Genomic DNA, 72089 nt, shown 5'->3' with positions numbered 1-72089 from the left:
GCAATGATGTCACGCTCCTATCCTGCCTTGGTATAGGCTCTGAGATTAAATAGGCAATGATGTCACGATCCTATCCTGCCTTGGTATAGGCTCTGAGATTTAAATAGGCAGTGATGTCACTCTCCTATCCTGCCTTGGTATAGGCTCTGAGATTAAATAGGCAGTGATGTCACGCTCCTATCCTGCCTTGGTATAGGCTCTGAGATTATATAGACAGTGATGTCACGCTCCTATCCTGCCTTGGTATAGGCTCTGAGATTAAAATAGGCAGTGCTGTCATGCTCCTATCCTGCCTTGGTATAGGCTCTGAGATTAAATAGGAAATGATGTCACGCTCCTATCCTGCCTTGGTATATGCTCTGAGATTAAATAGGCAATTATGTCACGCTCCTATCCTGCCTTGGTATAGGCTCTGAGATTACATAGGCAATGATGTCACGCTCCTATCCTGCCTTGGTATAGGCTCTGAGATTAAATAGGTAGTGATGTCACGCTCCTATCCTGCCTTGGTATAGGCTCTGAGATTAAATAGGCAGTGATGTCACGCTCATATCCTGCCTTGGTATAGGCTCTGAGATTAAATAGGCAATGATGTCACGCTCCTATCCTGCCTTGGTATAGGCTCTGAGATGAATTAGGCAATGATGTCACGCTCCTATCCTGCCTTGGTATAGGCTCTGAGATTTAAATAGGCAGTGATGTCACGCTCCTATCCTGCCTTGGTATAGGCTCTGAGATTAAATAGGCAGTGATGTCACGCTCCTATCCTGCCTCGGTATAGGCTCTGAGATTACATAGGCAATGATGTCACGCTCCTATCCTGCCTTGGTATAGGCTCTGAGATTACATAGGCAATGATGTCACGCTCCTATCCTGCCTTGGTATAGGCTCTGAGATTAAATAGGAAATGATGTCACGCTCCTATCCTGCCTTGGTATAGGCTCTGAGATTAAATAGGCAGTGATGGCACGCTCCTATCCTGCCTTGGTATAGGCTCTGATCCGGCGCCGAAACGAGATGGCCGCCTCGCTTCGCGTTCCTTGGAAAATATGCAGTATTTTGTTTTTTTTATGTGTTATTTCTTACATCGGTACCCCAGGTAATCTTAGGTTTCATTACATACAGTCGGGAGGAACTACTGAATATACGATTAACGTCAACTCATCATCGTTCCTACCAGGAATATGACTTTCCCGAAACGGATCCAGTGTTTTGCCTTCCACCCAATACAATGGATCTGATCCCAGCCGGCGACCCTGTGCGACGCCGTAAAAGGGGCAAACGAGGCGGTCTCCTGGCCAGGCTTCGGAGACGGGCACATCGCGCTCCACTCCCTAGCATACTACTCGCCAATGTCCAGTCTCTTGACAATAAGGTTGATGAAATCCGAGCACGGGTAGCATTCCAGAGAGACATCAGGGATTGCAACGTGCTCTGCTTCACGGAAACATGGCTAACTCAAGAGACGCTAACGGAGTCGGTGCAGCCAGCTGGTTTCTTCATGCATCGCGCCGACAGAAACAAACATCTTTCTGGTAAGAAGAGGGGCGGGGGGGTATGCCTTATGATTAACGAGACGTGGTGTGATCATCATAACAACACACAGGAACTCAAGTCATTCTGTTCACCTGATCTAGAACTCCTCACAATAAAATGTCGACCGCATTATCTACCAAGGGAATTCTCTTCAATCATAATCACAGCCGTATATATTCCCCCCCAAGCAGACACATCGATGGCCCTGAACGAACTTTATCTGACTCTTTGTAAACTGGAAACCACACACCCTGAGGCTGCATTCATCGTAGCTGGGGATTTTAACAAGGCTAATCTAAAAACAAAACTCCCTAAATTCTATCAGCATATCGATTGTGCTACCAGGGCTGGAAAAACCCTAGATCATTGTTATACTAATTTCCGCGACGCATATAAGGCCCTCCCCCGCCCCCCTTTCGGAAAAGCTGACCACGACTCCATTTTGTTGATTCCAGCCTACAAACAGAAACTAAAACAACAAGCTCCCGCGCTCAGGTCTGTTCAACGCTGGTCCGACCAATCTGATTCCACGCTTCAAGACTGCTTCGATCACGCGGATTGGAATATGTTCCGCATTGCGTCCAACAACAATATTGACGAATATGCTGATTCGGTGAGCGAGTTCATTAGGAAGTGCATTGACGATGTCGTACCCACAGCAACGATTAAAACATTCCCAAACCAGAAACCGTGGATTGACGGCAGCATTCGCGTGAAACTGAAAGCGCGAACCACTGCTTTTAACCAGGGCAAGGTGACCGGAAGCATGACCGAATACAAACAGTGTAGCTATTCTCTCCGCAAGGCAATCAAACAGGCTAAGTCCCAGTACAGAGACAAAATCGAGTCGCAATTCAACAGCTCAGACACAAGAGGTATGTGGCGGGGTCTACAGTCAATCACGGATTACAAAAAGAAAACCAGCCCCGTCGCGGACCAGGATGTCTTGCTCCCAGACAGGCTAAACAACTTTTTTGCCCGCTTTGAGGACAATACAGTGCCACTGACACGGCCCCCTACCAAAACCTGCGGGCTCTCCTTCACTGCAGCCGAGGTGAGTAAAACATTTAAACGTGTTAACCCTCGCAAGGCTGCAGGCCCAGACGGCATTCCCAGCCGCGTCCTCAGAGCATGCGCAGACCAGCTGGCTGGTGTGTTTACGGACATATTCAATCAATCCTTATCCCAGTCTGCTGTTCCCACATGCTTCAAGAGGGCCACCATTGTTCCTGTTCCCAAGAAAGCTAAGGTAACTGAGCTAAACGACTACCGCCCCGTAGCACTCACTTCCGTCATCATGAAGTGCTTTGAGAGACTAGTCAAGGACCATATCACCTCCACCCTACCGGACACCCTAGACCCACTCCAATTTGCTTACCGACCCAATAGGTCCACAGACGACGCAATCGCAACCACACTGCACACTGCCCTAACCCATCTGGACAAGAGGAATACCCATGTGAGAATGCTGTTCATCGATTACAGCTCAGCATTTAACACCATAGTACCCTCCAAACTCGTCATCAAGCTCGAGACCCTGGGTCTCAACCCCGCCCTGTGCAACTGGGTCCTGGACTTCCTGACGGGCCGCCCCCAGGTGGTGAGGGTAGGTAACAACATCTCCACCCCGCTGATCCTCAACACTGGGGCCCCACAAGGGTGCGTTCTGAGCCCTCTCCTGTACTCCCTGTTCACCCACGACTGCGTGGCCATGCACGCCTCCAACTCAATCATCAAGTTTGCGGATGACACTACAGTGGTAGGCTTGATTACCAACAACGACGAGACGGCCTACAGGGAGGAGGTGAGGGCCCTCGGAGTGTGGTGTCAGGAAAATAACCTCACACTCAACGTCAACAAAACAAAGGAGATGATTGTGGACTTCAGGAAACAGCAGAGGGAGCACCCCCCTATCCACATCGACGGGTCAGTAGTGGAGAAGGTGGAAAGTTTTAAGTTCCTCGGTGTACACATCACGGACAAACTGAATTGGTCCACCCACACAGACAGCGTCGTGAAGAAGGCGCAGCAGCGCCTCTTCAACCTCAGGAGGCTGAAGAAATTCGGCTTGTCACCAAAAGCACTCACAAACTTCTACAGATGCACAATCGAGAGCATCCTGTCGGGCTGTATCACCGCCTGGTACGGCAACTGCTCCGCCCACAACCGTAAGGCTCTCCAGAGGGTAGTGAGGTCTGCAGAACGCATCACCGGGGGCAAACTACCTGCCCTCCAGGACACCTACACCACCCGATGTCACAGGAAGGCCATAAAGATCATCAAGGACAACAACCACCCAAGCCACTGCCTGTTCACCCCGCTATCATCCAGAAGGCGAGGTCAGTACAGGTGCATCAAAGCAGGGACCGAGAGACTGAAAAACAGCTTCTATCTCAAGGCCATCAGACTGTTAAACAGCCACCACTAACATTTAGCGGCCGCTGCCAACATACTGACTCAACTCCAGCCACTTTAAAAATGGGAATTGATGGAAATTATGTAAAAATGTACCACTAGCCACTTTAAACAATGCCACTTAATATAATGTTTACATACCCTACATTACCCATCTCATATGTATATACTGTACTCTATATCATCTACTGCATCTTGCCATCTTTATGTAATACATGTACGACTAGCCACTTTAAACTATGCCACTTTATGTTTACATACCCTACAGTACTCATCTCATATGTATATAAAGTACTCTATACCATCTACTGCATCTTGCCTATGCCGTTCTGTACCACCACTCATTCATATATCTTTATGTACATATTCTTTATCCCTTTACACTTGTGTGTGTATAAGGTAGTAGTTGTGGAATTGTTAGGTTAGATTACTTGTTGGTTATTACTGCATTGTCGGAACTAGAAGCACAAGCATTTCGCTACACTCGCATTAACATCTGCTAACCATGTGTATGTGACTAATAAAATTTGATTTGATTTGATTTTGAGATTAAATAGGCAGTGATGTCACGCTCCTATCCTGCCTTGGTATAGGCTCTGAGATTAAATAGGCAGTGATGTCACGCTCCTATCCTGCCTTGGTATAGGCTCTGAGATTACATAGGCAGTGATGTCACGATCCTATCCTGCCTTGGTATAGGCTCTGAGATTAAATAGGCAGTGATGTCACGCTCCTATCCTGCCTTGGTATAGGCTCTGAGATTAAATAGGCAGTGATGTCACGCTCCTATCCTGCCTTGGTATAGGCTCTGAGATTAAAAAGGCAGTGATGTCACGCTCCTATCCTGCTTTGGTATAGGCTCTGAGATTCAATAGACAGTGATGTCACGCTCCAATCCTGCCTTGGTATAGGCTCTGAGATTACATAGGCAGTGATGTCACGGTCCTATCCTGCCTTGGTATAGGCTCTGAGATTAAATAGGCAGTGATGTCACGCTCCTATCCTGCCTTGGTATAGGCTCTGAGATTAAATAGACAGTGATGTCATGCTCCTATCCTGCCTTGGTATAGGCTCTGAGATTAAATAGACAGTGATGTCACGCTCCTATCCTGCTTTGGTATAGGCTCTGAGATTAAATAGACAGTGATGTCACGCTCCTATCCTGCCTTGGTATAGGCTTTGAGATTACATAGGCAATGCTGTAATGCTCCTATCCTGCCTTGGTATAGGCTCTGAGATTACATAGGAAATGATGTCACGCTCCTATCCTGCCTTGGTATAGGCTCTGAGATGAATTAGGCAATGATGTCACGCTCCTATCCTGCCTTGGTATAGGCTCTGAGATTTAAATAGGCAGTGATGTCACGCTCCTATCCTGCCTTGGTATAGGCTCTGAGATTAAATAGGCAGTGATGTCACGCTCCTATCCTGCCTCGGTATAGGCTCTGAGATTACATAGGCAATGATGTCACGCTCCTATCCTGCCTTGGTATAGGCTCTGAGATTACATAGGCAATGATGTCACGCTCCTATCCTGCCTTGGTATAGGCTCTGAGATTAAATAGGCAGTGATGTCACGCTCCTATCCTGCCTCGGTATAGGCTCTGAGATTAAATAGACAGTGATGTCACGCTCCTATCCTGCCTTGGTATAGGCTCTGAGATTACATAGGCAATGATGTCACGCTCCTATCCTGCCTTGGTATAGGCTCTGAGATTAAATAGGCAATGATGTCACGCTCCTATCCTGCCTTGGTATAGGCTCTGAGATTAAATAGGCAGTGATGTCACGCTCCTATCCTGCCTTGGTATAGGCTCTGAGATTAAATAGGCAGTTATGTCACGCTCCTATCCTGCCTCGGTATAGGCTCTGAGATTACATAGGCAATGATGTCACGCTCCTATCCTGCCTTGGTATAGGCTCTGAGATTAAATAGGCAGTGATGTCACGCTCCTATCCTGCCTTGGTATAGGCTCTGAGATTAAATAGGCAGTGATGTCACGCTCCTATCCTGCCTTGGTATAGGCTCTAAGATTAAATAGGCAGTGATGTCACGCTCCTATCCTGCCTTGGTATAGGCTCTGAGATTAAATAGGCAGTGATGTCACGCTCCTATCCTGCCTTGGTATAGGCTCTGGGATTAAATAGGCAGTGATGTCACGCTCCTATCCTGCCTTGGTATAGGCTCTGAGATTAAATAGGAAATGATGTCACGCTCCTATCCTGCCTTGGTATAGGCTCTGCGATTAAATAGACAGTGATGTCACGCTCCTATCCTGCCTTGGTATAGGCTCTAAGATTAAATAGGCAGTGATGTCACGCTCATATCCTGCCTTGGTATAGGCTCTGAGATTAAAAAGGCAGTGATGTCACGCTCCTATCCTGCTTTGGTATAGGCTCTGAGATTCAATAGACAGTGATGTCACGCTCCAATCCTGCCTTGGTATAGGCTCTGAGATTACATAGGCAGTGATGTCACGCTCATATCCTGCCTTGGTATAGGCTCTGAGATTAAATAGGCAGTGATGTCACGGTCCTATCCTGCCTTGGTATAGGCTCTGAGATTAAATAGGCAGTGATGTCACGCTCCTATCCTGCCTTGGTATAGGCTCTAAGATTAAATAGACAGTGAGGTCATGCTCCTATCCTGCCTTGGTATAGGCTCTGAGATTAAATAGACAGTGATGTCACGCTCCTATCCTGCCTTGGTATAGGCTCTGAGATTAAATAGGCAGTTATGTCACGCTCCTATCCTGCCTCGGTATAGGCTCTGAGATTACATAGGCAATGATGTCACGCTCCTATCCTGCCTTGGTATAGGCTCTGAGATTAAATAGGCAGTGATGTCACGCTCCTATCCTGCCTTGGTATAGGCTCTGAGATTAAATAGGCAGTGATGTCACGCTCCTATCCTGCCTTGGTATAGGCTCTAAGATTAAATAGGCAGTGATGTCACGCTCCTATCCTGCCTTGGTATAGGCTCTGAGATTAAATAGGCAGTGATGTCACGCTCCTATCCTGCCTTGGTATAGGCTCTGAGATTAAATAGGCAGTGATGTCACGCTCCTATCCTGCCTTGGTATAGGCTCTGAGATTAAATAGGAAATGATGTCACGCTACTATCCTGCCTTGGTATAGGCTCTGCGATTAAATAGACAGTGATGTCACGCTCCTATCCTGCCTTGGTATAGGCTCTAAGATTAAATAGGCAGTGATGTCACGCTCATATCCTGCCTTGGTATAGGCTCTGAGATTAAAAAGGCAGTGATGTCACGCTCCTATCTTGCTTTGGTATAGGCTCTGAGATTCAATAGACAGTGATGTCACGCTCCAATCCTGCCTTGGTATAGGCTCTGAGATTACATAGGCAGTGATGTCACGCTCATATCCTGCCTTGGTATAGGCTCTGAGATTAAATAGGCAGTGATGTCACGGTCCTATCCTGCCTTGGTATAGGCTCTGAGATTAAATAGGCAGTGATGTCACGCTCCTATCCTGCCTTGGTATAGGCTCTGAGATTAAATAGACAGTGATGTCATGCTCCTATCCTGCCTTGGTATAGGCTCTGAGATTAAATAGACAGTGATGTCACGCTCCTATCCTGCTTTGGTATAGGCTCTGAGATTAAATAGACAGTGATGTCACGCTCCTATCCTGCCTTGGTATAGGCTTTGAGATTACATAGGCAATGCTGTAATGCTCCTATCCTGCCTTGGTATAGGCTCTGAGATTACATAGGAAATGATGTCACGCTCCTATCCTGCCTTGGTATAGGCTCTGAGATTAAATAGGCAATGATGTCACGTTCCTATCCTGCCTTGGTATAGGCTTTGAGATTACATAGGCAATGATGTCATGCTCCTATCCTGCCTTGGTATAGGCTCTGAGATTACATAGTCAGTGATGTCACGCTCAAATCCTGCCTTGGTATAGGCTCTGAGATTAAAAAGGCAGTGATGTCACGCTCCTATCCTGCCTTGGTATAGGCTCTGAGATTAAATAGGCAGTGATGGCACGCTCCTATCCTGCCTTGGTATAGGCTCTGAGATTAAATAGGCAGTGATGTCACGCTCCTATCCTGCCTTGGTATAGGCTCTGAGATTAAATAGGCAGTGATGTCACGCTCATATCCTGCCTTGGTATAGGCTCGGAGATTACATAGGCAACGATGTCACGCTCCTATCCTGCCTTGGTATAGGCTCTGAGATTAAATAGGCAGTGATGTCACGCTCCTATCCTGCCTTGGTATAGGCTCTGAGATTAAATAGGCAGTGATGTCACGCTCCTATCCTGCCTTGGTATAGGCTCTAAGATTAAATAGGCAGTGATGTCACGCTCCTATCCTGCCTCGGTATAGGCTCTGAGATTACATAGGCAATGATGTCACGCTCCTATCCTGCCTTGGTATAGGCTCTGAGATTAAATAGGCAGTGATGTCACGCTCCTATCCTGCCTTGGTATAGGATCTGAGATTAAATAGGAAATGATGTCACGCTCCTATCCTGCCTTGGTATAGGCTCTGAGATTAAATAGACAGTGATGTCACGCTCCTATCCTGCCTTGGTATAGGCTCTAAGATTAAATAGGCAGTGATGTCACGCTCATATCCTGCCTTGGTATAGGCTCTGAGATTAAAAAGGCAGTGATGTCACGCTCCTATCCTGCTTTGGTATAGGCTCTGAGATTCAATAGACAGTGATGTCACGCTCCAATCCTGCCTTGGTATAGGCTCTGAGATTACATAGGCAGTGATGTCACGCTCATATCCTGCCTTGGTATAGGCTCTGAGATTAAATAGGCAGTGATGTCACGGTCCTATCCTGCCTTGGTATAGGCTCTGAGATTAAATAGGCAGTGATGTCACGCTCCTATCCTGCCTTGGTATAGGCTCTGAGATTAAATAGACAGTGATGTCACGCTCCTATCCTGCCTTGGTATAGGCTCTGAGATTAAATAGACAGTGATGTCACGCTCCTATCCTGCTTTGGTATAGGCTCTGAGATTAAATAGACAGTGATGTCACGCTCCTATCCTGCCTTGGTATAGGCTTTGAGATTACATAGGCAATGCTGTAATGCTCCTATCCTGCCTTGGTATAGGCTCTGAGATTACATAGGAAATGATGTCACGCTCCTATCCTGCCTTGGTATAGGCTCTGAGATTAAATAGGCAATGATGTCACGTTCCTATCCTGCCTTGGTATAGGCTTTGAGATTACATAGGCAATGATGTCATGCTCCTATCCTGCCTTGGTATAGGCTCTGAGATTACATAGGCAGTGATGTCACGCTCAAATCCTGCCTTGGTATAGGCTCTGAGATTAAAAAGGCAGTGATGTCACGCTCCTATCCTGCTTTGGTATAGGCTCTGAGATTAAATAGACAGTGATGTCACGCTCCTATCCTGCCTTGGTATAGGCTCTGAGATTACATAGGCAGTGATGGCACGCTCATATCCTGCCTTGGTATAGGCTCTGAGATTAAATAGGCAGTGATGTCACGGTCCTATCCTGCCTTGGTATAGGCTCTGAGATTAAATAGGCAGTGATGTCACGCTCCTATCCTGCCTTGGTATAGGCTCTGAGATTAAATAGGCAATTATGTCACGCTCCTATCCTGCCTTGGTATAGGCTCTGAGATTACATAGGCAATGATGTCACGCTCCTATCCTGCCTTGGTATAGGCTCTGAGATTACATAGGCAATGATGTCACACTCCTATCCTGCCTTGGTATAGGCTCTGAGATTAAATAGGCAATGAAGTCACGCTCCTATCCTGCGTTGGTATAGGCTCTGAGATGAATTAGGCAATGATGTCACGCTCCTATCCTGCCTTGGTATAGGCTCTGAGATTAAATAGGCAATGAAGTCACGCTCCTATCCTGCCTTGGTATAGGCTCTGAGATGAATTAGGCAATGATGTCACGCTCCTATCCTGCCTTGGTATAGGCTCTGAGATTAAATAGGCAATGAAGTCACGCTCCTATCCTGCCTTGGTATAGGCTCTGAGATGAATTAGGCAATGATGTCACGCTCCTATCCTGCCTTGGTATAGGCTCTGAGATTAAATAGGCAATGATGTCACGCTCCTATCCTGCCTTGGTATAGGCTCTGAGATGAATTAGGCAATGATGTCACGCTCCTATCCTGCCTTGGTATAGGCTCTGAGATTTAAATAGGCAGCGATGTCACACTCCTATCCTGCCTTGGTATAGGCTCTGAGATTAAATAGGCAGTGATCTCACGCTCCTATCCTGCCTTGGTATAGGCTCTGAGATTACATAGGCAGTGATGTCACGCTCCTATCCTGCCTTGGTATAGGCTCTGAGATTAAATAGGCAGTGATGTCACGCTCCTATCCTGCCTTGGTATAGGCTCTGAGATTCCATAGGCAATGATGTCACGCTCCTATCCTGCCTTGGTATAGGCTCTGAGATTAAATAGGCAGTGATGTCACGCTCCTATCCTGCCTTGGTATAGGCTCTGAGATTAAATAGGCAATGATGTCACGCTCCTATCCTGCCTTGGTATAGGCTCTGAGATTAAATAGGTAGTGATGTCACGCTCCTATCCTGCCTTGGTATAGGCTCTGAGATTAAATAGGCAGTGATGTCACGCTCATATCCTGCCTTGGTATAGGCTCTGAGATTAAATAGGCAATGATGTCACGCTCCTATCCTGCCTTGGTATAGGCTCTGAGATGAATTAGGCAATGATGTCACGCTCCTATCCTGCCTTGGTATAGGCTCTGAGATTTAAATAGGCAGTGATGTCACGCTCCTATCCTGCCTTGGTATAGGCTCTGAGATTAAATAGGCAGTGATGTCACGCTCCTATCCTGCCTCGGTATAGGCTCTGAGATTACATAGGCAATGATGTCACGCTCCTATCCTGCCTTGGTATAGGCTCTGAGATTACATAGGCAATGATGTCACGCTCCTATCCTGCCTTGGTATAGGCTCTGAGATTAAATAGGCAGTGATGTCACGCTCCTATCCTGCCTCGGTATAGGCTCTGAGATTAAATAGACAGTGATGTCACGCTCCTATCCTGCCTTGGTATAGGCTCTGAGATTACATAGGCAATGATGTCACGCTCCTATCCTGCCTTGGTATAGGCTCTGAGATTAAATAGGCAATGATGTCACGCTCCTATCCTGCCTTGGTATAGGCTCTGAGATTAAATAGGCAGTGATGTCACGCTCCTATCCTGCCTTGGTATAGGCTCTGAGATTAAATAGGCAATGATGTCATGCTCCTATCCTGCCTTGGTATTACATTTACATTTAAGTCATTTAGCAGACGCTCTTATCCAGAGCGACTTACAAGTTGGTGCATTCACCTTATGATGTCCAGTGGAACAACCACTATACAATAGTGCATCTAACTCTAAGGGGGGGGGGTTAGAAGGATTACTTTATCCTATCCTAGGTATTCCTTAAAGAGGTGGTGTTTCAGGTGTCTCCGGAAGGTGGTGATTGATTCCGCTGACCTGGCGTCGTGGGGGAGTTTGTTCCACCATTGGGGTGCCAGAGCAGCGAACAGTTTTGACTGGGCTGAGCGGGAACTGTACTTCCTCAGAGGTAGGGAGGCGAGCAGGCCAGAGGTGGATGAACGCAGTGCCCTTGTTTGGGTGTAGGGCCTGATCAGAGCCTGAAGGTACGGAGGTGCCGTTCCCCTCACAGCTCCGTAGGCAAGCACCATGGTCTTGTAGCGGATGCGAGCTTCAACTGGAAGCCAGTGGAGAGAGCGGAGGAGCGGGGTGACGTGAGAGAACTTGGGAAGGTTGAACACCAGACGGGCTGCGGCGTTCTGGATGAGTTGTAGGGGTTTAATCGCACAGGCAGGGAGCCCAGCCAACAGCGAGTTGCAGTAATCCAGACGGGAGATGACAAGTGCCTGGATTAGGACCTGCGCCGCTTCCTGTGTGAGGCAGGGTCGTACTCTGCGAATGTTGTAGAGCATGAACCTACAGGAACGGGTCACCGCCTTGATGTTGGTTGAGAACGACAGGGTGTTGTCCAGGATCACGCCAAGGTTCTTAGCGCTCTGGGAGGAGGACACAATGGAGTTGTCAACCGTGATGGCAAGATCATGGAACGGGCAGTCCTTCCCCGGGAGGAAGAGCAGCTCCGTCTTGACGAGGTTCAGCTTGAGGTGGTGATCCGTCATCCACACTGATATGTCTGCCAGACATGCAGAGATGCGATTCGCCACCTGGTTATCAGAAGGGGAAAAGGAGAAGATTAATTGTGTGTCGTCTGCATAGCAATGATAGGAGAGACCATGTGAGGATATGACAGAGCCAAGTGACTTGGTGTATAGCGAGAATAGGAGAGGGCCTAGAACAGAGCCCTGGGGGACACCAGTGGTGAGAGCACGTGGTGCGGAGACAGATTCTCGCCACGCCACCTGGTAGGAGCGACCTGTCAGGTAGGACGCAATCCAAGCGTGGGCCGCGCCGGAGATGCCCAACTCGGAGAGGGTGGAGAGGAGGATCTGATGGTTCACAGTATCAAAGGCAGCCGATAGGTCTAGAAGGATGAGAGCAGAGGAGAGAGAGTTAGCTTTAGCAGTGCGGAGCGCCTCCGTGACACAGAGAAGAGCAGTCTCAGTTGAATGACTAGTCTTGAAACCTGACTGATTTGGATCAAGAAGGTCATTCTGAGAGAGATAGCAGGAGAGCTGGCCAAGGACGGCACGTTCAAGAGTTTTGGAGAGAAAAGAAAGAAGGGATACTGGTCTGTAGTTGTTGACATCAGAGGGATCGAGCGTAGGTTTTTTCAGAAGGGGTGCAACTCTCGCTCTCTTGAAGGCGGAAAGGACGTAGCCAGCGGTCAAGGATGAGTTGATGAGCGAGGTGAGGTAAGGGAGAAGGTCTCCGGAAATGGTCTGGAGAAGAGAGGAGGGGATAGGGTCAAGCGGGCAGGTTGTTGGGCGGCTATCGTGTTTGTGAGTTGCAGAACCACTGAATTCTAATTTCAAAGTTGTGGCAAGTTTAGCGTAGTCATTTAGCACGTGTTGCTGTTGTAGGCGAATTAACCTTGTCATGTGTCTATTCGACGTTCGCTTCAACAGGTAAACCCTGTCAGAACCCGTAGCGTTCGGGTAGCCATCCAACGTGTCCTCTATGTCAGCTAGGAACGTCTCAGTATCGTTTGGTTGACCTGGAACGGGGTCAAAGGTGGGGAAATTCTTGACGAGTTTGTCAAGGTATTCCGCGTCAAGCGGGTGGAGAAGGTTGGCTTCACCCTGTGGGGAAAGTGGGAGAAGCCAAGCTTTGGCTTTGTTGGCCAAGAGGCGCCATATTACTCAGTGCCGAATGGCCAAGAGGAGAACACTGAGGGACACATGATGGAGGCAATGTCTGAAACCTATCGTCTTCACTCCTTTGAGTACCGGGCTCCGGTTGCTTGGATGGATAGTCACGCTGTAGAGCGTGACCCTTCTGGACTTCCTCCAGATGGTACCTAAGGGTGGTATTCTGCTGCATTGCAGAGTCCACTTGAGCGCTTAGAGTACTGATTTTGGACACGTGAGTGTCGCACTTGCTCCTTTCGGTCTCAAACTTATCTGTCATGGTTTGCAGATAGAGGTCTTGAGTACGGAGCGAGAGATTCAGTGATGAGATTTCTTCCGCTTGCTTAGAAATCAAGATTTCCATCTTCATCACCCGAGTTCTCTCATCATTCATTTGGTCAGCGACTTCAATGAGTTCTGCTGATTTGTCCTCCAACTTAGTCATTGTGTTCATCAACTGATCGTCTTTGGTCTGCAGAATTTGGAGTATAACATTGTTACTCTGAGTAACGTTCAACAAAACTGCCTGCATGTTATCAAATTGTGCGCTCCTTTTTGTAGATAACTCAACAGATTTATCTAGTTTGGAGTGGACTACCTCGTATTTGGTTTTGGCTATATCGAGTTGTTCCTGGAGAGTTTGTGCTCGTTCATCGTCATAAGGATTTGCAATTACTTTTAATTGTTCAGATTTCAAACGCAGTTCCTCGACTAGCAGAATGTTTTCATTTTCTGCTTTTGTCAATAGTTGCTCAGTTCTATCCACCTGTCCCCTCATGTAGCCATGTCTGGCACGTGCTTCAGCTGTACACTGTGGTATTGGACCGATGCCACATTTTTATGGCGATACATCAGTGCAAAAGTGGGGAGAACCGTCACAAAGCCTGTGTTTGATGGTTGATTTTGGAGAGCGATCGCAATTTCTGCTGTTTTTTTGCTAATGGCATAATTAGGGTTGGTATCGATGCTGAGGTCAGCGATCAATCCTTTTATGGGTGGAGGTTCACTAATTAGCGGAGGAGTGGTGACCACCTCCTTTGATAGCTTGCACATTATTAGAAATATTTAGAGGAAAAATGTTCCTTTTTAAAAAAAAATGTTTTTTCAAAGTTTGGGTTTGGAATTCATTGGAAGCTGCAAAGACAAGTTTAATCTATTTATAGATGTTGATGAACCATCAGTACCGTACCAGTAATGTGGAAGTTGGACGTGAATGAATTTGCAAAAGCAAATTGATTTAATTAATCAATGCCAATGATTAATCCTACCTGGGTAGGCTATCTGGGTATTAAACTTTAATTAAACTGAGAAGTTGCTTCATCTAGGTTAATATGAGAAGTTTAAAAGTGACTCATTTGATTGGAAGAACATTAAGTACCACCGCATATGTTGAAGTGGTCTGATTACCAGAATCTAGTTCATTTCCCCCCACCTTCTGATGTTCCCAAAATCTCTATGTTAACCAATGGGTTTTCAAATTTCACATCAGTAGGGTAGAGAGAGGAAAAAGGGGGGAAGAGGTATTTATGACTGTCATAAACCTACCCCCAGGCCAACGTCATGACAGAAGCATGAGGACCGCAGATGTGGCCAGGGAAATTAATTGCAATGTCCGTACTGTGAGACGCCTAAGACAGCGCTACAGGTAGACAGAACGGACAGCTGATCGTCCTCGCAGTGGCAGACCATGTGTCAGACCAACACCTGCGCAGGATCGGTACATCCGAACATCACACCTGCGGGACAGGTACAGGATGGCTACAACAACTGCCCGAGTTACACCAGGAACGCACAATCCCTCCATCAGTGCTCAGACTGTCCGCAATAGGCTGAGAGAGGCTGTACTGAGGGCTTGTAGGCCTGTTGTAAGGCAGGTCCTCACCAGACATCACCGGAAACAACGTCGCTTGACCAGAAGTGCTCTTCACTGCCGAGCCGTGGTTTTGTCTCACCAGGGGTGATGGTCGGATTCTGGTTAATCATCGAAGGAATGAGCGTTACACCGAGGCCAGTACTCTGGAGCGGGATCGATTTGGAGTTGGAGGGTCCGTCATGGCCTGGGGCGGTGTGTCACAGCATCATCGGACTGAGCTTGTTGTCATTGGAGGCAATCTCAACGCTGTTCGTTACAGGGAAGACATCCTCCTCCCTCATGTGGTATCCTTCCTGCAGGCTCACCCCTCCAGCGTGATAATACCACCAGCCATATTGCTCATTCTGTGTGTGATTTCCTGTAAGACAGGAATGTCAGTGTTCTGCCATGGCCAGCAAAGAGCCCGGATCTCAATCCCATTGAGCACGTCTGGGACCTGTTGGATTGGAGGGTGAGGGCTAGGGCTAGGGCCATTCCTCCCAGAAATGTCCGGGAACTTGCAGGTGCCTTGGTGGAAGAGTGGGGTAACATCTCACAGCAAGAACTGGCAAATCTGGTGCAGTCCATGAGGAGGAGATGCACCGCAGTACCTAATGGTCCCGTGTGGCTCAGTTGGTAGAGCATGGCGCTTGCAACGCCAGGGTTGTGGGTTCATTCCCCACGGGGGGACCAGGATGAATATGTATGAACTTTCCAATTTGTAAGTCGCTATGGATAAGAGCGTCTGCTAAATGACTTAAATGTAATGCAGCTGGTGGCCACACCAGATACTGACTGTTACTTTTGATTTTGACCTCCCCCCCTTTGTTCAGGGACACATTAGTCCATTTCTGTTAGTCACATGTTTGTGGAACTTGTTCAGTTTATGTCTCAGTTGTTGAATCTTGTTATGTTCATACAAATATTTACACATGTTAAGTTTGCTGAAAATAAACGCAGTTGACAGTGAAAGGAAGTTTATTTTTTTGCTGAGTTTAGATGAAAACTCTCTAGGTAGATTGTGTGGTCTACAGCTTATCCTGAGATACTCTTCCTCAGGCGATCAAAACCTCGAGACTTCCTTCCTTATACTGTGCACCAGCTGTTGTTTACAAATATACATAGACCTCCACCCCTTGTCTTACCAGAGGTTCTATCCTGCCGATACAGTGTATAACCCGCCAGCTGTGTGTTATTCATGTCATTGTTCAGCCACGACTCGGTGAAACATAAGATATTACAGTTTTTAATGTCCCGTTGGTAGAATATACATGCTTGTAGTTCGTCCACTTTATTATTATTTATTAACACTCATTTGCACATGTATATAGATTTTTCTACTGTATTATTGATTGTATGTTTGTTTATTCCATGTGTAACTCTGTGTTGTTGTATGTGTCGAACTGCTTTGCTTTATCTTGGCCAGGTTGCAGTTGCAAATGAGAACTTGTTCTCAACTAGCCTACCTGGTTAAATAAAGGTGAAATAAAATTTTACATTTTAAATTATCGAGCGATTGTACGTTGGCCAATAGTACCGATGGCAAAGGCAGTTTAGCCACTCATCGCCGGACACTCATAAGGCACCCCGATCTCCTTCCGCAAAACCTCTGTCTCTTTCTCCTGCGAATGATGGGATGAGGGCATGTTCGTGTGTCTGGAGTAAATCCCTCTCATCCGATTCATTAAAGAAAAATTATGTGTCACGTTCAAGGTGAGTAATCACTGTTCTGATGTCCAGAAGCTCTTTTCGGTCATAAGAGACTGTAGAAGCAACGTTATGTACATAATAAGTTACAAACAATGCGAAAAAACAAACAAAATAGCACGGTTGGTTAAGAGCCCATGCTTGATTCAACAGAAAGTTATTTTACAGAAAACAAATTATCAACAGACTTTTAGCATGCTTATATGGAAGGGCACTCAACATTCTCAGCACTGACACAAATGACTGATGATTGGCTGAAAGATATTGATAGTTAGAAGATTGTAGGAGCTGTTATGTTAGACGACAGTGCAGCTTCGATGTCATTGATCATAATCTATTGCTGAACAGTAGGTACAGGAAGTACCCGGGGTAAGGTCTATTCAACGCTGGTCTGGCAAATCGGAATCCATGCTTCAAGATTGTTTTGATGGGATATGTTCCGAGCAGCTTCTGTCACACCCTGATCTGTTTCACCTGTCTTTGTGCTTGTCTCCAACCCCCTCCAGGTGTCACCCATCTTCCCCATTATCCCCTGTGTACTTATACCTGTGTTTTCTGTTCGTCTGTTGCCAGTTCGTCTTGTTTGTCAAGTTTACCAGCGTTCGTCCTGTCAGCTCCTGTCTTTTCCCAGCCTCTCTTTTCTCATCCTCCTGGTTTTTGACCCTTGCCTGTCCTGACCCTGTACCCGCCCGCCTGACCACTCTTCCCGTCCCTGAGCCTGCCTGCCATCCTGTACCTCCGCTCCACCCCGGGAATACTGAACCCTCCCTGACCCTGAGCCTGCTTGCTGTCCTGTACCTTTGCTCCTACTATTGATTATCAAACCCTGCCTGCCTTGACCTGTCGTTTGCCTGCCCCTGTGGTTACAATAAACATTGTTACTTCACACAGGCCTCAATTTGGTCTTACCTTGATTCCTGATTCCTGCCTCAGAGAACAACATTGACGTTTACACAGACACGGTGACTGAGTTCATCAGGAAGTGTATAGGAGATGTTGTTCCCACTGTGACTATTAAAACCTACCCAAACCTAAAATGGTGGATAGATGGCAGCATTGGCACAAAACTGAAAGCGTGAACCCTCGCATTTAACCATGCAAGGTGACTGGAAATATGGTTGAATACAAACAGTGCAGTTATTCCCTACATAAGGCAATCAAACAGGCAAAAGGTCAGCACAGAAACAAAGTGGAGTCGCAATTCAATGGCTCAGACACAAGACATATATGGCAGGGTCTACAGACAATCACGGATTACAAAGGGAAAACCAGCCACGTCTTGCTCCCAGACAAGCTTAAAAACTTAAAAACTTAAAGCTTAAAAACCTTCTTCGCCCGTTTTGAGGATAACACAGTGCCACCGACGCGGCCCGCTCCCGAGGACTGTGGTCTCTCCTTCTCCATGGCCGACGTGAGTAAGACATTTAAGCGTGTTTACCCTCACAAGGCTGCCGGCCCAGATGGCATTCCTAGCCACGTCCTCAGAGTATGGCAGACCAGCTGGCTGGAGTATTTACGGACATCCCCAAATCAAATCACAGTTCATTTGTCATGTGCGCCGAATACCACAGGTGTAGACCTTACAGTGAAATGCTTACTTACAGGCTCTAACCAATAGTGCACAATGGGTAAGTAAAGAAATAAAACAACAGTAAAAAGACAGTGAAAAATAACAGTAGCGAGGCTACATACAGACACCGGTTAGTCGGGCTGATTGAGGTAGTATGTACATGTAGATATGGTTAAAGTGACTATGCATATATGATGAACAGAGAGTAGCAGTAGCGTAAAAGAGGGGTTGGTGGGTGGTGGGTGCCTGGACACAATGCAGATAGCCCGGTTAACCAATGTGCGGGAGCACTGGTTGGTCGGCCCAATTGAGGTAGTATGTACATGAATGTATAGTTAAAGTGACTATGCATATATGATAAACAGAGAGTAGCAGCAGTGTAAAAAGAGGGGTTGGGGGGGTTGGGCAATGCAAATAGTCTGGGTAGCCATTTGATTACCTGTTCAGGAGTCTTATGCCTTGGGGGTAAAAACTGTTGAGAAGCCTTTTTGTCCTAGACTTGGCACTACGGTACCACTTGCCATGCTGTAGTAGAGAGAACAGTCTATGACTGGGGTGGCTGGGGTCTTTGACAATTGTTAGGGCCTTCCTCTGACGCTGCCTGGTGTAGAGGTCCTGGATGGCTGGAAGCTTAGCCCCAGTGATGTACTGGGCCGTACGCACTACCCTCTGTAGTGCATTGCGGTCAGAGGCCGAGCAATTGCCGTACCAGGCAGTGATGCAACCAGTCAGGATGCTCTCGATACTGCAGGTGTAGAACATTTTGAGGATCTCAGGACCCATGCCAAATCTTTTCAGTCTCCTGAGGAGCAACAGGCTTTGTCGTGCCCTCTTCACAACTGTCTTAGTGTGTTTGGACCATTCTAGTTTGTTGTTGATGTGGACACCAAGGAACTTGAAGCTCTCAACCTGCTCCACTACAGCCCTGCCAAATCAAATCAAAATCAAATCAAATTGTATTTGTCACATACACATGGTTAGCAGATGTTATTTGTCACATACACATGGTTAGCAGATGTTATTTGTCACATACACATGGTTAGCAGATGTTATTGGTCACATACACATGGTTAGCAGATGTTATTGGTCACATACACATGGTTAGCAGATGTTATTGGTCACATACACATGGTTAGCAGATGTTATTGGTCACATACACATGGTTAGCAGATGTTAATGCGAGTGTAGCGAAATGCTTGTTCTTTCTAGTTCCGGCCATGCAGTAATATCCAACGAGTAATCTAACCTAACAATTTCACAACAATTACCTTATACACACAAGTGTAAAGGAATGAATAAGAATATGTACATAAAAAAATATATGAATGAGCGATGGTATAGAACGGCATAGGCAAGATGCAGTAGATGGTATAGAGTACAGTATATACATATGAGATGAGTGATGTAGGGTATGTAAACATTATAAGAAGTGGCATTGTTTAAAGTGGCTAATGATACATTACATCAAGATGCAGTAGATGGTATAGAGTACAGTATATACATATGGGATGTGTAAACATTATATGAAGTGGCATTGTTTAAAGTGACTAGTGATACATTTATTACATCAATTTTTCCATTATTATAGGGGCGTGCTCCCTCTGCTGTTTCCTGAAGTCCAAGATCAGCTACTTCGATGAGAATGGGGGCGTGCTTGGTCCTCCTTTTCCTGTAATCCACAATCATCTCCTTGGTTACCTTGAGGGATAGGTTGTTATTCTGGCACCACCCGGCCAGGTCTCTGACCTCCTCCCTATAGGCTGTCTCGTCGTTGTCGGTGATCAGGCCTACCACTCGTCATGTCGTCAGCAAACTTGATGGTGTTGGAGTCGTGCCTGGCCAAGCAGTCGTGGGTGAACAGGGAGTACAGGAAGGGACTGTCCCCACTTATTTCAAGATGGCCACCATTGTTCCTGTATCCAAGAAAGCAAAGGTAGCTGAACCAAATGACTATCGCCCCGCAACACTCACTTCTGTCATCGTGAAGTGCTTTGAGAGGCTAGTTAAGGATCATATCACCTCCACCTTACCTGACACCCTAGACCAACTTCAATTTGCTTACCGCTCCAAAAGATCCACAGGCAATGCAATCGCAATCGCACTGCACACTGCCCTATCCAAATCAAATCAAATCAAATGTATGTATATAGCTCTTCTTAGATCAGCTGATATCTCAAAGTGCTGTACAGAAACCCAGACTAAAACCTCTAACAGCAAGCAATGCAGGTGTAAAAGCACGGTGGCTAGGAAAAACTTCCTAGAAAGGCCAAAACCTAGGAAGAAACCTAAAGAGGAACCAGGCTATGAGGGGTGGCCAGTCCTCTTCTGGCTGTGCCGGGTGGAGATTATAACAGTACATGGCCAAGATGTTCAAATGTTCATAGATGACCAGCATGGTCAAATAAGAATAATTACAGTAGTTGTCGAGGGTGCAACAGGTCAGCACCTCAGGAGTAAATGTCAGTTGGCTTTTCATAGCCGATCATTGAGAGTATCTCTACCGCTCCTGCTGTCTCTAGAGAGTTGAAAACAGCAGGTCTGGGACAGGTAGCACGTCCGGTGAACAGGTCAGGGTTCCATAGCCGCAGGCAGAACAGTTGAAACTGGAGCAGCAGCATGGCCAGGTGGACTGGGGACAGCAAGGAGTCATCATGCCAGGTAGTCCTGAGGCATGGTCCTAGGGCTCAGGTCCTCCGAGAGAGAGAGAGAAAGAAAGAAAGAACGAAAGAGAGAAAGAGAGAATTAGAGAGAGCATACTTAAATTCACATAGGACACAGGATAAGACAGGAGAAATACTCCAGATATAACCAACTGAACCTAGCCCCCCGACACATAAACTACTGCAGCATAAATACTGGAGGATGAGACAGGAGGGGTCAGCAAGAAGAATACCCTTGTCAGAATGCTGTTCATTGACTATAGCTCAGCCTTCAACAGCATAGTACCCTCCAAGCTCATCATTATGCTCGGGGCCCTGGGTCTGAACCCCTCCCTGTGCAACTGGGTCCTGGACTTCCTGACGGGCCGCCCCCAGGTGGTGAAGGAAGGAAACAACACCTCCACTTCGCTGATCCTCAACACTGGGGCCCTACAAGGGTGCATGCTCAGCCCCCTCCTGTACCCCCTGTTCACCTGTGACTGCGTGGCCATGCACACCTCCAACTCAATCATCAATTTTGCAGACGACACAACAGTAGTAGGGCTGATTACCAACAATGACAAGACCGCCTACATGGAGGAGGTGAGGGCCCTCAGAGTGTGGTGCCAGGAAAATAACCTCTCATTCAATGTAATCAAAACGAAGTAGCGGATCTTGGACTTCAGGAAACAGCAGAGGGAGCACGCCCCTATCCACATCGACGGGACAGCATTAGAGAAGGTGGAAAGCTTCAAGTTCCTCATGAACACATCACTGACGTTCTGAAATGGTCCACCAACACAGACAGTGTGGTGAAGAAGGCGCAGCAGCGCCTCTTCAACCTCAGGAGGCTGAAGAAATTTGGCTTGGCCCCTAAGACCCTCAGAAACTTTTACAGATGCACAAATGAGAGCATCCTGTCGGGCTGTATCACTGCATGGTATGGAAACTGCACCGCTCACAACCACGGGTCTCTCCAGAGGTTAGTACGGTCTTCACAACACATCACAGGGGGCACACTGTCTGCCCTCCACCTACAGCACACAAGCATTTCGCTACACCTGCAATAGCATCTGCTAATTATGTGTGTGACTAATAACCTCAGGGCTCTCCAGAGGGTGGTACGGTCTGCCCAACGCATCACCTGCCCTCCAGGACACCTACAGCACCCGATGTCACAAGAAGGCCAAAAAGATTATCAAGGACAACAACCACCCGAGTCACTGTCATCGTTCAGCCACGACTCTGTGAAACATAGGATATTACAGTTTTTAATGTCCCGGTTGTAGGATAATCGTAATCGTAGGTCATCCATTTTATTTTCCAATGATTGGATGTTAGCAAGTATAATTGATGTCAACGGGAGTTTACGGATTCTCAAAAGGCAGCCTGATCTGCGTCCTTTTTTCCTTCGTCTTTTCTTCACGTTTTTTACGTGGAAAATATAAATGTACTGTTTGAAAATGTTAAGAATGATTTTATAAGAAAAATGTGAATCACATTTTTATTTGGCGTACCCCCGACGGCATTGCGCGTACCCCTGGGGAATACCTGATCTAGAACAATACCAGCATGTGTTGTCATTCTCACTATAACACTAGTGGTTATACCTCATATAGAGTAATACCAGCATGTGTTGTCATTCTCACTACAACACTAGTGGTTATACCTCATATTAATACACTTTAACAATAACCACTTTTCTCAACTATTGGCAATAATTTATTTGACATTATAAATTTAGTGGTTCGAGCCCTGAATGCTGATTGGGTTGACAGCCGTATACCGTATACGTTGCACATGTTGATCATCCTCAAGGTAGATGTCCACAACTAGGTTATTTACTATGTGGTATGCCTTCAACCACTTTGATGATGTGTTGCCACTGAGTTTAGCCTGTGGTATGAACATGAAATATGCTTTACTCTGTATTCACACTTCTTTAGACATTTTTCAATGTAGTCAAACTGCAAAACATTATTACTCTCCCACCTGCAAGTTCATCTCTACCCCTCTTTTTGACCGTACATTTAACCAGTTTGTTGGCCTGGTAACCTTCCGCTAGCGGTCAGATAATAATGTTTCCCTTTTTCATCCTAGTTATTGAATATCGATTATTGGTGGAATTATGTTGGCCGATAATATTGGTTAGTGTCTAGTTATTGTATATCAACCCGTTAATCATGAACACAACCATGTACATCATTTATTTAAAATAAGACAATGATTTGGTGTGGAAGTAGGTAATGTAGTTATGTTACATCTTATCTACGTTTCTTCCTCTGTCGAGCAACATATGGAGCCTCCCAGACAGCTCTTAACCTGTTCATCAAGACGCTACAGCATGAACTGGGGCCAGGGGGGTCAAAGTCTAAACCATCATGCCTTCTTCATGTAAGAAAGGTGAGAAGCGGCAAGGCTTGGACGTAACACACAGAGGACATGGATTTAGAACGGAGGAATGGTTTTAGTGTAACACACAGAGGACGTGGATTTAGAATGGAGGAATGGTTTTAGTGTAACACACAGAGGACGTGGATTTAGAATGGAGGAATGGTTTTAGTGTAACACACAGAGGACGTGGATTTAGAACGGAGGAATGGTTTTAGTGTAACACACAGAGGACGTGGATTTAGAATGGAGGAATGGTTTTAGTGTAACACACAGAGGACGTGGATTTAGAATGGAGGAATGGTTTTAGTGTAACACACAGAGGACGTGGATTTAGAATGGAGGAATGGTTTTAGTGTAACACACAGAGGACGTGGATTTAGAATGGAGGAATGGTTTTAGTGTAACACACAGAGGACGTGGATTTAGAACGGAGGAATGGTTTTAGTGTAACACACAGAGGACGTGGATTTAGAATGGAGGAATGGTTTTAGTGTAACACACAGAGGACGTGAATTTAGAACGGAGGAATGGTTTTAGTGTAACACACAGAGGACATGGATTTAGAATGGAGGAATGGTTTTAGTGTAACACACAGAGGACGTGAATTCAGATTTGAGGAATGGTTTTGATGTAACACATACTGCACATGAATGGAGTCAGGGTAATGTTTTGGTTTTAACAAGTGGAAGACATGATTGCTCTTTGACCATGATAAGCTCATATGTTCTTACTGATTTCAATTTAGTACTCTAGAGTTGACTGACTGAGTGAGTGACAAAGTGGCTGACTGAGTGAGTGAGTGAGTGACAGAGTGACTGACTGACTGACTGAGAAACTGACTGACTGAGTGAGTGACGGAGTGACTGACTGACTGACTGACTGACTGAGTGAGTGACGGAGTGACTGACTGACTGAGCAACTGACTGAGTGACGGAGTGACTGACTGACTGACTGAGCAACTGACTGACTGAGTGAGTGACGGAGTGACTGACTGACTGAGTGAGTGACGAAGTGACTGACTAACTGAGTGAGTGACAAAGTGACTGACTGACTGAGTGAGTAAGCAAGCAGATACAAACACAGTCACATTTGATTTTACTTTTTTTGACAGACCTCTACTCACAGATACCCCCCTCTCTTCCATTCCCTCCCGATCATCCACCCATGTCTTCACCCTAGAATTCCATGCATCAAGAATAACAGTATCATCTGAATATATGATGCAGTATATGCTATCTCAGGGCAGCTGCTCCTACAGTCATCCATATATACTGTACATAGGGACAGGATAGATGACTTGGAACTGTGGTAATCCAGTTGAGATGGATTTCTTTGTACTGCACTCACTGTTGAATCTCACCCATTGCGCTCTCATTGACAAAAAAGATAATATCCACAGAATAGGTTTTGGACTGGGTTCACATGCGCTCAACTCTTAAAAAGCTGATGGATGGGCCTGGAGAAATACGACCACTCTCAGATTAATAGACATAGCTATGGATGCACGGACTGACCATCCATGACATCAAAACTATTGTTTTAACCATGTTTTGAGGCTGTATAGTGTTTGCTTACATTTACTTTGTTTACAAACATTGGAGTAAAACAATATTATATGTTGTGTTCTGATGGCGTGTGACAGTTGAACTAAGCTCATGAGGAATTTGTACGTTATATTCTTCCAAACTGAATGGGTATATACCATATGACGGTTCTCTAATTAAACATGTTCCCGCATATAAATACTTAGACATTAGGATTGATACGGATTTGACGTTTAGAAAACCTATACAGTAGATGAGCTGGTTAAAAAGATAACATTTAAAGTTGGCTTTCCTACAGAAACAGATCATGTCTTTCTCTAAGCAGTAGGAAGCAGATTATTCAGTCAACCTTTTTATCTGTTGTTGATTATGGTGGTATTATTTATCAAAGTGCAGCTGTTACTACTCTTAAACCTTTGGATGCCATCTCCCATAGTGCCCTTTGTTTTGTTACAGGCTAAAGTTTTGATACTCATCACTGAATCCTGTATCAAAAGGTTGACTGGACTTCGCTATAGACCCATAGATCTCAACATTACTCCCTTTTTGTATACGATGCCCTACTTCATAAACTTCCATCTTTTCTAACTTGAAGTATAGACCCCTAAGTTTCCTAACCTGTTCACAGGATTGGTTAACTCTTAAGGTTCCTAGGGTCTCCACCGAGCTAGCTAAATCTGCTTTTAGTTTTAATGCACCATATTACTGGAACAAAATTCAAAATCCCTTTCATCTTGCGGTTCCGGTGCTGTTCAGGCAATTTAAAGTATTCACTGGGAACTTATTTGTTGAGGAAGATAACAAGTTTTTCTGGGTGATTTGTGACGTTTTATTTGGGCCTCCCAATACTGTGTTTTTGTATTTAAATATAAGTAACAGGGTTGAAATAGACATCCTTAGTTGTATACGTTTTGTTGTAATTAAGCAGCCAGGTTAAGTGTGTGAATGTGTAGTTGTGGGGCCACCTGCTGTATTATTTGTGCAACTGCATCTCTGTGCATATAAACTCAGCAAAAAAAGAAACGTCTCTTTTTCAGGACCCTGTCTTGCAAATATAATTTGAAAAATCCAAATAACTTCACAGATCTTCATTGTAGTGGGTTTAAGCACTGTTTCCCATGCTTGTTCAATGAACCATAAATAATTAATGAACATGCACCTGTGGAATGGTCATTAAGACACGAAAAGCTTACAGACGGTAGGCAATTAAGGTCACAGTTATGAAAACGTAGGACACTAAAGAGGCCTTTCTACTGACTCATCTGCGTGAACGTGCCTTAGGCATAATGTAAGGAGGCATGAGGACTGCAGATGTGGCCAGGGCAATAAATTGCAATGTCCGTACTGTGAGACGCCTAAGACAGCGCTACAGGGAGACAGGACGGACAGCTGATCGTCCTTGCAGTGGCAGACCACGTGTAACAACACCTGCGCAGGATCGGTACATCTGAACTTCATACCTGCGGGACAGGTACAGGATGGCTACAACAACTGCCCGAGTTACACCAGGAACGCACAATCCCTCCATCAGTGCTCAGACTGTCCGCAATAGGCTGAGAGAGGCTGTACTGAGGGCTTGTAGGCCTGTTGTAAGGCAGGTCCTCACCAGACATCACCGGCAACAGCATCGCCTACGGGCACAAACCCACCGTGGCTGGACCAGACAGGACTGGCAAAAAGTGCTCTTCACTGACGAGTCGCGGTTTTATCTCACCAGGGGTGATGGTCGGATTCGCGTTTATCGTTGAAGGAATGAGCGTTACACCGAGGCCTGTACTCTGGAGCGGGATCGATTTGGAGGTGGAGGGTCCGTCATGGTCTGGCGCGGTGTGTCACAGCATCATCGGACTGAGCTTGTTGTCATTGCAGGCAATCTCAATGCTGTGTGTTACAGGGAAGACATCCTCCTCCCTCATGTGGTACCCTTCCTGTAGGCTCATTCTGACATGACCCTCCAGCATGACAATGCCACCAGCCACACTGCTCGTTCTGTGCATAATTTCCTGCAAGACAGGAATGTCAGTGTTCTGCCATGGCCAGCGAAGAGCACGGATCTCAAACCCATTGAGCACGTCTGAGACCTGTTGGATCGGAGGATAAGGGCTAGGGCCATTCCCCCCAGAAATGTCTGGGAACTTGCAGGTGCCTTGGTGGAAGAGTGGGGTAACATCTCACAGCAATAACTGGCAAATGTGGTGCAGTCCATGAGGAGGAGATGCACTGCAGTACTTAATGCAGCTGGTGGCCACATCAGATACTGAATGTTACTTTTGATTTTGACCCCCTCCCCCCCTTTGTTCAGGGACACATTATTCAAATTATATTAGTCACATGTCTGTGGAACTTGTTTAGTTTTTGTCTCAGTTGTTGAATCTTGTTATGTCATACAAATATTTACACATGTTAAGTTTGCTGAAAATAAACGCAGTTGACAGTGAAAGGAAGTTTATTTTTTTGCTGAATTTAGTGTATACAATAATAAAATCACCTGGTCCCAACATACATGGCAAGTCAAGAAAAGTCATTGTAACTTGTCCACACTGCAAACTGAAGTTAAATAAGAAAAACTTCAAACACATTCACGAAGAAAGCAGTCAGTACACATTGCTATGAATCACTGTCCAAGGGAATATTTTTGGCACGTGAGTGAAAGCACATTGCTTTGAAACACTGAAAAATACTTGGAATAATTCACTTCCAACTGTGGTCAAAACTGTTATGGATGCTGGACTATAAAAAGCTGTTGAATTTGACTTTTTCTTTACTTTCACATACAGTCTTCTAGATCCTGAAATATATTCCTGGGGGAGTGTTATTATGATTTACTATTATCATTATTGTTGTTATCATAACTATCAAACTTAACAACCTTAACTTGCACTGGAAGCACAGTGTGATTTCACTGAGGTATGTAGGAAATTCTCATCAATAGTGGTTGTAATGTTTTTTGGGATACCCATCCGATTGTGTGATTTTCTGTTTCAAAGGAAAACGTGCAGCAAATTAGGCGACAGTGGTGCCTGGTTCTCCTGCAGAAATGTCCCGTGCCGTAAGTCTTGAAAATTATAAAAACGTTTCATTTGCATCCTTAAAATCACTTGCTTCACTGTAGCCAGACTGACATGACATACATTCAAAATGAACATATATTCAAATCAAATCAAATCAAATGTATTTATATTGCCCTTCGGACATCAGCTGATATCTCAAAGTGCTGTACAGAAACCCAGCCTAAAACCCCAAACAGCAAGCAATGCAAGTGTAGAAGCACGGTGGCTAGGAAAAACTCCCTAGAAAGGCCAAAACCTAGGAAGAAACCTAGAGAGGAACCAGGCTATGAGGGGTGGCCAATCCTCTTCTGGCTGTGCCGGGTGGAGATTATAACAGAACATGGCCAAGATGTTCAAATGTTCATAAATGACCAGCATGGTCAAATAATAATAATCACAGTAGTTGTATGGTATGTCATTCACTCACTAAGGTCTGAAGAAGAGAAGTTGAAAGATGGATAAAGGCGGAGAAAACAAAACACACTACAGGTAGGAGGTGTCCTATGATGAGTGGTATAGTCTTAAACCAATGTTTAGACTTACCCCCCTCTCATATGATGAGTGGTATAGTCTTAAACCAATGTTTAGACTTACCCCCTCTCTCATATGATGAGTGGTATAGTCTTAAACCAATGTTTAGACTTACCCCCCCCCCTCTCATATGATGAGTGGTATAGTCTTAAACCAATGTTTAGACTTACCCCCCCTCTCATATGATGAGTGGTATAGTCTTAAACCAATGTTTAGACTTACCCCCCCCCTCTCATATGATGAGTGGTATAGTCTTAAACCAATGTTTAGACTTACCCCCCCTCTCATATGATGAGTGGTATAGTCTTAAACCAATGTTTAGACTTACCCCCCCCTCTCATATGATGAGTGGTATAGTCACGCCCTGACCTTAGAGAGCCTTTTTATTTCTCTATTTGGTTAGGTCGGGGTGTGATTTGGATGGGCATTCTAGTTTTTCTATTTCTTTGTTGGCTCCCAATCAGAGGCAGCTGTCTATCGTTGTCTCTGATTGGGGATCATACTTTTTTCCACCTTTAGTTTGTGGGATCTTGTTTGTGTGTAGTTGCTTTCTGCACTGCATGTAGCTTTACGTTCGTTTTGTATTTTGTTGTTTTTTCGGTGTCATTTAAATAAAAGTAAAATGTACGCCTACCACGCTGCACCTTGGTCCAATCCATCTCTAAATGAACGTGACAGGTATAGTCTTAAACCAATGTTTAAAGACTTAACCCCCCCATCATGTGATGAGTGGTATAGTCTTAAACCAATGTTTAAAGACTTAACCCCCCCACCCTCATGTGATAAGTGGTATAGTCTAAAACCAATGTTTAAAGACTTAAACCTCCCTCTCCAATATATTTCAGGATGATGTAGAAGACACCCCCCCCCCAAGAAGTCCCAGCATGTCACATCAGCATCCAGCTCTGCAGGATCAGGTACTGTATAGGCTATTAGCTAAAGTAAGGTGCATTCTGACACACATCCCTAGAGGTTCCATTACTTAATGACCACAATCTGTTTTCTTTCTAGACGATACTGAAAACAAAATGAACGGCGAGCTGTGGACTGGGTATGTAGTCTACTGTGGGTAATGCTGAAGGCTTGTAGCATGGTGAACTGGGTATGTAGTCTACTGTGTGTAATGCTGAAGGCTTGATGCATGGTGAACTGGGTATGTAGTCTACTGTGTGTAATGCTGAAGGCTTGATGCATGGTGAACTGGGTATGTAGTCTACTGTGTGTAATGCTGAAGGCTTGATGCATGGTGAACTGGGTATGTAGTCTACTGTGTGTAATGCTGAAGGCTTGTAGCATGTTGAACTGGGTATGTAGTCTACTGTGGGTAATGCTGAAGGCTTGATGCATGGTGAACTGGGTATGTAGTCTACTGTGGGTAATGCTGAAGGCTTGTAGCATGTTGAACTGGGTATGTAGTCTACTGTGGGTAATGCTGAAGGCTTGATGCATGGTGAACTGGGTATGTAGTCTACTGTGGGTAATGCTGAAGGCTTGATGCATGGTGAACTGGGTATGTAGTCTACTGTGTGTAATGCTGAAGGCTTGTAGCATGTTGAACTGGGTATGTAGTCTACTGTGGGTAATGCTGAAGGCTTGATGCATGGTGAACTGGGTATGTAGTCTACTGTGGGTAATGCTGAAGGCTTGTAGCATGTTGAACTGGGTATGTAGTCTACTGTGGGTAATGCTGAAGGCTTGTAGCATGTTGAACTGGGTATGTAGTCTACTGTGTGTAATGCTGAAGGCTTGTAGCATGGTGAACTGGGTATGTAGTCTACTGTGTGTAATGCTGAAGGCTTGTAGCATGGTGAACTGGGTATGTAGTCTACTGTGGGTAATGCTGAAGGCTTGATGCATGGTGAACTGGGTATGTAGTCTACTGTGTGTAATGCTGAAGGCTTGTAGCATGGTGAACTGGGTATGTAGTCTACTGTGTGTAATGCTGAAGGCTTGATGCATGGTGAACTGGGTATGTAGTCTACTGTGTGTAATGCTGAAGGCTTGATGCATGGTGAACTGGGTATGTAGTCTACTGTGGGTAATGCTGAAGGCTTGATGCATGGTGAACTGGGTATGTAGTCTACTGTGGGTAATGCTGAAGGCTTGATGCATGGTGAACTGGGTATGTAGTCTACTGTGGGTAATGCTGAAGGCTTGATGCATGGTGAACTGGGTATGTAGTCTACTGTGGGTAATGCTGAAGGCTTGATGCATGGTGAACTGGGTATGTAGTCTACTGTGGGTAATGCTGAAGGCTTGTAGCATGGTGAACTGGGTATGTAGTCTACTGTGGGTAATGCTGAAGGCTTGATGCATGGTGAACTGGGTATGTAGTCTACTGTGTGTAATGCTGAAGGCTTGATGCATGGTGGACTGGGTATGTAGTCTACTGTGGGTAATGCTGAAGGCTTGTAGCATGTTGAACTGGGTGTGTAGTCTACTGTGTGTAATGCTGAAGGCTTGTAGCATGGTGAACTGGGTATGTAGTCTACTGTGTGTAATGCTGAAGGCTTGATGCATGGTGAACTGGGTATGTAGTCTACTGTGTGTAATGCTGAAGGCTTGATGCATGGTGAACTGGGTATGTAGTCTACTGTGTGTAATGCTGAAGGCTTGATGCATGGTGAACTGGGTATGTAGACTACTGTGTGTAATGCTGAAGGCTTGATGCATGGTGAACTGGGTATGTAGTCTACTGTGTGTAATGCTGAAGGCTTGATGCATGGTGAACTGGGTATGTAGTCTACTGTGTGTAATGCTGAAGGCTTGATGCATGGTGAACTGGGTATGTAGACTACTGTGTGTAACGCTGAAGGCTTTTAGCATGGTGAGATATAATAGTTGTGATGACTTGTTGAGTAGTTCTAGATATCACTGAAAACCCCTTTAGTAGTAGTGTATTTTGTTTGCATGGTTTGTGAACATGGGGTGTAATTTGACTTGATCGTCCAATGAGGCACTACTCTCAATATTTATTATTCCTTTTTCTTCAAGGAAGCAGATGTTATTCTAAGGGACACCCTAGAGGCAGCAAGGTGGTGTGAACTCCCAACAGATGCTCTTCTAAGGGACACCCTAGAGGCAGCAAGGTGGTGTGAACTCCCAACAGATGTTCTTCTAAGGGACACCCTGGAGGCAGCAAGGTGGTGTGAACTCCTAACAGATGCTCTTCTAAGGGACACCCCAGAGGCAACAAGGTGGTGTGAACTCCAAACATTTAAAGGCACCGTTTCCCTCCATAGTGTAATTGGGATGGACGGGGAAGACCGCATTACAACCCTTAAACAACTACAGTTGTATGATGGCCTGGATGAAGAGGAAAATATTATCCTGAAGGAACCATTCGTGTTACAGAGAGATGATGAGATGTTCTATGGGGAGGCAGCAAGAACATTACTGTCTCTGAGGAGCGTGAAGCCATTTTTGAGGAGTGGTCAAACCATGGTTTTGTCTGCTGTGTTAATTGTTTCAGTTGTTAATTGTGTTGTTTAGTAAAGATGATGTAGAAGTCACCCGAGTCTCTGATCTCTTTACTGGAGCTGGTATAACTTAATGTAAAAATATATTCAGCTTGTCAGTATGTCTATATGGTATAGTATGTCTCCATTCTCATGAGGGATGTAAATAGCATTATAAATCAGGACAGGTAGTAACTGTGTGTGTGTATATATACAGTATATGCTCAATGAAATAATATAATTACAAAGTTATAACATTTATCAACACTATTTTAACAGTACATGACATACACAAGTCTGTTGTTCACTGCAACAATATGAGTAGCTAGTCTCAAATATAGCATGAAGTAAGAAGTGTTACAACACATCTGCTGGTGTCGCTTTATATAATATTTCTTACGATCTTCAAAAATGAAATATGTCTGTATTCAACGTGTGTGTTTGTGTTCAGTGTGTGTTTGTGTTCGTGGTCAGTGTGTGTTTGTTCAGTTTGTGTTCAGTGTGTGACTGTCAAAATTCAGATGGTCAAAAAAAGTGGGCGGGGCCAACCGTTTGACTCTGCCCACATTGCACCCTGCAGTCAGGGGGACTTGTGCAGCTCAGAAAGCTACTCTATTGTTTCTGTTTTTCAGGGACAAGAAATGTGTCCTACCTAGGTTACAACAACACAATGTAATGAAGAATGTTATTATTGTTTTCAAGTGAGTACAACACTCTAGTCTGGGCTGTAAACTGCTGTGAATAGCCTATGTTATTTGAATAACCACTCAAAAGCCTGGAGTTTTGAATGAATATTCATCACTTCAAAATAAGTGCATCTAGCCTGCCTGACTGGGAACCCATTTGGATCAGTTATGTTTTATTTTTTATTCAGCAGTTTAGCCTACACGGTCCAGGCACATTAACAGGACAGTAATATGATGTATCAGCTAACAGAAACATGGTAATACAGGGATTTCTATTGGGGCACATGAATTATGATAATACCCATTGAGGAAGTTGTATCCATCTTTTCCGAGTTTTAAAAGAGTTTTAAAATTAGGTGGATAAGTAACTGCTCAAAAGCAACTGGCTACTGACGGGGAATGTTCACATATGCATATGGCAGCATGTTCGATTGTGCGTCAAGAATTCAGCATAGCAAGTTTGTATGAAGGTCTGGTTATCTAATGGGTAAATAGTTCAATAGTAATATCCTCTAAAACGCTCTGGTGACAAGGAACCTTTGCTGCCCTGTTTCCAGTTGTCCACATGGAGAACCTATTCAAGTAAGCAAATACATTTCGAAAATGTAAAAAAACAACGTATTATTAGCTAACTAGCAACATTGCAGGCTAACTCAAATTAGCTGCTAAATGAGCTAACGACGTTAGCTAACGTTAGTTGGCTAGCCTACAAGCCCTCGGTTCAGCCTCTCTCAGCCTATTGCGGACAGTCTGAGCACTGATGGAGGGATTGTGCGTTCCTGGTGTAACTCGGGCAGTTGTTGCCATCCTGTACCTGTCCCGCAGGTATGAAGTTCGGATGTACCGATCCTGTGCAGGTGTTACACGTGGTCTGCCACTACGAGGACGATGAGCTGTCCGTCCTGTCTCCCTGTAGCGTTGTCTTAGGTGTCTCACAGTACGGACAGTGCAATTTATTGCCATGGCCACATCTGCAGTCCTCATGCCTCCTTGCAGCATGCCTAAGGCACATTCACGCAAATGAGCAGGGCCCCTGGGCATCTTTCTTTTGGTGTTTTTCAGAGTCAGTAGAACGTTCTCTTTAGTGTCCTAGGTTTTCGTAACTGTGACCTTAATTGCTTACCGCCAGTAAGCTGTTAGTGTCTTAACGGCTGTTCCACAGGTGCTTGTTCATTAATTGTTTATGGTTCATTGAACAAGCATGGGAAACAGTGTTATAACCCTTTACAATGAATATCTGTGAAGTTATTTGTTTTTTTACGAATTATATTTACAAGACAGGGTCCTGAAAAAGGGACGTTTTCTTCTTTAAATACAGAGGGTACACTAACCCTAACCCCCCTTATATTTTCCTTAATTTTGTCACTAGAGTCAAATACTTTCTGTGGCACACATCAGTCAAATACTTTCTATAGAACAAACTTCGTCAGGATAGGCAACCGAAATGAATAATGAATGTATGTGTGTTATATTAAACATAGAGGGAGTAAAATGTAGGCAAGATATAAACATTTCAGAACAACTACTAGTCAAATAAGACATGTGAGAGATGACGAATTTTGGAAAATAAATGTATTTATAGACTAATACACTTTAAACAAATAGCCAATTCGAAAACTGCAGACATTACTAGTGCCTCCCCCGCAATCAAACTGCCATAAAAATAAAATGAAACGCAGCCTGACGTGATCATTGACAGCTGCCTTGAAGGACACAAATAAAAAAATGCTTTCTGCTACTAAGATCAGTGAAATGTAGGCTTAACTGACAACGGAGAGAAGAGCAGAAATCTCAACTAGCAAGTCCCAGCAATGAAGAACTGAGTGTGTGAGTGTTGACGCGAAGGGGGGGATTCTGGCAGGGGGGAGATGTTCGGCAACACACCGGCATTTACCCGGACGATCATTCTACACTTTACCGTCTGAGCTTATCGACTGCTCTTGCCTTGCGTCATCGTCCCGGAAGTGGCGTCGCACAGTGGTGAAGGTTTCAGTAAACAGTCGGTTAGCGACAATATAGACTCATGAGCTTCTCTGTAACCGTATAGAGATTGAGTGTGTTATATTTCTTCCCCCTGTATGTGTCTGTTCTTCCTCTCGCCATGATTCCCGTGCCGCTGGTGGTGTGTGTTTTGGGCGGCTGGTGCTTCGTCTATCTAACAGACGTGCTTCTGAAGGTAATGTTACGATCCCGGGGTTGTAATGTTTTACTGACTATATGCTCGCTAACGTTAGTCATTAGATCCGGTCCATCGACCAAGTTATCTGCACGACGGACCAGATCTAACGAGTAATGTATTGTTATGTAATTAACCTGCTGTTATATTTTACCTATACGAGGTAGTTAGCTAGCTAACGTTAACTAACTAGTTCACTATTACGATATGTTTCCATCTGACACAGCAGCATGTGTTACCTGTAATAGCTAGAAACGAGTTATGTACACATAGTGATCGATGTACATTGCAACAGAACAATGCATGTACTCTGATTTTAATACACTCTGCTCTGTCTAGACCAGGGATGGTCAACTCCGGTCCTCGGGGGCCAGAGCGGTGTTACGCTTTCCCACATCCCTAACAAACACAGCTGATTAACTAACTGCATTCTAAACTGAAGATCATGATTAGTTGGTTATTAGCTGGGGTAAAAGTATGACACCAATTAGGCCTCAGAGGACTGGAGTTTTTCCCCATCCTGGTCTAGACGATATGGGGTAAGGCCAGGGGCTAGTTAGGACTCAGAAATGGTGTTGGGGACACTGCTATATAGGGGCTAGTCGCACCTGCTGGTCAAAAATAATTTAGAACAGCCAAATTATTATAAATGACGTCGCACATGCCGTAGCACAGTGTGGCCTTTTGTCTTCTACCAAACCAATCGGGTGGTTGTTCGACAAAACTAAGCATCGGACGTCATTGATCACGTATTTCTGATAAAGTGATACAAGCATTAGCACACTATTTCGAAGCAAACTGCTTAGCAATGTCGATGCATACCTCGGAGCTTCGGAAACAACCGTAACATTACTACTGTGCTATCAACCTTTTCAGTTGGTGGCACCAGCACATAATTTGGTTGCACCATTTCGTTAGTGTTCCATAATGTGCCTCTATTCCATACAGAACCAGGCTAATAATGACTAGCCATCTTTTAAATTAGCATTCCCTTGTGTTCATAGTCAAAATAACTATCATGGTCCAAACACACCAAGACAGTCGTGAAGAGGGCACGACAAAGCTCAGGAGACTGAAAAGATTTGGCATGGGTCCCCAGATCCTCAAAAAGTTCTACAGCTGCACCATCGAGAGCAGGTTGCATCACTGTCTGGTATGTCAACTGCTCGGCATCTGACCGTAAGGCGCTACAGAGGGTAGTGCGTACGGCCCAGTACATCACTGGGGCCAAGCTTCCTGCCATCCAGGATCTATATACCAGGCATGTCAAAGGAAAGCCCCAAAAATTGTTAGAGACTCCAGTTAGAGACTCCAGTCACCCATGTCATAGACTGTTTCTCTGCTACCGCACGGCAAGCGGTACCGGAGCGCCAAGTCTAGGACCAAAAGGCTCCTTAACAGCTAATCAAATGGCCACCGTACTATTTGCATTGACCCCCCCCCCCCCCCCCCATTTGTTTTGTACACTGCTGCTACTCTCTGTTTATTATCTATGCATAGCCACTTCACCCCTACCTACATGTACAAATTACCTCGACTAACCTGAACCCCCGCACATTGACTCGGTACCGGTACCCCCTGTATATAGCCTCATTACTAACCTGTACCCCCACACATTGACTCGGTACCGGTACCCCCTGTATATAGCCTCATTACTAACCTGTACCCCCACACATTGACTCGGTACTGGTACCCCCTGTATATAGCCTCATTACTAACCTGAACCCCCGCACATTGACTCGGTACTGGTACCCCCTGTATATAGCCTCATTACTAACCTGTACCCCTGCACATTGACTCGGTACCCCCTGTATATAGCCTTGTTATTGTTATGTTATTGTGTTTTTTATAATTTACTTTAGTTTATCTAGTAAATATTTTCTTAACTCTTTCTTGAACTGTGCTGTTGGTTAAGGGCTTGTAAGTCAGCATTTCACGGTAAGGTCTACACTTGTTCTATTCGGCGCATGTGACGAAGAAAGTTTGATTTGAATTTTACATTGATTTGGATAGATTTATTGTAGCTGTTAAAGTGCAAAAATAGACTTAAAATAAAGTACCTTTATTTATTGCAGATTTCAATTTCTGCAAAATCCTCTAGAGGGCAGAATTGGACACATCAATACTTGATACCACAGCAAAAAAAGACTGATTTCCCCAAGTTTTTATCTTCGGCTTTTTTGATCTCAAAATCACTTTTTCTTTTATGATTTTTTTTAAAACATTTTTTTATCCCCAATTTCATGATATCCAATGGGTAGTTACAGTCCCGTAGGAGCTAGGACGATCGGCGTGCGTACAGGGGCTAGGACGATCGGTGTGTACAGGGGCTAGGACGATCGGCGTGCGTACAGGGGCTAGGACGATCGGCGTGCGTACAGGGGCTAGGACGATCGGTGTGTACAGGGGCTAGGACGATCGGCGTGCGTACAGGGGCTAGGACGATCGGCGTGCGTACAGGGGCTAGGACGATCGGCGTGCGTACAGGGGCTAGGACGATCGGCGTGCGTACAGGGGCTAGGACAATCGGTGTGCGTACAGGGGCTAGGACGATCGGTGTGCGCACAGGGGCTAGGACGATCGGTGTGTACAGGGGCTAGGACGATCGGTGTGCGTACAGGGGCTAGGACGATCGGTGTGCGTACAGGGGCTAGGACGATCGGTGTGCGTACAGGGGCTAGGACGATCGGTGTGCGTACAGGGGCTAGGACGATCGGTGTGCGTACAGGGGCTAGGACGATCGGTGTGCGTACGATCGGTGTGCGTACAGGGGCTAGGACGATGGGTGTGCGTACAGGGGCTAGGACAATCGGTGTGTACAGGGGCTAGGACGATCGGTGTGTACAGGGGCTAGGACGATCGGTGTGTGTACAGGGGCTAGGACGATCGGTGTGCGTACAGGGGCTAGGACGATTGGTGTGCGTACAGGGACGATCGATGTGTGTAGAGGGTATAGGGGCTAGGACGATCGGTGCGTTCAAATCATATTTCATTTGTCACATACACATGGTTAGCAGATGTTAATGCGAGTGTAGCGAAATGCTTGTTCTTTCTAGTTTCGACAATGCAGTAATAACCAACAAGTAATCTAACCTAACAATTCCACAACTACTACCTTATACACACAAGTGTAAAGGGATAAAGAATATGTACATAAAGATATATGAATGAGTGATGGTACAGAACGGCATAGGCAAGATGCAGTAGATGGTATCGAGTACGGTATATACATATGAGATGAGTAATGTAAGGTATGTAAACATAAAAGTGCATAGTTTAAAGTGGCTAGTGATACATGTATTACATAAAGATGGCAAGATGCAGTAGATGATAGAGTACAGTATATACATATACATTCTATTAAGTGGCATTGTTTAAAGTGGCTAGTGATACATTTTGATCAATTTACATCAATTTCCATTATTAAAGTGAACTGGAGTTGAGTCAGTATGTTGGCTGGACTAGGGGCTAGGACGATCGGTGAGTACAGTGAGTACAGGGGCTAGGACTATCAGTGTAAATGGCAGTGATATGGCCTAAAAATCATATCTACATTTTTTCAAACTTATGGGCGATTCACTGTATATACAGTTGAAGTCGGAAGTTTACATAAACCTTAGCCAAATACATTTAAACTCAGTTTTTCACAATTCCTGACATTTAATCCTAGTAAAGATTCCCTGTTTTAGGTCAGTTAGGATCACCACTTTATTTTAAGAATGTGAAATTTCAGAATAAAAGTAGAGAGAATGATTTATTTCAGCTTTTATTTATTTCATCACATTCCCAGTTGGTCAGAAGTTTACGTACACTAAATTAGTATTTGGTTGCATTGCCTTTAAATTGTTTAACTTGGGTCAAGTGTTTCGGGTAGCCTTCCACAAGCTTCCCACAATAAATTGGGTGAATTTTTTTGGCCCATTCCTCCTGACAGTGCTGGTGTAACTGAGTCAGGTTTGTAGGCCTCCTTGCTCGCACACGCTTTTTCAGTTCTGCCCACAAATTTTCTATAGGATTGAGGTCACGGCTTTGTGATGGCCACTCCAATACCTTGACTTTGTTGTCCTTAAGCCATTTTGACACAACTTTCGAAGTATGCTTGGGGTCATTGTCCATTTGGAAGACCCATTTGTGACCAAGCTTTAACTTCCTGACTGATGTCTTGAGATGTTGCTTCAATATATGCACATCATTTTCCTCCCTCATGATGCCATCTATTTTGTGAAGTGCACCAGTCCCTCCTGCAGCAAAGCACCCCACAACATGATGCTGCCACCCCCGTGCTTCACGGTTGGGATGGTGTTCTTCGGCTTGCAAGCATCCCCCTTTTTCCTCCAAACATAACGATGGTCATTATGGCCAAACAGTTCTATTTTTGTTTCATCAGACCAGAGGACATTTCTCCAAAAAGTATGATCTTTGTCCCCATGTGCAGTTGCAAACCGTAGTCTGGCTTTTTTATGGAGGTTTTGGAGCAGTGGCTTTCTTGCTGAGTGGCTTCTCAGGTTATGTCGATATAGGACTCATTTATTATTATTTATTTATTTTATTACAAAAAACACAAGGAAGGGGTAACATTAAAGTATTAGAACATGGAGGACAAACAATACAGCATCAATACACTATCAAACATGTATCAGTCTTTCCGCAACAGAGCCATCCTTATGTGTGAGGGTGCATGTGCATGATAGTGATATGAAATATGTCAGTTTCCTTTTTCATGATTACAATCTTGTGAAACCCGAACCCTCCAAGATCCCCCCACAGTAGCTGTCCCTCAACCATTCGAGACCCCTCCCATAGTCCCCCCCCCCCCCCCACCCCGGAGAAAAAATAAATAAAAATACAATTAATTACATTCCCCCAAGAACCCTCCAATGCAGCAACAACCAAGAGAATGAACCCCCACCACAAATAACCCCCCAATGCAGCAACAACCAAGAGAATGAACCCCCACCACAAATAACCCCCCAATGCAGCAACAACCAAGAGAATGAACCCCCACCACAAATAACCCCCCAATGCAGCAACAACCAAGAGAATGAACCCCCACCACAAATAACCCCCCAATGCAGCAACAACCAAGAGAATTAACTAAAGAGAAAAAAGTAAAAGACAGAAGAAAACAGCAAACAACAATGCAAAAAAAATTCTGCAAAATAAATCATTTAAAACAATGGACATCAAGGACAACTGAAATCATGACAGCAATGCCTACTGTATATGTATGTGTGCATGTCTGGCACTACTACATGTATGTGTGTGTTCTTGTATGTGTTTATTTGAATGAGAGTGTGTGTGTATATGCATGTGTACAAACACCTGCACGGCATCAGCCTCAGGCAAACCGGCATTAGTTGTAAAAACATTGCCACTTAGTGTCATTCAAATGTACTTTTGTTTTATTTTGACTTTTTCCCCCTCTTTATCTTTTGACCATCATTCTATCTCCCACACACTCCACTCCCACTTGTCTCCAATTCCACATCCCAACCCTCAGCTTCCCTCAGCCCATCCCATCTATCTCTGCTGGCCACCCACTTCGGGTTTCTACGCAACACATACCTTTCAACTATGCTGTGATGTTTAACGTACAATTTCAATCTATCTAATCGAATAGAATCACAGATTGCGAGTTGAAGATAAATACTTTTTCTAGGGTTTTAGATCAATGCTGCAGAGCTTCGATGATGATGTGCCCCAAATATTCAACATTTTGTTGGTGGCAAGAATTCTAGATAATAATTTTAGCTGAAAAGCACGAAGTCTTGAATCTTGCTTTGTTTTATATATCAACTCATAGGACTCGTTTTACTTTGGATATAGATACTTTTGTACCCGTTTCCTCCAGCATCTTCACAAGGTCCTTTGCTGCTGTTCTGGGATTGATTTTCACTTTTCGCACCAAAATACGTTCATCTCTAGGAAACAGAACTTCCTGAGCGGTATGACGGCTGTGTGGTCCCATGGTGTTTATACTTGCGTAATATTGTTTGTACAGATGAACGTGGTACCTTCAGGCGTTTGGAAATTGCTCCCAAGGATGAACCAGACTTGTGGAGGTCTACAATTTTCTTTCTGAGGTCTTGGCTGATTTCTTTAGATTTTGCCATGATGTCAAGCAAAGAGGCACTGAGTTTGAAGGTAGGCCTTGAAATACATCCACAGGTACACCTCCAATTGACTTAAATGATGTCAATTAGCCTATCAGCAGCTTCTAAAGTCATGACATCATTTCTGGAATTTTTCAAGCTGTTTAAAGGCACAGTCAACTTAGTGTATGTAAACTTCTGACCCACTGGAATTGTGATACAGTGAATTATAAGTGAAATAATCTCTCTGTTAACAATTGTGGGGAAAATGACTTGTGTCATGCACAAAGTAGATGTCTTAACCGACTTGCCAAAACTATAGTTTGTTAACAAGAAATTTGTGGAATGGTTGAAAAATGAGTTTTAATGACTGCAACCTAAGTGTATGTAAACTTCTGACTTCAGCTGTATAGTATGTATGTATATGTGTGCGTTTTCTTTATATAAGCTTAATTGTACAATTTTAGGTGAAATACACTGCATTTCAAAAGGGGATTGTGAATTTATACCTAGGCTAAATTTAGTATAAAACTTCCACCACCATAATCATTTAACTTATTTTATCAAAATAGTTGACCAGTTTATCTGCAATAGACAGACATGAAAGCCACATCAGCGACTATCTATGAAAATGACTTTTTTCGAACAAATTAAACCAGATCCAGAAGTAGGCACATCTACTACTAATGACCAACATCTTGTAGCAGTTATTATAGACAATTAACCCAGGTCTCATAAACACAAGCCCACGTGTTCGTGATTAGCCAGCTAGTCTTTATATTTAAAGTCTTGGATGTATTTGCTTGATAGCAAGTTAGAACAGTTGAATTGTTATGAAGACACCGTTCTGTCCGCCTCCAACTGTTTTGAACAGCATGCTACCCAGTCCACTTTGTTCACATGTTGAAATCAAATGGCCTACCTTATTTTTCACAATGAGAAGAACTTGCCAATTCCTTATAATTGTTTCATGCACATTTATATAACTAGACAGCTGGTTTCAGTCTTTGGGTAAAATGCTTCTATGTTACCATAATGCCGTGTTCGACAAACTAATTTTCCATATTCACTGTTGGTTCTAATAGTGTCTGCTCTGTGTGCGAGTTGAGATGTAAATAGGGTATCGTTAGGGATGTTTTCTCCAGTAAAATAATGTTTCGATGTCCATAAGACCGATTCTGTTGGACCAAACCTAAAATGCAGGTAGCGAGTTCAAACCGCTTGTCAGAGAGAAAGTGCTCTTATCTTTGTTGTTGAGTGGGAGGGGCTTGGGGTGTGGGGGAGGGGCGTGGTGTGTTTGTGTTAATGAGAGCGTGCAGAGTCACAGTAGGAGTGAAGGAGACAGACCAAAAAGACAACATGAGAACAAGCGGACATAAACGCTCATAAGACTCTTTCGTATCATCTGAGATCCCTAAAGATTGGAAAGCTGCCGCGGTCATCCTCTTCTTCAAAGGAGGAGACACTCTAGACCCAAACTGTTACAGACCTATATCCATCCTGCCCTGCCTATCTAAAGTCTTCGAAAGCCAAGTTAATAAACAGATCACTGACCATTTCTAATCCCACCGTACCTTCTCCGCTGTGCAATCCGGTTTCCGAGGTGATCATGGGTGCACCTCAGCCACGCTCAAGGTCCTAAACGATATAATAACCGCCTTCGATAAAAGACAGTACTGTGCAGCCATCTTCATCGACCTGGCCAAGGCTTTCGACTCTGTCAATCACCGTATTCTTATCGGCAGACTCAACAGCCTTGGTTTCTCGAATGACTGCCTCGCCTGGTTCACCAACTACTTCTCAGAGAGTTCAGTGTGTCAAATCGGAGGGACTGTTGTCCGGACCTCTGGCAGTTTCTATGGGGGTGCCACAGGGTTCAATTCTCGGGCCGACTCTTTTCTCTGTATATATTAATGATGTCGCTCTTGCTGCGGGTGATTCCCTGATCCACCTCTACGCAGACGACACCATTCTGTATACATCTGGCCCTTCTTTGGACACTGTGTTAACTAACCTCCAAACAAGCTTCAATGCCATACAACACTCCTTCCGTGGCCTCCAACTGCTCTTAAACGCTAGTAAAACTAAATGCATGCTCTTCAACTGATCGCTGCCTGCACCTGCCCGCCCGACTAGCATCACTACTCTGGACAGTTCTGACTTAGAATATGTGGACAACTACAAATACCTAGGTGTCGGGTTAGACTGTAAACTCTCCTTCTCCTTCCAGACTCATATTAAACATCTCCAATCCAAAATGAAATCTAGAATCAGCTTTCTATTTCGCAACAAAGCCTCCTTCACTCACGCCGCCAAATTTACCCTCCTAAAACTGACTATCCTACCGATCCTCGACTTCGGCGTTGTCCTCTACAAAATAGCTTCCAACACTCAGACTGCATCCAGTTTGCTATCACAGTGCCATCCTTTTTGTCACTAAAGCCCCTTATACCACCCAGCACTGCGACCTGTATGCTCTAGTCGGCTGGCCCTCGCTACATATTCGTCGCCAGACCCACTGGCTCCAGGTCATCTATAAGTCTATGCTAGGTAAAGCTCCACCTTATCTCAGCTCACTGGTCACGATAACAACACCCACCCGTAGCACGCGCTCCAGCAGGTATATCTCACTGGTCATCCCCAAAGCCAACACCTCCTTTGTCCGCCTTTCCTTCCAGTTCTCTGCTGCCAATGACTGGAACGAATTGCAAAAATCGCTGAAGCTGGAGACTAATATTTCCCTCACCAACTTTAAACATCAGCTATCTGAGCAGCTAACTGATCGCTGCAGCTGTACATAGTCCATCTGTAAATAGCCCACCCAATCTACCTACCTCATCCCCATATTGTCTTTATTGACTTTTCTGCTCTTTTGCACACCAGTATCTCTACTTGCACATAATCTGCTAATTTATCACTCCAGTGTTAATCTGCTAAATTGAAATTACTTCCCTACTATGGCCTATTTATTGCCTTCCCACCTCATGCCATTTGCACACACTGTATATAGACTTAATTTTTTTCTATTGTGTTATTGACTGTACACTTGTTTACTCCATGTGTAACTCTGTGTTGTTTGTATCGCACTGCTATGCTTTATCTTGGCCAGGTCGCAGTTGTAAATGAGAACTTGTACTTAACTAGCCTACCTGGTTAAATAAAGGTGAAATAAAAAAGAACAAACCCTGCATTCTTGCGATAGTGGTATTTGGAATATTGTGCTAAAACATACATTTGAATGAATCAAATGTATTCAATATGTGTGTAGGGGCTAGGATTATGGCAGAGGTTGTTGTAACACGTCCTCTCTCCTCTCCCTCAGCTGTCTGAGTCATATGGTCATTGTTATGAGATGTGGCTAGGGTCAAAGGGTCTGTCTCTCTCTCCGTTCCACATCCGCTGGCAGACCTCCCTCTTCAACCGCCTCTTCTCACGCTGCGCTCGCATCAACCCCCACGCCCTCTACCTCTGGTAAGACCTGACCTCTAACCCTCACACACTCTACCTCTGGTAAGACCTGACCTCTGACCCTTAACCCTCATATCCTCTACCTCTGGTAAGACCTGACCTCTGACCCTTAACCCTCATGCCCTCTACCTCTGGTAAGACCTGACCTCTAACCCTCACACACTCTACCTCTGGTAAGACCTGACCTCTGACCCTTAACCCTCATATCCTCTACCTCTGGTAAGACCTGACCTCTGACCCTTAACCCTCATGCCCTCTACCTCTGGTAAGACCTGACCTCTGACCCTTAACCCTCATGCCCTCTACCTCTGGTAATACCTGACCTATCCCTCACACACTCTACCTCTGGTAAGACCTGACCTCTGACCCTTAACCCTCATGCCCTCTACCTCTGGTAAGACCTGACCTCTGACCCTTAACCCTCATGCCCTCTACCTCTGGTAAGACCTGACCTATCCCTCACACACTCTACCTCTGGTAAGACCTGACCTCTAACCCTCACACACTCTACCTCTGGTAAGACCTGACCTCTGACCCTTAACCCTCATATCCTCTACCTCTGGTAAGACCTGACCTCTGACCCTTAACCCTCATGCCCTCTACCTCTGGTAAGACCTGACCTCTGACCCTTAACCCTCATGCCCTCTACCTCTGGTAATACCTGACCTATCCCTCACACACTCTACCTCTGGTAAGACCTGACCTCTAACCCTCACACACTCTACCTCTGGTAAGACCTGACCTCTGACCCTTAACCCTCATATCCTCTACCTCTGGTAAGACCTGACCTCTGACCCTTAACCCTCATGCCCTCTACCTCTGGTAATACCTGACCTATCCCTCACACACTCTACCTCTGGTAAGACCTGACCTCTAACCCTCACACACTCTACCTCTGGTAAGACCTGACCTCTGACCCTTAACCCTCATGCCCTCTACCTCTGGTAAGACCTGACCTCTGACCCTTAACCCTCATGCCCTCTACCTCTGGTAAGACCTGACCCTTAACCCTCATGCCCTCTACCTCTGGTAAGACCTGACCTCTGACCCTTAACCCTCATGCCCTCTACCTCTGGTAATACCTGACCTATCCCTCACACACTCTACCTCTGGTAAGACCTGACCTCTAACCCTCACACACTCTACCTCTGGTAAGACCTGACCTCTGACCCTTAACCCTCATATCCTCTACCTCTGGTAAGACCTGACCTCTGACCCTTAACCCTCATGCCCTCTACCTCTGGTAATACCTGACCTATCCCTCACACACTCTACCTCTGGTAAGACCTGACCTCTAACCCTCACACACTCTACCTCTGGTAAGACCTGACCTCTGACCCTTAACCCTCATATCCTCTACCTCTGGTAAGACCTGACCTCTGACCCTTAACCCTCATGCCCTCTAACTCTGGTAATACCTGACCTATCCCTCACACACTCTACCTCTGGTAAGACCTGACCTCTAACCCTCACACACTCTACCTATGATAAGACCTGACCTCTGACCCTTAACCCTAATTCCCTCTACCTCGTGTAAGACTTGTGCCCAGTTCCACTGTGTGTGTGTTTGCGTGTAGGTTTACCAGTGGTCTAGTGTTTGGGCTGGTGTCTATGTGTGGTTCGGTGGTGCTGCTAATTAGAACCCTGCAGCAGACTATCCATCAGATGACATCAGACCACCCTCAGGGAGCCAATCAACAGACACTACAGGTGGTGGTACGTACAACGACGTGTGTGTACTGACTGCTGTGTGTGTGTGTGTGTACTGACTGCTGTGTGTGTGCAGGTCCCAGGTATAAACCTGCCAGTCAGTCAGCTGGCCTACTTCTTCTCTGCTCTGCTGGTCAGTGGGGTCATACACGAACTGGGCCATGCCGTGGCAGCAATAAGGTAAGATATATACACACACTAACTGGGACCTGCTGTGACTGAACTGAGTCACTAACTCTGACCATGCTGTAACTGAACTGAATCACTAACTCTGACCATGCTGTAACTGAACTGAGTCACTAACTCTGACCATGCTGTAACTGAACTGAGTCACTAACTCTGACCATGCTGTAACTGAACTGAGTCACTAACTCTGACCATGCTGTAACTGAACTGAGTCACTAACTCTGACCATGCTGTAACTGAACTGAGTCACTAACTCTGACCATGCTGTAACTGAACTGAGTCACTAACTCTGACCATGCTGTAACTGAACTGAGTCACTAACTCTGACCATGCTGTAACTGAACTGAGTCACTAACTCTGACCATGCTGTAACTGAACTGAGTCACTAACTCTGACCATGCTGTAACTGAACTGAGACAAAACAGATATCCACCAGACTACAAGGATTACGTTCATTTGAGATTAAAGTTTATTTTACACCCCATCACTTCAGAAAGCAAATAAAATAATTCAAATGTTTATGGATCTTCTTCTTTTTTTTGCGATTAACTTTCACGTACTCCAACCAGCGATTCACTTCCTCATCGTCGTTGTGTAGTACGGAGGCTCTTAAAAAACTTTTTTTTTATTTCTCCCAAAAACACCAAATACCTACCTCCTTTTGGAAATGTAGACGCTCTCAATATTGTGATGCAGGTTTTTAGATGTTGTACACATGAAGAAATTGTACCTTTTTAAAATAGAGTGTGTGTGTGTGTGTGTGTGTGTGTGTGTGTGTGTAGGGAGCAGGTACGTGTGAATGGTTTCGGTGTGTTTGTTTTCGTGGTGTATCCCGGAGCTTTCGTAGATCTCTTCACCACACATCTCAACCTCATCTCACCTGCCCAACAGCTACGCATCTTCTGTGCAGGTAAGATTCTCACACACACACACACACACATCTAAACTAAGAGAGCAAACACACGAGAGCGTGTGTACTATTGGGTAGCATCTAACCATTGTTTTCTGTTCATGTTGAATCAAATCATTTCGTCCACTTGGCAGGTGATCACTAAGACACCACTCTCTAACGGTGAACACGTTTTAACTAACCATCTTCAAAACTCGCCTCTCTCTCTCCCTCCCTCCTCTCTCTCGCTCCCTGTCTCTCTCCCTCCCTCCTCTCTCTCGCTCCCTGTCTCTCTCCCCCCTCTTTCTTTCTCCCCTCCCCCCCCCCCCCCTCTCTCTCCTCTCTTTCTCTCTCTCTCTCTCCCCTCCCTCTCCCCCCCCCTTCTCTCTCTCCTCTCTCTCTCTCTCTCTCTCTAGGGGTGTGGCATAACTTTGTGCTGTGTGTAGCAGCATTGTGTTTCCTCTTCCTGTTGCCTGTCTTCCTGTTTCCTGTTTACTACACTGGGGCTGGAGCCCTCGTCACCGAGGTGGTGCAGGTTAGTGTGGGACAGTAGTGTTAACTTCATATGGCTGCAATCCCGGTAACGGGATCGATATGACAACAGCCAGTGAAAGTGCAGGGCGCCAAATTCAAACAACAGAAATCTCATAATTAAAATTCCTCCAACATACATGTGTCTTATACCATTTTAAAGGTAATCTTGTTGTTAATCCCACAATAGTGTTTTCAAATAGCAAAAGCACCACAAACGATTATGTTAGGTCACCACCAACTCAAAGAAAAATTCAGCCATTTTTCCAGCCAAAGAGAGGAGCCACAAATAGCACAAATAGAGATCAAATGAATCACTAACCTTTGATGATCTTCATCAGATGACACTCATAGGACTTCATGTTACACAATACATGCATATTTTGTTTGATAAAGTTCATATTTATATCAAAGAATCTGAGTTTACATTGGCGCGTTACATTCACTTGTTCCAAAAACATCCAGTGATTTTGCATAGCCACATCGATTCAACAGAAATACTCATCATAAATGGAGATGATAATACAAGTTATACACATGGAATTATAGGTATACCTCTCCTTAATGCAACCGCTGTGTCAGATTTCAAAAAAACTTTACGGAAAAAGCAAACCATGCAATAATCATTAATAATAATGAGACGGAGCTCAGAACAATAGTAAAATTAGCCGCCATGTTGGAGTCAACAGAAACCAGAAAATACATGATAAATGTTTCCTTACCTTTGATGAACTTCATCAGAATGCAGTCCTAGGAATCACAGGTCCACAATAAATGCTTGATTTGTTTGATAATGTCCGTTATTTATGTCCAATTAGCTACTTTGGTTAGCGCGTTTGGTAAACAATTCCAAAGTCACAAAGCGCGTCCACTATAACGTGACGAAATGTACAAAAGTTCCATAACAGTCAGTAGAAACATGTCAAACGATGTACTGAATCAATCTTTAGAATGTTGTTATCTTGAATAACGTTCCAATTGAGAGATGGAACGGAGCTGCCTCCCACGTGAACACGCGTGGTCACCTCATGGCTTTGGTTACTCATTCCTGTCTCCTTCGGCCCCCCTTCACAGCAGAGTCATCAGACAAAGTTCTATTGACTGTTGACATCTAGTGGACGCCATAGGAAGTGAAAACTCATCCATATCTTGCTGTAATTTCAATGAGAGCTTGGTTGAAAAATTACCAGCCCCAGAAAAAATCCAAACAGGAAGTGGAACTTCTCAGGTTTTTGCCTGCCATATGAGTTCTGTTATACTCACAGACATAATTCAAACAGTTTTAGAAACTTCAGAGTGTTTTCTATCCAATACTAATATGCATATATTAGCAACTATGACTGAGGAGCAGGCCGTTTACTCTGTGCACCTCTGTGCACCTTTCATCCAAGCTACTCAATACTGCCCCTGATAAATAGAACGCTAAGTTTCTAACATGAATGTGCACCACAGTTTTTATTGTCCTTTGAACTACTACTGGTAGTGTGAAGCCATCATTTGTCCCATTAAAAAAAAAAAAGATTAACAAACGCATTTAAAATTTGACATTTCTCTAGTATAGGCTTCTTATAATGAACGATATCAGCAAAATTCCTGTGTCGATCATTTTCAGTTAATTGTCCCAGCTCTAGTGTGTTTGTGTGAACAAGCTGGTTTAGCCCTCTTGTAAGGTAACAATCTAGTGTTTGTTAACTCTCTCTGTGTGTGTCAGGGCTCTCCTGCAGACGGTCCTAGAGGTCTGTCAATAGGTGACATGGTGACCGGGCTTGAGGATTGTGATGTACGAACAGTAGAGGACTGGAACTCCTGTCTCACAATCCACACACACACACCCCAGACTGGATACTGTGTCCCAACACACACCCTGCAACCCAGCTGGGCCCACGGTCGAGGTACACACACACACACACACACACACACACACACACACACACACACACACACACACACACACACACACACACACACACACACCTCAGACTGGATACTGTGTCCCAACACACACCCTGCAACCCAGCTGGGCCCACGGTCGAGGTACACACACACACACACACACACACACACACACACACACACACACACACCTCAGACTGGATACTGTGTCCCAGCACACACCCTGCAACCCAGCTGGGCCCACGGTCGAGGTACACACACTCACACACCAATGTTACTAATGCCTCTTTCACTCTCTCCTCTCTTCTCTCACTCTCCTCTTCCTCTCTTTGTCTCTGTCCTCTCCCTCTCCCTGTAGTCTACAGGAGGTAGTAACAATGCTGCAGTAACAACAGTCTGATCTCTCCCTGTAGTCTACAGGAGGTTGTAACAATGCTGCAGTAACAACAGTCTGATCTCTCCCTGTAGTCTACAGGAGGTTGGATACTTCTATAGAATGCTGCAGTAACAACAGTCTGACTGATCTTTGCTTCTCCTACACCAAACTACAGGAGAAGGAGGTGAGACACACACACACACCCACACACACACACGCACAAGCAAACAAACACACACACACAGGGCTGACCCCATTTAGTTGACTGGTCGATTGTTTGGTTGATAGCCTGTTTGTCGAGCGGTCACAAATATATATGTGACACTTGTCTGATCCGTTCCCCTCTCAGTAGACAAATCCTTGAGGAGACTGCAGGTATGGTCCAGTCCAATAGGTCCAGTCCAATAGGTCCAGTCCAATAGGTCCAGTCCAATAGGTCCAGTCCAATAGGTACAGTCCAATAGGTACAGTCCAATAGGAACGGGAGTATGGTTAAGACTCAGAAGGCGGGTCTCCAGAATGCGCGCTCTCCCGCCAATTCGTGCTCATTCATTATTTCATAACTTCATTGTGTGAATTGTTTACACTTTGATTGGTAGTCTATCAATTCCCCATTACATACACCGAGTGTACAAAACATTATGAAACCCTGCTCTGTCCATGACAGACTGACCAGGTGAATCCAGGTGAAAGCTATGATCCCTTATTGATGTCACTTGTTAAATCCATTTCAATCAGTGTAGATGGAGACAGGTTAAAGAAGGATTTTTAAACCTTGAGACTATTGAGACATGGATTGTGTGTGTGTTCCATTCAGAGGGTGAATGGGCAAGACAAAGTATTGAAGTGCCTTTGAACGGGGTATGGTAGTAGGTGCCAGGTGCACCGGTTTGTGTCAAGAACGGCAACGCTGCTGGGTTTTTCAGCTCAACAGTTTCCCATGTGTACCAAGAATGGTCCACCACCCAAAGGACATCCAGTCAACTTGACACAACTGTGGGAAGCATTGGAGTCACCATTGGCCAGCATCCCTGTGGAATGCTTTCAACACCTTGTAGAGTCCGTAACTCAACAAATTGAAGCTGTTCTGAGGGCAAAAGGGGGTGCAACTCAATATTAGGGAGGTGTTCTTTAATGTTTTGTACACCCCGTGTATATCACCAGTATTACATTTAGCCTTCATCACAGTCATTTCTATTCTACAATGTTTGTTTGGTTACGGTCATTTCTGATAATGCATTCAGTATATTATTATTATTTCATTCGTTTACCGTTGTCATTGTAGGACACGTTGTTTGTGAGAGCTCACAACCTAGGCTACCCTTGTGAGAAACAACTTTTGGTTTATTTCATTCCATTTACGAGTTGTCAATTTATTCATTGGGTTTTGTTTGTAGCGCTCCTGCCAGTATTGAGTAAGGACATGCTCCTGATTACACATAGAAGTAGACCTCGACTACCTGGCATGCACCAACATGTATAAATATGTCCATCAGAGGATGTCTAGGGGTTAAAGGTCTGTCACTGCAACGGTTTTCTGTCATTAGGATTCCGGAGAGGTCGTTTTTGTAGATCCGCAATAACATTCTCTGGGGGGGGTCCAAATCCATTCCTTGTTGCCGTTGTGCCCTTGGGCAGAATATAATATTATAATTCCCTTCTCCCGGCTGTTACAGGTTTTGGTTTTTCCATTTATGTTTTGAGGTTGGACCTTTAGCACACCGATTGGCGTCACCTCATTAGTCCGTAAATGTTACACTTGTGCAGGCTTGTCCATCTCTTTAGTCGGAAGGTGTTTCACCTGTGGTGGCTTGTCCATCTCTTTAGTCGGAAGGTGTTTCACCTGTGGTGGCTTGTCCATCTCTTTAGTCGGAAGGTGTTTCACCTGTGGTGGCTTGTCCATCTCTTTAGTCGGAAGGTGTTTCACCTGTGCTGGCTTGTCCATCTCTTTAGTCGGAAGGTGTTACACCTGTGGTGGCTTGTCCATCTCTTTAGTCGGAAGGTGTTACACCTGTGGTGGCTTGTCCATCTCTTTAGTCGGAAGGTGTTACACCTGTGGTGGCTTGTCCATCTCTTTAGTCGGAAGGTGTTACACCTGTGGTGGCTTGTCCATCTCTTTAGTCGGAAGGTGTTTCACCTGTGGTGGCTTGTCCATCTCTTTAGTATGAAGGTGTTACACCTGTGGTGGCTTGTCCATCTCTTTAGTCGGAAGGTGTTTCACCTGTGCTGGCTTGTCCATCTCTTTAGTATGAAGGTGTTTCACCTGTGCTGGCTTGTCCATCTCTTTAGTCGGAAGGTGTTTCACCTGTGCTGGCTTGTCCATCTCTTTAGTCGGAAGGTGTTTCACCTGTGGTGGCTTGTCCATCTCTTTAGTATGAAGGTGTTTCACCTGTGCTGGCTTGTCCATCTCTTTTGTCGGAAGGTGTTTCACCTGTGCTGGCTTGTCCATCTCTGTAGTCGGGAAGGTGTTACACCTGTGGTGGCTTGTCCATCTCTTTAGTATGAAGGTGTTACACCTGTGCTGGCTTGTCCATCTCTTTAGTCGGAAGGTGTTTCACCTGTGCTGGCTTGTCCATCTCTTTAGTCGGAAGGTGTTTCACCTGTGCTGGCTTGTCCATCTCTGTAGTCGGAAGGTGTTTCACCTGTGCTGCCACAGGTTTCTATTGGCTGGCCCAGTGCTCCAGTTGCCTTGAGAGAGGCGGAGGGTCAACATCTTTAGTTGGCTTTCCCCATAGAGGGAGGATGATGGGTCCTACGCGCATTTCTGCGCACACGGCAGTAGGCTACGTGCGAATGTTCCGAAATGCAATTATCCGGAAAACACTGTTCTCAAAAGCGCAATGCATATAGGAGCAAGTCTCACGTGACAGAGATGAAAGTATTCATTAGAAATGTAGAAAGAGGGTAGATCTAAGGTTGCTTATATGACTAGGGTAGTAATGCCTTTGGCTACTGGACAACGAAAAAAACGTTGATTTGAAAACCAATAGAACATTAGATAAATGCTGGTTTCAATGGCATATGAGGAAGTGTTTATATATACTGAACAAAAATATAAACGCAACATGTAAAGTGTTAGGCTCATGTTTCATGAGCTGAATTAAAAGTTCCCCGAAATTTTCCATACGCACAAAAAGTTTATTTCGATCACATTTTTGTGCACAAATTTGTTTTACATCCCTGTTACTGAGCATTTCTCCTTTGCCAAGATCAACCATCCACCTGACAGGTGTGGCATATCAAGAAGCTGATTAAACTGCATGATTATTACACAGATGCACCTTGTGCTGGGGGCAATAAAAGGCCACTCTCTAAAATGTGCAAAGATGTCTCAACTTTTCAGGGAGGTTGCCTTTGGTATGCTGACTGCAGGAATGTCCCTCAGAGCTGTTACCAGATAATTACATGTTAATTTCTCTATAGGCCGGCTCCACCGTCGTTTTAGAGAATTTGGCAGTACGTCCAACCGGGCCTCACAACCGCAGACCACATGTAACCACGACAGCCCAGGACCTCCGGCTTCTTCACCTGCGGGATCGTGTGAGACCAGCCACCCGGATAGTTGATGAAACTGAGCAGTATTTCTGTCTGTATTAAAGCCCTATTTTGGCGAAACACTCATTCTGATTGGCTAGGCCTGGCTCCCAAGAGGGTGGGCCTTTGCCCTCCCAGGCCCACCCGGTGCGACCCTGCCCAGTCATGTGAAATCCATAGATTAGTGCCTAATGAATTTATTTCAATTGACTGATTTCCTTATATAAACTGGAACTCAGTAAAATATTTTTGTCGCATGTTGCTTTTATATTTTCTGTTCAGTATAATTCTCGCAATTTCTATGGTTGGATTTTGGCTTTTTGAAACAAGGTAAGACATGCCTAAAATGTTTCAAACAATTGCGTTTATGGTTAAATAGTTTTCAAAATGCTGACTACCTCCACTCAAATTGTAAGGTGGGGGATGTTGCGGTGCGCAACAGGTACTGGCCTTTCTCTCCTATCAGAACGAACTGTGCCTCGAGTAGGCCTATGTCCATATTAAAATGTTAATTATCCTACATTTATATTAGTCAATCATTAGTCAATCATAACTGGCATTTAGCCTATATACACTACATGACCAAAGGTATGTGGACACTGCTCGTCGAACATCTCATTCCAAAATTCACTCTTCTGGTAAGGCTTGAACATTGCTGTGGGGACTTGCTTCCATTTAGCCACAAGCATTAATGAAGTCAGGCCCTGATGTTTGGGCGATTAGGCCTGGCTCGCAGTCAGCGTTCAAATTCATCCTAAAGGTGTTCGATGGGATTGAGGTCAGGGCTCTGTGCAGGCCAGTCAAATTCTTCCACACTGATCTTAACAAACCATTTCTGTATGGACCTCGCTTTGTCTCCGGGGTATTGTCATGCTGAAACAGGAAAGGGCCTTCCCCAAACTGTTGTCACAAAGTTGGAAGCACAGAATCGTCTAGAATGTCGTTGTAGCGTTAAGATGTCACTGGAACTAAGGGGCCCGAACCATGAAAAACAGCCCGAGACCATTATTCCTCCTCCACCAAACTTTACAGTTGGCACTACGCATTCAGGCAGGTAGCGTTCTCCTGGCATCCTCCAAACCCAGATTCTTCCGTCAGACTGTCAGAAGGTGAAGCGTGATTCATCACTCCAAAGAACGGGCTTCCACTGCTCTAGAGTCCAATGGTGGCGAACTTTTCACCAATCCAGCCGATGCTTGACATTGCTATGGAAACCCATTTCATGAAGCTCCCGACGAACAGTTATTGTGCTGACGTTGCTTCCAGAGGCAATTTAGATCTTGATAGTCAGTGTTGCAACTCAGGACAGACGTGTTTTACGCTCTACGCCCTTCAGCACTCGGCGGTCCCGTTCTGTGAGCTTGTGTGCCACTTCGCGGCTGAGCAGTTGTTGCTCCTAGATGTTTCACAATAACAACAGTTGACTGGGGCATCTCTCTAGCAGGGCAGAAATTTGACCAACTGACTTGTTGGAAAGGGGGCATCCTATGACGGTGCCACTTTGAATGTCACTGAGCTCTTCAGTAAGGCCGTTCTACTGCCACTGTTTGTCTATGGAGATTGCTTGGCTGTGTGCTCGATTTTATACAACTGTCAGCAATGGGTGTGGCTGAAATGGCCGAATCCATGAATTTGAACTGGTGTCCACATACTTTTGTATATATACTTTCTATTTTATAAGTATATTTTCTGGTGCCTCCCTCATGTCAGTATCGGTGTGGACATGAGACTGTAGCCAATATGTATATAACCTACACTTTGACTTGTAGGCTAATTATTTGCATATACATTTGTCTTATCAAAATATCTGGAGTTTTTCGGTTTTGAATCATTTTAATTGGCAATTGTTGTTAATGGCTCGGTGCCCTCGACGATGGCCTTGATTCCCTAGTAGATTGGGAATGCCAATCTACTATTTTGCCTCTTGAATGGCAAAAGGCCCCTAACATCACATACTTCCAGGCCTGAAGCCGTCAATGCACAACAATTCTTAATGCAATTGCGGGAAAAACACTTTTCGAATGAATAATGATTAATAATACTTTATTATAATTCATTATTATAAAAAATCAGGCCTTTTCAAAGTTTATTCATCACGTGCACAGGATATAGCAGGTTTAATACAGTACAATGAAAGACTTACCTTGAACGCTCTTTCCCAACAATGCAGTGATGATGATGATGATGATAATAATAATATAGATAAGAATATAGATGATCATTTAGATAAGAATATAGATGATGATGATGATATTAATAATACGAATAATAATAATATAGATAATAATAATATAGATAATAATAATATTAATAACGCAAATAATAATATAGAAGATAATCATAATATAGATAATCATAATAATATAGATACTAATAATATAATATAGATAATCATAATAATATAGATACTAATAATATAATATAGATAATATAAATAATTTAGTTAGTAATATTAATAATAATATAGATAATAATAATATAATATTACTAATACTAATATAGATACTAACAATACTAATATAGATACTAATAATATAATATAGATAATATAAATAATTTAGTTAGTAATATTAATAATAATATAGATAATAATAATATAATAATACTAATATAGATACTAACAATACTAATATAGATACTAACAATCTAAATAATATAGATAATAATATTAATAATAATATTGATGATAATAATAATATATATCATAATATAGATAGTAATATAGATAATAATAATAATATTAATACTACTATAGATAGTAATATAGATAATAATAATATAATATGAATAATATAGATATAGATAATAATCATAATAAAATAGATAATGATAATATTGATGATAATAATAATATAGATAATATAAATAACAATATAGATGATGATGATGATAGTACAAATCAGGACGTTTCATGTTTCAAAGTTTATTCACCACGTGCACAGGGTTAGGGCACAGGATACAGCAGGTGTAAAACAGTAGAACGAAAGTCAGAGCCTTTCCCAACAATGCAGTGACGATGAAGATATAATAGAAAATAGAAAATAGAATTAAAAAACACATGAACAAAGATGTGAGTTCAAGAAACACAGGAATGCAAGTACAGTACCAGTTAAAGGTTTGGACACTTACTCATTTTTTTTTTTACATTTCTACTATTTTCTACATTGTGGAATAATAGTGAAGACATCAAAACTATGAAATAACACATATGTAATCATGAAGTAACCAAAAAAATGTTTAAGAAATATTCATCAAAGTAGCCACCTTTTGCCTTGATGACATATTTGCACACTCTTGGCATTCTCTCAACCAGCTTCACCTGGAATGCTTTTCCAACAGTCTTGAAAGAGTTCTCACATATGCTGAGCACTTGTTGGCTGCTTTTCCCTCACTCTGCGGTCCAGTGTCACCAGAAAAGCACCAGAAAAGCACCATCACACCACCTCTTCCATGCTTCTCACGAAGACACAGCCGTTGGAACCAAAAATCTCAAATTTGGACACATCAGACTAAGAGACCGGTTTACACCGGTCTAATGTCCATTGCTCGTGTTTCTTGGCCCAACCAAGTCTCTTCTTCTTATTAGTGTCCTTTAGTAGTGGTTTCTTTGCAGCAATTCGACCATGAAGGCCTGATTCACAGTTTCCTCTGAACAGTTGATGTTGAGTTGTCTGTTACTTGAACTCTGTGAAGCATTTATTTGGGCTGCAATTTCTGAGGCTGGTAACTCTAATGAACTTATCCTCTGCAGCAGAGGTAACTGTCTCTTCCTTTCCTGTGGCGGTCATCATGAGAGCCAGTTTCATTGTTGCGCTTGATGATGTTTTGCGACTGTACTTGAAGGAACTTTCAAAGTTCTTGACATTTTCCGGATTGACTGACCTTCATGTCTTAAAGTAATGATGGACTGTCGTTTCACTTTGCTTATTTGAGCTGTTCTTGCCATAATATGGACTTGGTCTTTTCCTAAATAGGACTTAGTCTTTTCCCAAATAGGGCTATCTTCTGTATACCACCCCTACCTTGTCACAACACAACTGATTGGCTCAAACGCATTAAGAAGGAAATAAATTCTACACATTAACTTTTAACAAGGTACACCTGTTCATTGAAATGCATTCCAGGTGAACACCTCATGAAGCTGGTTGAGAGAATGCCCGTCAGGAAGTCCAGGATCCAGTTGCAGAGGGAGGTGTTTAGTCCCAGGGTCCTTACTTAAGTGATAAGCTTTGAGGGCACTATGGTGTTGAACGCTGAGCTGTAGTCAATGAACAGCATTCTCATGTAGGTGTTCCTTTTGTCCAGGTGGGAAAGGGCAGTGTGGAGTGCAATAGAGATTGCATCATCTGTGGATCTGTTTGAGCGGTATGAAAATTGGAGTGGGTCTAGGATTTCTGGGATAATGGTGTTGATGTGAGCCATGACCAGCCTTTTTAAAGCACTTCATGGCTACAGACGTGAGTGCTACAGGTCTGTAGTCATCTAGTCAGGTTACCTTAGTCTCTGTGACCAAGATCACTATGGTGGTCTGCTTGAAACATGTTGGTATTACAGACTCAATCAGGGACATGTTGAAAATGTCAGTGAAGACACCTGCCAGTTGGTCAGCACATGTCCGGAGCTGGAAATCCGTCTGGCCCCGCGGCCTTGTGAATGTTGACCTGTTTAAAGGTCTTACTCACGTCGGCTACGGAGAGCATGATCACCCAGTCGTCCAGAACAGCTGATGCTCTCATGCATGCCTCAGTGTTGCTTGCCTCGAACGAGCATAGAAGTGATTTAGCTCCTCTGGTAGGCTTGTGTCACTGGGCAGCTCGCGGCTGTGTTTCCCTTCTGTAGTCTTTAATAGTTTGCAGGCCCTGCCAGATCTAACGAGCGTCGGAGCCGATGCAGTACGATTCAATCTTATTTCTGTATTGGCGCTTTGCCTGTTTGATGGTTTTTCAGAGTGTATAGCGGGATTTCTTAAAAGCGTCTGGGTTAGAGTCCTGCTCCTTGAAGGCAGCAGCTCTGCCCTTTAGCTCAGTGCCGATGTTGACTGTAATCAATGGTTTCTGGTTGGGGTATGTACGTACAGTCACTTTGGGGATGACGTCATCGATGCACTTATTGATGAAGCCAGTGACTGATGTGGTGTACTCCTCAATGCCATCGGAAGAATCCCGGAACATATTCCAGTCTGTGCTATCAAAACAGTCCTGTAGCTTATGACCAGGGGATAGAAGCTGTGTAGGAGTCTGTTTGTGAGAGCCTTGATGTACCGGTACCCCCTGCCGGACGGGATCATGGAGAACAGTCCATGTCTCGGGTGTCCAGTAGGCGAAATGCAGATGGGCAACCCAATGCTTCAGCCCATGTATTTATAGCCACTATGCTGCATCAGTTGGACTATAGGTGATTTAATAAAATGATTTAACCTTTATTTAACTAGACTATAGGTGATAATATAAACCATGCATAGAGTTCTCACTTGGTGGAGGTCAGCTACGACTGGAATGTACTTTTCCGCAGCAGGTTAGGAGAATTTGGTCTTTATTTTATACTTTTTTTTATCCCTGTTTTTCCAGGTAAATTGACTGAGAACACATTCTCATTTACAGCGACGACCTGGGGAATAGTTATAGGGGAGAGGAGGGGGGATAAATGAGCCGTTTGGAAAAAGGTTAGCTCAAATTATACATTTTAGCTTTTACATTTGTATCGTTATCATTTAGATATAATTTAGCTTAACCACGACAGTGATATTGAGATACGAAGATGTTATTATAGTTGAAATAATCCTGTTCCATGAAAATCATAACTGGCACGCAGATCGCTAGAAATGATAAGATACAGTGGCTGATGGAAGAGCTTGCTGACCCATGGTGTATGTAGCCTATTACTAGTAACTTAACGAGCGTGAAGGACGATGGATGGTCCAGGTTTTATTTTCTGCTTATCTTCATCTCTGGCTCCATGTCTTAATTATTTAATCACACAGTGCTTAAAGTATCAGACCAGCTCAGTGCATATAGTTGATTTGATTCACACAGTGCTTAAAGCATCAGACCAGCTCAGTGCATATAGTTGATTTGATTCACACAGTGCTTAAAACATCAGACCAGCTCGGTGCAGATAGTTGATTTAATCAAACACAGGGTGTGTCTATATATGGCAAAATACAAGTTTCAAAATGTTGACCAATCGATTGGTCGAAAGAACAAACGACTCGGTCGAGCCAGAGTTTGAGGGTGGGGTACAGCCCTACACACACACACACACACACACACAGACAGACAGAGGACTAACTGCTGGTTATGTTTCAGTATGCGTGTCTCCCGGCTCGTAAGATGCTGTCTGGCAGCCGTGTGTGTCGCAGCAACGCAGACTGCCTCACACACACACATCTTGACACAGACCCTGACACACACTCACCCAGTGTCTGTGTCACACCTTCACTGGAGAACCAGACCAGGTTGATCCGCCTTACTCATCCACCCAATACACAGATGCTGTTTGTGGGGTACCCTCCTCACCTCCAATATGCAGGTCAGTGTGTGTTAAAGCCCCTCCTGTCTGACCAACTAACCCTAACACAGACACTGTCCTCTGTCTCTGTCTGTCTGTCCTGTTATTGTCCCTGCTGTCTTCCTGTCTGACCAACTAACCATAACACTGTCCTCTGTCTGTCTGGTAATGTCCCTCCTGTCTTCCTGTCTGACCAACTAACCCTAACACTGTCCTCTGTCTGTCTGGTAATGATCTTCCTGTCTGACCAACTAACCATAAGTCTGTCTTTCTGTCTGTGTTAATGCCTGTCCTGTCCTGTCCTCCTCAGTCAGTCTGACCAACTTTGCTCCTCGCTTCGGCTTCCTGAACCTGGACCTCCCTGTTGTCATGGAGACCTTCTGCAAGTATCCTTTTGTACATTGACTCCATATTATGGCTGTGTTGGAAATGAACAAAGTTGAAGCAGCTAGGAAACTACAGCTAACTCGCTAGCAATCACAGCTAACATGCTAGCAACCGCAGCTAACTAGTTAGCATCCCAGAGCAGATCTAAGATGTGAGATAATTAACTTGTTCTCTGTAATATCGTATATTTTATTTTTGATAAAATAAATAAAAGTTAATCAGGGGAACCCAATTGAGACCAGGGTCTAATTTTCAATGGTGTTCTCTGAATAATGGTATAGCTTTGGATTCGTGACATTACGTACTTTCTCGACTCATACCCTGACTTTGAGAAGGGATTGCGTGCCGATTAGCTTAGCAACCACCTGACGCAGCATGACACTTGAACGCGATTGGTTGACAGTCTGCTGGGTTGGGCGTTATACGTTCCATCATTCATTGGGATTCCTATCTCCTCCTTTCTTTAACATCTCTGCCTCAAGCAGCTAGCAAACCACAGCTTAGCTAGCAAACCACAGCTAAGTAGCTAGCGAACGACAGCTAAGTAGCTAGCGAACCACAGCTAGCTAGCTAGCGAACCACAGCTAGCTAGCTAGCGAACCACAGCTAAGTAGCTAGCGAACCACAGCTAAGTAGCTAGCGAACCACAGCTAAGTAGCTAGCGAACCACAGCTAAGTAGCTAGCGAACCACAGCTAAGTAGCTAGCGAACCACAGCTAAGTAGCTAGCGAACCACAGCTAAGTAGCTAGCGAACCACAGCTAAGTAGCTAGCGAACCACAGCTAAGTAGCTAGCGAACCACAGCTAAGTAGCTAGCGAACCACAGCTAAGTAGCTAGCGAACCACAGCTAAGTAGCTAGCGAACCACAGCTAAGTAGCTAGCGAACCACAGCTAAGTAGCTAGCGAACCACAGCTAGCTAGCTAGCGAACCACAGCTAGCTAGCTAGCGAACCACAGCTAGCTAGCTAGCGAACCACAGCTAGCTAGCTAGCGAACCACAGCTAGCTAGCTAGCAACATAAAATATTGTTGGTGACGTTCAGTGTTGTAGTGCTATTTATTTTTAAATTACGTTTAAATGTTCTGTGTGGCTCTGTTGGTAGAGCATGGCACTTGCAAAGCCACGGTTGTGGGTTCAATTCCCACGGAGGACCAGTGTGAAAAAAGTATGAACTCACTACTGTAAGTGGCTCTGGATAAGAGCGTCTGCTAAATTTCTCAAATGTAAATCATAATTTCCTCAATCAAAGTTTGTACCGACAGATGTAGCCTATCATTATAGAATATGCATAAAATGCATCCTCCAATTCCAATGTCTGACTATGCCCACACGGTTCTATTGTCTCAAGAAATGTTATAAATGTAATACCCTCAAACACCAAGGTAGGTATTCCTCATTTCAAAATAGGCCATCACTGTCATAAATGATCATTCTTCACGATTGAAATGTCCAAACTGCATCTGCATGCAAATCATCTGATCTCAATCCGTTTCCTGGAAGTAGGCATTTAGTGCTTCTTGAATGACACTTTCATGAGCCAATTAGAACAGATGGTGTTAATCTGTCTAGGACTGGGGTTCCGCTAGGGGAACCCCTCGCTAACAGCCAATGAAATTGCAGGGCGCCAAATTCAATCAACAGAAATCTCATAATTCAAATTTCTCAAACATACAAGTATTAGACACCATTTTAAAGATACAATTCTCGTCAATCCAACCACAGTGTCCGATTTCAAAAAAGCAGAACATATCATTATGTTAGGTCAGCAACTAGTCACAGAAAGCATACAGCGATTTTCCAACCAAAGAGAGGAGTCACAAAAAGCAGAAATAGAGAAAATGAATCACTGACCTTTGATATTCTTCATCAGATGACACTCCCGGAATAACATGTTACACAATACATGTATATTTTGTTCGATCAAGTTCATATTTATATCAATAAACCTCAGTTTACATTTGGCTTTGCCTCCAAAACATCCCGTGAATTTGTACAGAGCCAAATCTTTCAATCACCCATGCTCCTAAAAATCAATGAGGAGATGGGAGATGCGGGACTTACAGCGCATTAAGCATCACAAATAGAACCAAACGCAGAAGCTCAAATAACCAAGTTCTATATTAGCGCCTGCCTACACAGACGGTCGTTGACACGCACGGGCAGTGTGGTGCAATGATTTAATAACATGTATCATATTAATAAGTTCAGGGTTCAAAGAATGCAGTATATCTTTTTAAAATGAATACTGTCTCTAGATCTCTTTTTTTATCGGACAAAAGCCGTCTATTACCGGCTAACGGAAACCATGGTGTGTTGGGGTGTCAGTGTAGTATGTGTGGGTAGAGTCTAGTGGGTGCGTGGGTAGAGTCTAGCGGGTAGAGTCTAGCGGGTGCGTGGGTAGAGTCTAGCGGGTGCGTGGGTAGAGTCTAGTGGCTGCGTGGGTAGAGTCTAGTGGCTGCGTGGGTAGAGTCTAGTGGGTAGAGTCTAGTGGGTGCGTGGGTAGAGTCTAGCGGGTAGAGTCTAGCGGGTAGAGTTTAGCGGGTAGAGTCTAGCGGGTAGAGTCTAGCGGCTGCGTGGGTAGAGTCTAGTGAGTAGAGTCTAGCGGCTGCGTGGGTAGCGGCTGCGTGGGTAGAGTCTAGCGGCTGCGTGGGTAGAGTCTAGCGGCTGCGTGGGTAGAGTCTAGTGGCTGCGTGGGTAGAGTCTAGTGGGTGCGTGGGTAGAGTCTAGTGGGTAGAGTCTAGCGGGTAGAGTCTAGCGGCTGCGTGGGTAGAGTCTAGCGGGTAGAGTCTAGCGGGTAGAGTCTAGCGGGTAGAGTCTAGCGGGTAGAGTCTAGCGGGTAGAGTCTAGCGGCTGCGTGGGTAGAGTCTAGCGGGTAGAGTCTAGCGGGTAGAGTCTAGCGGGTAGAGTCTAGCGGCTGCGTGGGTAGAGTCTAGCGGGTAGAGTCTAGCGGGTAGAGTCTAGCGGGTAGAGTCTAGCGGCTGCGTGGGTAGAGTCTAGCTGGTGCGTGGGTAGAGTCTAGTGGCTGCGCGGGTAGAGTCTAGCGGGTAGAGTCTAGCGGGTAGAGTCTAGCTGGTGCGTGGGTAGAGTCTAGCTGGTGCGTGGGTAGAGTCTAGCGGGTGCGTGGGTAGAGTCTAGCGGGTGCGTGGGTAGAGTAGTGGGTAGAGTCTAGCGGCTGCGTGGGTAGAGTCTAGCGGCTGCGTGGGTAGAGTCTAGCGGGTAGAGTCTAGCGGCTGCGTGGGTAGAGTCTAGCGGGTAGAGTCTAGCGGGTGCGTGGGTAGAGTCTAGCGGGTAGAGTCTAGCGGGTGCGTGGGTAGAGTCTAGCGGGTGCGTGGGTAGAGTCTAGCGGGTGCGTGGGTAGAGTCTAGCGGGTGCGTGGGTAGAGTCTAGCGGGTAGAGTCTAGCGGGTGCGTGGGTGGAGTCTAGCGGGTAGAGTCTAGCGGGTGCGTGGGTAGAGTCTAGCGGGTAGAGTCTAGCGGGTGCGTGGGTAGAGTCTAGCGGGTGCGTGGGTAGAGTAGTGGGTAGAGTCTAGTGGCTGCGTGGGTATAGTCTAGTTGCTGCGTGGGTAGAGTCTAGCGGGTGCGTGGGTAGAGTCTAGTGGGTAGAGTCTAGCGGGTGCGTGGGTAGAGTCTAGTGGGTAGAGTCTAGCGGGTGCGTGGGTAGAGTCTAGCGGCTGCGTGGGTAGAGTCTAGTGGCTGCGTGGGTAGAGTCTAGTGGCTGCGTGGGTAGAGTCTAGCGGGTGCGTGGGTAGAGTCTAGCGGGTGTGCATAGAGTCAGCACAACAATAAAATGGGGGTCAATGTATATAGTCCAGTGGCCGTTTGATTAACTGTTCAGCAGTCTTATTGCTTGGGGGTAGAAGCTGTTCAGGAGCCTTTTGGTTCCAGACTTGGCGCTCCGGTACCTCTTGCCGTGCGGTAGCAGAGAGAACAGTCTATGACTTGGGTGCTGGAGTCTTTGACAATTTTGAGAGCCTTCCTCTGACACTGGATGGCAGGGTGCTCGGCCCCATTGATTTACTGGGCTGTACGCACTATCCTCTGTAGCGCCTTCTGGTTGGATGTCAAGCAGGTGTCGAACCAAACTGTTGCAAAATAAATGTAGAAGTCTATATTATTCAATTATTGCACCCACACTGCTCGCGTCTGCATTGCCAAGGGCTAAACTAGAAGTCAGTTCCATTTCTGACACAGATCGCGCTGCAAGTCCTGCCTCTCCCATCTCCTCATGGGTTTATAGAAGCAGGTACCTACGTGCCATCTCCTCATTGGTTTATAGAAGCAGGTACCCACATGCCATCTCCTCATTGGTTATACCCACGTGGGTGACTGAAAGACAAACGAGGTCAGTGGAGGTAATGCACCTAATTTATGAATGTTGCCAATCGCAATGTAAAGTCAAGAGAAGAAAAGCCTGGAAGGAGGAGAGATGACTAGAAACAATTCGGTTGACCGTTTTATCTGTGGATTAATTGGAGTAGAGGACCTTGTGCATTTCAGGTAAAATAACAACTCGAATTTATATCCCAAGACAAATTAGCTAGCAACAGCAAGCTAGCTAAATAGGACTAATTAGCTAGCAAGTGCAAGGTAACTAACTAAATTGCCATAAATGTTTAATGCTTTTCGACCTGTCCTCAAATTAATATAATTGGTTCAGAGTTTGTTTTGATATTTTAACCTGCGTGTCGTGATTGCGTTTGGTGTAGGGGGACAGCCGGTTTGGGTTCTGTGTTAGAGTTGAGCTTGGAGGGCTCATATGGTGTTGAACGATGAGCTGTAGTAAATGAACAGCATTCTCACGTAGTTGTTCCTGTTGTCCAGGTGGGAAAGGACAGTGTGGAGTGCAATAGAGATTGCGACATCTGTGGGTCTGTTGGGTCGGTATGTGAATTGGAGTGGGTCTGGCATGATAGTGTTGTGACCAGCCTTTCAGCGCATTTCATGGCTACAGATGTGAGTGCTACGGAGCGATAGTAAAGTATTGCATGTATTACAGACTGGGTCAGGGAGAGGTTGAAAATGTCAGTGAAGACTCAGACTTCCGGAACAGCTGGTGCTTTCCGCAAAGCAAGCATACAAGGCATTTAACTCGTCTGGTAGATTTGCGGCACAGGGCAGCTCAAGGCTGGGTTTCCCTTTGTCATCCGTGATACTTTGCAAGCCCTAGCACATCCGACAAGCATCAGAGCTGGTGTAGTAGGATTTGATTTTAGTCCTATATTGCCGCTTTGCCTGTTTGATCGATCAATCTATCAAGTTTATTTAATAAGCTCTTTTTACATCAGCTGATGTCACAAAGTGCTGTACAGAAACCCAGCCTAAAACCGCAAACAGCAAGTAATGCAGATGTAGAAGCACGGTGGCTAGGAAAAACTCCCTAGAAAGGCCAGAACCTAGGAAGAAACCTAGAGAGGTATCAGGCTCTGAGGGGTGGCCAGTCCTCTTCTGGCTGTGCCGGGTGGAGATTATAACAGAACATGGCCAAGATGTTCAAATGTTCATAGATGACCAGCAGGGTCAAATAATAATAATCACAGTGGTTGTAGAGGGTGCAACAGGTCAGCACCTCAGGAGTAAATGTCAGTTGGCTTTTCATAGCCGATCATTCAGAGTTGGAGACAGCAGGTCCGCGACACGTCCAGTGAACAGGTCAGGGTTCCATGGTTCGTCGGAGGACATATCGGTATTTCTTACAAGCGTCCGGGTTAGAGTCCCGCTTTTTTGAATGCGGCAGCTATCTAGCCTTTAGCTCAGTGCGGATGTTGCCTGTAATCCATGGCTTCTGGTTGGGATATGTACAATAATTTCAAAAACACTAGCATATAACGAGACAATTCTTTATACATTAAAACATAGGATAGCATGTAACAGTATAACTTTAAACCGTCCCCTCGCCCCGACACGGGCGCGAACCAGGGACCCTCTGCACACATCAACAACGGTTGCCCACGAAGCACGGTCGTTACCCATCGCTCCACAAAAGCCGCGGCCCTTGCAGAGCAAGGGGAAACCCTACTTCAGGTCTCAGAGCAAGTGACGTAACCGATTGAAATGCTATTAGGATAGCATGACTATTTATGTCACCTCCCTTTTTTAAGTCTCAACCTAATAGAACATGACTTACAAGAATTTTCATGAAACAAGCATTAACATTAAACATGCATTAACATGAGGGAAAATAAAATACTTTTTTTTACACTCAGTATATTACAATTGTAAATTACTTCCATTGTCATTTGAGTTTTAGGGGGAAAGGAATGTATGAATTTAAACATTAGTACATACTTTTTCACCGCACACAAGGCAATAGCTTCGTTGAGACTGTCCATATTGCCACAGGGTCACCATGACGCCCTTAACCTCTCTTGGGCACGTGAGACGGTAGCGTCCCACCTCTTCAACAGCCAGTGAAACTGCTGGGCGCCAAATTCAAATACAGAAATACTCATTATAAAAATTCAGAAAACAAAACATATTTTATATAGGTTTAAAGATTAACTTCTTGTGAATCCAACCACGGTGTCAGATTTAAAAAATGCTTTACGGCGAAAGCATACCTTACGATTATTTGAGAACATAGCCCACTAGACAAATCATTACAAACAGTAACCAGCCCAGTAGAAGAGTTACACAAGTCAGAAATAGAGATAAAATTAATCCCTTACCTTTGATGATCTTCATATGGTTGCACTCAGCAGACATTCATTTACTCAATAAATGTTCCTTTTGTTCGATAAAGTCTCTTTATATCCAAAAACCTCAGTTTTGTTCGCGCGTTTTCTTCAGTAATCCATAGGCTCAAACGCAGTCAAAAACAGGCAGACAAAAAAATCCAAATTGTATCCATAAAGTTCATAGAAACATGTCAAACGATGTTTATATTCAATCCTCGGGTTGTTTTTAGCCTAAATAATCGATAATATTTCAACCGGACAATAACGTCGTCAATTTAAAAGGTAAACAAGAAAGGCTATCTCTCTGTCGCGCGCATGAAAAAGCTCTGTGACACTTTAGGGTCCACTCATTCAGACTGCTCTTACTTCCTCATTTTTCAGAATATAAGCCTGAAACAATTTCTAAAGACTGTTGACATCTAGTGGAAGGCATAGAAACTGCAATTTCAGTCCTAAGTCAATGGATACTGTAATGGCATTGAATAGAAAACTACAAAACCAAAAAAGAAACGACTTCCTGAATGGATTTTTCTCAGGTTTTCGCCTGCCAAATCAGTTCTGTTATACTCACAGACACTATTTTAATGGTTTTGGAAACTTTAGAGTGTTTTCTATCCAAATCTACCAGTTATATGCATATCATATCTTCTGGTCCCGAGAAAGCAGGCAGTTTAAATTGGGCATGCATTTCATCCAAAATTCCAAATGCTGCCCCCTACCCTCGTGAAGTTAACCCAGTGTGTGTAGTGTCTATCTGTCCTGTAGATATCTTAACCCAGTGTTTATCAGATACGTTGTGTCCCTGTCTGGAGCGTTAGCCGTGGTCAACTCTGTTCCATGCTTCGCCCTTGACGGCCAATGGATGCTCTCCGCTCTGCTGGAGGCCACGCTGGTCACTGTGGTTACAGATCGGCAGCACCGCGAACTGATTGGCTTTTTCCTGTTGCTGGGAGGAAGTGCTCTGCTGGCTGCTAATGTAGCGCTGGGGCTGTGGATGGTTACTGCCCGGTAACGGTAACTATGACTACCAACCACCACCAACGCCTCCATGGCAACCAACGCCAAGAGACTATCTCCCGGGGTGCTGTGCCGTGCCTCCGCACAAAGGCATTGTGGGTCTCTTCCTGCTCGTCTCTGAGAGAAAGACTCCAGTTCCCATCAGGCACTGCGGTGCACATGGTGACTAAGGGATGCTGGGGAAATTTTGTGTTCAGCTGCACCTTCTCTGCTCGTGTGTGTGTGTGTGTGTGTGTGTGTGTGTGTGTGTGTGTGTGTGTGTGTGGCGTCACACGCGCTGTGAAGAGGTATGTGTTTCTGTTTTCTAGGGAATTCATGATACATTGTTGTTTTATCTATTTGTCTCCTCTTTGTCTGTGTCTGTCTGTCTCTCAATTTAATTTAATTTAATTCAAGGGCTTTATTGGCATGTGAAATAGATAATAAACAATAATAATTAACAGTAAACATTACACTCATAGAAGTTCCAAAAGAAAGACATTTCAAATATATTGCTCTCTCCCCATCTCTCTATGTGAAATAAAGAGGAATGATCAATGGACTTTTCAGTTCTTCATATTCCTACCAGTCTGTGTGTGTGTGTGTGTGTGTGTCTGTGTGTTTCTAAGTAGGAGATGTGTAATTTACTGGGGTGTGTAACCCACAGACAAATGCCAGTAAATACTGATTCTACTTCTGTCTAACCACAGAGATGTGTGTCTGTCTCCAGTCTGTGTGTTTAACTTTGTCAAGATAAGCACACATCTAGTTGTGTGTGTGTGTATATATGTGTTTCAGTCAGTAAAGTGTGTAGGGGGATGGTGTACTTCAGAGCAATGACAGGCTGGATCGAGGTTTGTATAAACATGGGAGGGAGGGGTGAAAGAGTTATCTGAGTTCTGAACAACTGAATGTGTGTTTGATGAGTGGTTTTATTTGCAAGGGAAGTCATGTCTTTTTAAGGATACTGGCCCAACGTTCTTAACTGCTAAACTACCTGCCGCCCTCATGCAGAAACACCATGGTCCCTTCTGTATTGTGTTTGTACTGTTAGTGTCTGTAGATGGTTAGACCAGTCACCTCTATCCTAAGGCTACACCACTCTGGTCTGTCTTTTCAGATCTGATTATGTTTGAGACCAGAACATCCCAGTGTCCAGAACAAGAAATAAAAAAATACATGCAAACACAGGGAGATGTCATGTTAATATGATCTGCTAATACCATGTTTCTCTCTGATGCTACACAGACACACTCACTGAAGGAAGGAAGACACACTCACTGAAGGAAGGCAGACACACTCACTGAAGGAAGGCAGACACACTCACTGAAGGAAGGAAGACACACTCACTGAAGGAAGAGAGACACACTCACTGAAGGAAGACAGACACTCACTGAAGGAAGACAGACACACTCACTGAAGGAAGACAGACACACACAACATTGCATGCACAGACACACGCTGTTAGAGATCATTTTATGCAACCCATGATCATGGGTGTGAGTGTGTGTGGGAGAGAGAAAGTGGTTTAAACATGCATGAAACAGTAGAATGAACTGGAGAAGTGAGAGTGAATGTCTGTGAGTGTCTGTGAGAGTGAATGTCTGTGAATGTGCATGTCTGTGTGTACAGAACAGAAATGCAAAAGTGCACAGTATGTCTAATTGTCTCTATTTGACCTATATCGACCACTGGGCCTCTCCAGTAGTGAACCAGTAGGAATCAATAGGCCTCTCCAGTAGTGAACCAGTAGTAATCAATAGGCCTCTCCAGTAGTGAACCAGTAGGAATCAATAGGCCTCTCCAGTAGTGAACCAGTAGGAATCAATAGGCCTCTCCAGTAGGAATCAAAGGTCTGATTTTTAGTTAGCTATGCGATAGTATTGTGTGGGCAATGATGGGACCAGAGTTTTTATAATCAGGTCACATGGTGTAAAAAAAGCTCCTGGCCTTCGGGAGGATGAAAGCCTGTCAAACTGCAGAATCTTTCTACTTGTTCATATGAATTCTATTTTAAAGAAGGGGGGTTTCCTATACACAGAGAAAGCAACATGATTGGACAATAAAACTCAGTGCTGATCTTGCTTTATACAGGATTGTATCGTGCAGTCCTGCCCTATGCAACTGTAGGCCTAATTAAACATGAACTCAGTCTGATTTTGTGTTTATTGATTCATTGCAGTTGATCATTTAGGATTGAAAAGGTCTAGGTAGCCTAGACAGCCCAAGTTTGAAGAAATTACCAAATTTGATCCCATTCACATTTTCTCACAAATGGGCTATAAATACACCACTGATTTACCCTGGCCAGAGGGACATGGAATAGAGCAGACTATGTAGCAGCTGCTGTTCTTAGTAACAGTTGATAAGACGGAACAATTTGATTGGTTTCCATGTAATCCAGCATGTCAGATGGCTGGTGTTTATGAATATACTGTATGCTAATACATTTATGGAAGAGTTGTTGCTTGTGTCTGTCGGGAGTGATGTCTTATCACGTTTGCTGAATAAATACCTGAGGAAAGTTGGAGAGCACGCTTTGATGTGTTGTGCCCGCCCGCGTGACCTGCGATTTCCTTGAATCTGATTGGTCCAGACACTGATGATTGGTCCAGACAAGAGCCTGCAGCACTCCGATGTGAAGGGCAGAGATATTGTGTGCGAGTTGACAAATCATCCGGCAAATCGGTCTACAAAACAGCACTTTCTCATCATTTTAACATTTTGCGTTGATATATTTTATTAAACTAAATCAAACGTGGGATTGGAATGTGCTGATGCCGCCTCACCACACATTTTCTGGCGGCCCTGAATGGAGTTGTTATAGACAAGTATGGGAGCGCAGCTAAATTTCCTCAATTAGCTGTACTACATTAGCTAGCTGACTACTGTCTGTACATCCGGCGCCGAAACGAGATGGCCGCCTCGCTTCGCGTTCCTTGGAAAATATGCAGTATTTTGTTTTTTTATGTGTTATTTCTTACATCGGTACCCCAGGTAATCTTAGGTTTCATTACATACAGTCGGGAGGAACTACTGAATATACGATTAACGTCAACTCATCATCGTTCCTACCAGGAATATGACTTTCCCGAATCGGATCCAGTGTTTTGCCTTCCACCCAATACAATGGATCTGATCCCAGCCGGCGACCCTGTGCGACGCCGTAAAAGGGGCAAACGAGGCGGTCTCCTGGCCAGGCTTCGGAGACGGGCACATCGCGCTCCACTCCCTAGCATACTACTCGCCAATGTCCAGTCTCTTGACAATAAGGTTGATGAAATCCGAGCACGGGTAGCATTCCAGAGAGACATCAGGGATTGCAACGTGCTCTGCTTCACGGAAACATGGCTAACTCAAGAGACGCTAACGGAGTCGGTGCAGCCAGCTGGTTTCTTCATGCATCGCGCCGACATGATCGCGCCGACTCTCTGGTAAGAAGAGGGGCGGGGGGGTATGCCTTATGATTAACGAGACGTGGTGTGATCATCATAACAACACACAGGAACTCAAGTCATTCTGTTCACCTGATCTAGAACTCCTCACAATAAAATGTCGACCGCATTATCTACCAAGGGAATTCTCTTCAATCATAATCACAGCCGTATATATTCCCCCCCAAGCAGACACATCGATGGCCCTGAACGAACTTTATCTGACTCTTTGTAAACTGGAAACCACACACCCTGAGGCTGCATTCATCGTAGCTGGGGATTTTAACAAGGCTAATCTAAAAACAAAACTCCCTAAATTCTATCAGCATATCGATTGTGCTACCAGGGCTGGAAAAACCCTAGATCATTGTTATACTAATTTCCGCGACGCATATAAGGCCCTCCCCCGCCCCCCTTTCGGAAAAGCTGACCACGACTCCATTTTGTTGATTCCAGCCTACAAACAGAAACTAAAACAACAAGCTCCCGCGCTCAGGTCTGTTCAACGCTGGTCCGACCAATCTGATTCCACGCTTCAAGACTGCTTCGATCACGCG

General features: G+C 44.6%; 1 protein-coding gene and 1 long non-coding RNA gene across 3 annotated transcripts; both read left to right on the top strand.

Moving 5' to 3' along the window:
* The first annotated feature begins 29377 nt into the window (after window positions 1–29377).
* Window positions 29378–32047, top strand: LOC139531328 (uncharacterized). Its single transcript, XR_011666332.1, has 3 exons — window positions 29378–29452; window positions 29547–29586; window positions 31530–32047. It is a non-coding gene; the product is annotated as an uncharacterized lncRNA (long non-coding RNA).
* A 2585-nt stretch (window positions 32048–34632) lies between these two features.
* mbtps2 (membrane-bound transcription factor peptidase, site 2) lies at window positions 34633–68807 on the top strand. 2 transcript variants are annotated; one of them, XM_071327898.1, is made up of 12 exons: window positions 34633–34855; window positions 35860–36008; window positions 44270–44418; window positions 45993–46131; window positions 46202–46305; window positions 47094–47221; window positions 47617–47735; window positions 49443–49623; window positions 50093–50184; window positions 59840–60062; window positions 60352–60427; window positions 67892–68807. In XM_071327898.1, exons 2-12 carry the CDS (start codon window positions 35874–35876, stop codon window positions 68112–68114), a joined length of 1569 nt encoding a protein of 522 aa, XP_071183999.1. In that variant the 5' UTR covers window positions 34633–34855; window positions 35860–35873; the 3' UTR covers window positions 68115–68807. The 2 variants fall into 2 exon arrangements, with proteins under 2 accessions (XP_071183999.1, XP_071184000.1); XM_071327899.1 differs by lacking the exon at window positions 35860–36008 and having other exon boundaries at window positions 34634–34855.
* Window positions 68808–72089: the final 3282 nt, after the last annotated feature.

This window comes from Salvelinus alpinus, chromosome 10 (genome assembly GCF_045679555.1).
Source record: "Salvelinus alpinus chromosome 10, SLU_Salpinus.1, whole genome shotgun sequence".
Classification (NCBI taxonomy): domain Eukaryota; kingdom Metazoa; phylum Chordata; class Actinopteri; order Salmoniformes; family Salmonidae; genus Salvelinus; species Salvelinus alpinus.
Note: the sequence above shows the minus strand (reverse complement) of the source record. Positions and strands in the feature narration are given on the sequence as shown.

Coding starts and splice junctions, on each gene's coding strand:
- mbtps2 (XM_071327898.1), top strand. CDS start 35,874: ATGGTCCAAACACACCAAGACAGTCGTGAAGAGGGCACGACAAAGCTC. Junction 46,132..46,201: donor AACAGACACTACAGGTGGTG/GTACGTACAACG, acceptor GTGTGTGTGCAG/GTCCCAGGTATAAACCTGCC. Junction 47,222..47,616: donor GCTACGCATCTTCTGTGCAG/GTAAGATTCTCA, acceptor CTCTCTCTCTAG/GGGTGTGGCATAACTTTGTG.